The 72,089-nt window shown below is 35.3% G+C and overlaps 3 pseudogenes; 1 reads left to right on the top strand and 2 right to left on the bottom strand.

Annotated features, from left to right (window-relative positions):
* Positions 1–35,293: 35,293 nt before the first annotated feature.
* Positions 35,294–36,243, bottom strand: LOC144370181 (la-related protein 1B pseudogene; annotated as a pseudogene).
* Positions 36,244–55,177: 18,934 nt separating this feature from the next.
* Positions 55,178–55,842, top strand: LOC144370180 (ras-related protein Rab-6A pseudogene; annotated as a pseudogene).
* A 10,965-nt stretch (positions 55,843–66,807) lies between these two features.
* On the bottom strand, positions 66,808–70,313 carry LOC144369928 (heterogeneous nuclear ribonucleoprotein U pseudogene; annotated as a pseudogene).
* Positions 70,314–72,089: the final 1,776 nt, after the last annotated feature.

The following is a 72,089-nucleotide window of genomic DNA, read 5'->3' as shown; positions in this document are numbered from 1 at the left end:
AGACAAATACAAGAATATATGAGTAATGAAGGTGGAGAGATGAAAAAGATGCTACCAGAAATTTAAAATATACACACAGAGTAACAGCAAGGAAATATACCTCTGAGGAGCTCAGTAGTAGACTAAGCAAAGATGGATATCATTGTGCTCCAAAACAAGTCAACTGAAACTTCCTAAACTTAATTGTAAAGAAGGAAAATAAATAACAAAAAACTTAACAAAAATTGTAAAGAAGGAAAATAAATAACAAAAAACAACAAAATTCATAAAGTATAGAAAAATTTCAAAGAAATAGGAAACACATCATTGAAAGAAACTACCATAAAATTTTGAAGTGATAAATATCAAAAACCATTTTTTTAAATTAATGACATGACAAACCACAGATGAAGCGAACTCAGAGGAAAACAATTACCAAAATACCAAAAATACTATGTAGAGGCATATCACATTCAAACTGCATAAAAACAGAAAACACAAAAAACAGAAAACCAAACACACACACAAAGAGCAACAACAAAATTTATCTTTAGAGGACTAAGGATAGGAATTACATATTCTCAACAGAAACAACAAAATCAAAAAGAATTCAGCAAACAACTTGAAGTATTAAAAAAATTCTATATCCAGAAAAAAATCCTCTAAAAATGTAGAAATTTGAATTTTCTCAAACAATATCTGAGGAAATTCATGACCAACAGATCTGTCCTAGAAGAATATTAATTTAGCAAATGTTTTATAGGCAAATGAAAAAATGATAAATGTCAAAAATTAGACCTATGTAAGGAAAAGGAGAGCAAAGGAGAAGGGATGGGTTAAGGGTAAAACTGGCTTTTATTTCTCTTTTTTGATCTGAATGATAACTATTTAAGGCATCAGTAGTACAATGTATGGACCAAATATAGCATATGTCTAAGTAAAATGAATGAGATAAATATCAGAAGTGAGAAAAAGAGAAAGTGGAAATATTCTTATAAGTTACCTATGACAAATTTGGAGTGATAAAGTGCTATTTGCAGATAGGCTTATGCTAGTTAAAGTGATATATTTTAAAATCTGGGTCAACATCATAATAAATTTAAAGAGGAAACTATGCTAAAAGATAAATGGAACCATATAAAGTATTAGATTACAATACAGAAGGCAGTAAAAGACAATGAGTAAAAGAAAGAACAAAAGCAAATAATATAGAACAAATATTAATATGGTGAATATTCTTTCAAGTTATATTAATAATAACTTCAAAACGTCTAAACACATCAACTAAAACAAGTTTTCAGGGTGGGCACTTTATGTTGTTTGTAAGAAACTCATTCTAAATATGAAGACTCAGATAATTTAAAAGTAATTTTCTGGAGAAAGATCTACTAGGCTAACACTAAATCAAAACAAATCTGGAACATGTATGGTCAGGCAATGGTGGCAACCAAAAGGAGGCAGATTTAAAAAGGCCACTGAAAGCAGCATTATTAAGATTCAACTCCCAGGCAGAAGTCTATCAGATTAACAGCAGATAGGAAGAAGGTCTAAGGAGAAACTGCATGGGGGCTCTACTGGACTGGAATTTTTATGGGGCTTATGGCAGAAAGTGAGGGCTTGGGATAGGAAAAGGGGTTTTTCAGAGTTGCTTGTCCCACTGGAGTTGGTCCCAGGAACTGGCTGAGATCCAGGATTGGCCAGTAGACCCTGCTGATTGACAGGCGGTTCCATCAGTGCCTGATTGATGTTTCTTTTGCATGTGCAGGCTGCTTGTTGCTTTGCTCCTAAGTCACCACCATTGACCTGACAAAACAGTTATATTAATATCAGATAAAGCAGACTTTAGAGCAATAAAAAGAAATCAAACTTATAAAAAAAGTTTGTTTTATTTCATAATAAAATTTACAGGATTTTTTTGGAAAAAAATCTCCCGATATTATAAACTAAGTGATACAGTTCTAAACAACTTACTACTCAATGAATTTTCAAGAACAAGTTTAGAAATATTTTGAAGTAAATGAAAATACAGATTACAAAAATTTGTATGATACAAGTGAACAATGGTTATATAAAGGAATTTATAGCATAAAATTCTTATATTGGAAAAGTAGTTCTAAAATCAATAACCCAAGTTTTAGTAAAAGTAAAGCAAAGGGAGTCCTAAAGCATACAAGAAATGAGCAGGGGTAAAATTATCAAAATTAATGCAGAAATTTAAAAAAATGAAAAGCAGTAAGTAATAGAAAGAATCAACAAAACCACAGTTGGTATTTTGACAATATCTATAAATTAATATAAATTCTAGCCAGGCTAGCAAGATAATAAATGAAGAGAACACATAAGAAGCCAACATGATAAAGGAAATCATGTGGATCTTAAAGATGATACAAGAGCACTATGAACAACCAACCCTATGCCCTCAAAACTGGTAGCCTAAATGAAACACAAACTAACATAATTCACAAATAAAATAGGAAGTCTGAATAGCACTACATATTTACTAAGAAATTGAATCAATAATTAATAACCTTCCAAATAGTAAAGTATCAGTCTCCATTGGTTCACTGGTGAGTTCTACCCTAAATTTATAGTTTTCTAAGTCCTCCACAATCTCTCCCCAAGCATAGAAGCAGAGAAACTACTGCCTAACACATTCTATAAGGCTACCATCACCCTAAACGTAAAAAGACATTGCAAAAAAGGAAACATATAAATAACTTTTTCTTAGTAACACAAACACAAAAACCCTCAATAAAATATTAGCAAATAAAACGCAACAATGTCTGAAAATGCACATATTCTAGGTTTGCAAGGATGCTTCAACATTTTAAAATATACTCAATATGATCCACTACATTAACATGCTGACAGAAGAAAATATATGAGTTGGCATAAAAAAATTATTTGCAAAATCCAATATATTCATAATAAATATTAAAAATCATTGTCTTATAAAAAACATGTACAAAACACCTCATTAAAACATCATACTTAAAGTGAACAATTGGATGATATTTCCAAGAGAAAAGCAAGGGTGCCCCTTATCACTATTTCTATTCAACATCATATGGGAAGCCCTCACCAGTTCAAGAATAAAGAAAAAAAAAAAAATATATATATATATATATATATATATATTAAAAGGAAGAAACAAGATATCATTGTTTTCAGAAGACATTCTTATCTATGTAGAAAATCCAAAATAAAAAATCTTAGAAATAAGTGCTTCCACTCCTCCTATGCTCTCCTACCCTATCCCACTATGAGTCAATCTCCTTATATCAGAGAGAACATTTGGCATTTGTTTTTTTGGGATTGGCTGACTTTACTTAGCATTTTCTTTTCCAATGCAATTTATTTACCTCTAAATGCCACGGTTTTGTTCTTTTTGAATGCTGAGTAAAATTATATTGTTTATATATGCCACATTTTTTTATTCATTCATCTACTGAAGGACATCTAGTTTGGCTCCACAGTTTAGCTATTGTTAATTACATACTATAAACATTAATGTGGCTTTGTCCCTGTAGTATGCTGTTTTTAAGTCCTTGGGTATAGTCTGAAGAGAGGAATAGCTAGGTCAAATGGTGGTTCCATACCCAGTTTTCCAAGGAATCTCCATACTGCTTCCCAAATTAGCTACATCAATTTGCAGTCCCACCAGCAATGTATGAGTGTACCTTTTTCCCCACATCCTCACAAACACTTATTACTGTTTGTCTTCATAATAGCTGCCATTCTGACTGGAGTGAGATGATATCTTAGAGTGATTTTGATTTGCATTTCTTGATTGCTTGATATGATGAGCATTTTTTTCATATATTTATTGATTGATTGTATATCCTCTTCTGAGAAGTGTCTGTTCAGGTACTTAGCCCATGTGTTGATTGGGTTATTTATTTTTTCAGTGTTTAGCTTTTTGAGTTCTTTATATACCCTAGAAATTAGTGCTCTATCTGATGTGAGAGGGGTAAAAATTTGCTCCCAGGATGTAGGCTGTCTGTTCACCTCACAGATTGTTTCTTTTGCTGAGAAGAATTTTTTTTTTTTAGTTTGAATCCATCCCATTTATTGATTCTTAGTTTTAATTCTTACACTATAGGAGTCTTATTAAGGAAGTTGGGCCTAATTCCACATGATATAGATTAGGGCATAGGGCAGAGTGGTGGGAGGGAAAGGGAGGGGGCTGGGGATTAGCAAGGATGGTGGAATGTAATGGACGTCACTATACAAAGTACATGTATGAAGACTTGAATTGGGTGTAAACATACCTTATATAGAAACAGAGATTAAAAATGTGATATATATATATATATATATATATATATAATTATAATGCAAAAAACAAAGAATAGCATTACCTTAGATTAGGTAGAGGGAAATGAAGGAAGGGAAGGCAGGAGATGTGGGTATAAGAGAGTGGAATAAAACAGACATTATTACTTTATGTATGTATGTGGATGTATGAGCAATATGATTATACAATATGTGTACCCAGAAAAATGAGAAATTATATCCCATCTATATATGATATATCAAAGTATATAAGTGAATTCTGCTGTCATGTATAACTAATTAAAACAAATAAAAAATTTTAAAAAAGAAATAAGTGCATATAGCAAGGTCACAGTATACAAGGTCAATACTTTAAAGTCCATTTTGGCCTCATAAAATATGTTTAGAAGTATATCCTCTGCTTGTACTATTTGGAAGAGTAGTGACAGAAGGGGATATGGACAATGGGAAATATAGTCAAGAAGGTACCTAGTGGAAATGTACAGGATAAGCAAGTTTATAGATCTACTGTACAATGTAGGATGGGGGTGATGAAATTGTGCTATTTATGGTACTTATATTAAATGAGAATACTTCATTTTTTCTTGGTATGGAAACAAAAAGGCTTCTAGAACACGAGTTGTAGGATCCAAGCTCAAACTATTTAGAAAAAACTTGCTGTGGGCTCACCCTATTTCTTCCTGTACATGTTGAAACATCTCTTAGAGATGGTTCTTACTGATATGTTTGCATTCAAATTAATGAATTTTATACTGGGGGTTGTAAATTCTTAGAGAATAGGGTAATTGTGTGTGTGTGTGTGTGTTTGTGTGTGTGTGTGTGTGTGTGTGTGTGTGAGAGAGAGAGAGAGAGAGAGAGAGAGAGAGAGAGAGAGAGAGAGAAAGACTGAAGGATTCAGCAATCCCAAATCTTAATAGATTTATTCTCTAAATTTTATTATAAAACTTTTCAGACAACAAAGCTGAGAAAACATTGTAGTGAACCCTTGTTGACTTATCACCTAGATTCTGTCATTAATATCGTATTATAGTTATTTTATCATCTGTGAATCTTCTTTTTCTATTCTATCTATCCATCCCTCTTTCAATCTGAGAATATTTTTGATGCATTTCAAAGTAAATTGGAGCCATAGATACAGTTCTTCCTAAATCTTTCACAATGCTCATATTTAACTAAAATTCAATATTCACTTACAGGCCTTTTGTTTCAGTGATGATTTACATTCAGTGAAAGGTATGGGTCTTGAGTACACATTCACTGAAGTTTTGATATATATGCACCCATGTAACAGCCAAATCCTTCTCAAGGCAGAACATCTAACCATCATCTTGGCAGTTCCCCAAGCCCCTTCATAGTCAATTTCTACCTCTCCTGGCTACCATTGTTCTGATGTTTCCTCCAGATGAGCTGTGGAGGAGATTCTTCCCTTTAATATATGTTTTGAGATTCACCTGTATTGTTCTGTGTACTGAGAGTTTATTTATTTTTATTGCTCATTGATATATCATTTTATGGGTATTCTATAGTTTACCCATACCTTCAGATGAGATTTTCCTGGTTTTTGGATATACTGAATAAAGTTTTCATGAATATACTTATGCAACTTTTTTATAAATTTTTGAGTAAATACCAAGGAGTGGAATTGCTGGGTCATGAGACAGATTATGTTTAGTTTTTAAAATATACAGTTAGAAGTTATCAAAGTGGTTAGACAATCTTATGATCCTTCTAACAATGTAGAGTATTTCTCCATATCCTTGATATTGTTGAGTATTGTCTTTTTTTCCCTCCAAATGTAGTCATAGTCATTCTGATGAATTGTAGGTAAAAACTGATCTTGAGAGTAATAATGATGTCAGATGTGGTGGCACACACCTGTAATCCCAGTAACTCTGGAGGCAGAGACAGGAGGATCACAGGCTTGAGACCAGCCTGAGAAATTTAGCAATATCTTATGTCAAAATTTAAAAAGTAAAATAAAAAAGAGGATGCAGCTCAGTGTAGAGCTAGGGCACCTCTGGGTTTAATCCCTAGTAAAACAATACAAAGAGTAATAATAACACTTGTTATGATGGAGTGTTTAAGATCACTCTAGCAAAAATTGCAATTGATGTTTCTTGGATTTCACTTAGAAACTCATCACTCTGGCTATTGGGTGTGACCTTAGCTCTCTAAGAACTAACCCTAACATTTTCTAATTGACAGATGGATGTGCTCCCTGAAATGCTGATTTTCAGGGTGATTCTTCTAGTATAAACAGCTCAAAGGAGTTTCTTGGTGTAGTTCAGATGCTTAGCTTTCACCCTTTGACATTTCTTAGCATTTTTTTTCAGACAAATGTCTTAGAACATATTGGAATTTCTCTTCTTTTTCTGAGTTTTGCACCCAGCAACAAATTGATGATTTAAATGTCAAAAGAGGTATACTCCAAATAAAATGCAGAATAAACAATTTTGATGACTTAGATCTTTCTCTTCTACCATTGTTACATTTTAAGCCTCTTCTTATTCTCTCCCCACCATAAATAAATAAATAAATAAATAAACAAACAAACAAACAAAAACCCACATGAAAAAAGTGAGCAAGGAGTTTGTTGAAAAAAGGGGCTCAGCACTGAGTCCTTTCATCTTGAGTGACTACCTTGAACTTGGGGCCTCAGTTTTCTCTCTTGTAGAAAAACAAGGCTGGAACAAATGAAATATAAGATGTTTTGCTTTTTTGAAATATCAAAAATAATTGTTTTTTTATAATAAAATTTTAATGCTTGAAGGTAAATATTTTTCTTCTTTTAATTTTTTAAATTATGTGTTTCTTTAATATTTCTTGAATCCCCTCCAGCAGATTCATAATCCTCTAATATATTCAAGGAAACATGTCTCTTTTATATTTTGCATTGAAGGTTTCTGTAATTATGCCCTTTACTGAATCAGATGCTGTAGTACACTTGTGTAGGAGGGTCCTTTCTCATGCTGGGGAAATGTGATTCTCTTGCATTTTCTTGGAGATCTTTTTAGATACACTGAGAATTTTCAACACTTTTTTCCTTCACTTCCATTGTCATTATGAGTTGTTCAGTTGTGTTTTATAATGAAGTGGTGGTGGTATAGAGGGGACTGAGAAATAATGTTTAAGAGAGTCTACTTATAGGCAATTATTTAGGAACACAAAGGAAGGGGGTTGGAATAGCCAGAGAGGATTAGCTTCATGGAAAATAGCCCAAATCTTAGTTCAAACAAGATAAGGGCTGAAGAGATAGAATCAGCTTATAAAGGTATTTTGATTTGCACTGTTGCTAATGCCTTAAATGAGTGAAGATTTTTCTGGGCTTTCCTTCCCTGCAGTACCAGGAAGAGAAAATAGCCTGGTCACAGAGCAAATTTATCACTACAGATAACCTGCAGTCTCCAAATTCTGGCAAGATCTAAGGTTTCAAGAATTCTTGAGCAAACACACCATGTACCTCCCTGCATTGATAGTGATTTTTGGTGCTAATCTGAAAGCACTGCAGGTGATACTGAAGGTCAAATGAAGGTAGAGAAGCCACAAACAGCAAAGACACACCACCCAACTGCAAGCTAATTGGGAAGAAAATGGTTGCAAACTGACAAACTGTGGCCTGATAACTGAAAACTCAAAGGGACAAAAGATTCATGTTATTTAAAGGGGTAGCTTTGTCTATTTAAATTGTGCTAACAAAAGGAATGAAACTCCCCTCATGGGATGGGAAGTTCTATTGGAAGATATTGCTATCCTAGCTTTATGCCCTCCTGTGTCACAAACCCTGAATATGTGCTTTGTGTCCTCAGGTATTTATTGGTTAATTTATATATTCAAAGTAAGGCAGCAGCAGAAAAAAAAACAATTACACACTGTTGCACAGACAGCACTAAGATGAAGTGTACAATTCTGATATGTGGATTTAAAAAAAAATAATAATTTGATCTGAAATTGTACATGTGTTAAACTCCAGAGAAAGTGAGAAGCTTATAATGGCTCTTCTTGGAATTTTAAAAAAGAGTCTTTGAAGGTATCAATTTATTGAAAATCAAGAATCAAAGGTACAATTCCAGCTATAATTCCATTGCTGACAAGAACCATTTTGGGCTTGACTTTAATCAAAGTGGCCACTCGAGGAAGCTTCTTTTTTCTATCATATGGTTATACTAACTGTTAACTATGAATATATATAATATAATATAATATAACTATATATAATATATAATTCTTATTTTTTTCTGAAGTCTTTATAGAATGCCTACAAATCTTATGTATATTTCCTTATATTTTCAACCTGAATTATAATGAGTAAAATTATATTTTAAGCTAAAGAAAACTAAAGTATATAATAAGTAAATTAAGCTTAAAACTTGGCAAGGTTTTCAAAAAAGACTCTCTAACAATCTACAATGACAATGCTTGGCAATTAGCAACAAATTGTCTACATTTTGCTATATTTTTAATAGGAATATTAAAATCCAGAGAGGTTTAAAAATATATTTATTGTACAAAAGAAGTTGGGGTACAGAAGAGTTTTCATCAACCTTTTCCTCTTGTCTCCAAGAAGAATTCTTGGGTTTTCCCTGCCATGAATTCTGATAGTCCTGTGTATTTTGTGAATCATTAATGTATGAAGTTCAGTATTAAACATCACTACAACATTTTAATTTGGTTTGATGACAGGCAACTGTGCTTAAGAGAAAGTAATATAAGCTAGAGTAAGATAATTTAAAATCAGTCTTAAATTGGTAGAACACATGTGCAAAGGCCTGAGTTTAATCCCTAGCACTGGAAAAAAATTAAAAAAGAAAAAAAGAAAGAAAAAGAAAATTGTAAATTTAGCTACTTCTCATTTATGTTTCCAGAGAGAACTTTCTTCTAGAGCAATGCTACTCCTCCTCCTCCTCCTCCTACTACTACTACTAACACCCAAGTAAACTTGTAGTCCAAAGGAATTTGATAGCTGGTATGGTGGTACAACCTGTGATCCCAGCAGCGTGGGAGGCTGAGGCAGGGGGATTTCAAATTCAAAACCAGCCTGTCGTTATGTGGCAAAATTGTGATGTATGCAGTAGAGGGGAGAAATTGAATGCTTTGTTCACTCAAATTACTTAATACAGTTTCACTTTCTAGGTTCTTTTTAAAAAATATTTTTAGGTAGAAGTGGACACTACATCTTTATTTTATTTTTATGTGGTGCTGAGGATTGAACCTAGTGCCTCACACATTCTAGGTGATCACTCTACCTCTGAGCCACAATCAAGAAAACAATGATCCTTAATGCTAGGCACTGCAGTAGACATAATCAATTCACAGCAAACAATTCTAGATTAATTCTAAGCACTGCAAAGCACACTTAATCATGATAGTCTAATGATAGACTTTCCCTCTGCAGGCTAAATTCAAAAGTCTTAAGCCTTAGGCTTTTTGTCCAGCAGATGCACACTAACTCAGACTGCGGTGACCAGGTTTGGAACCAAGGCAGGCTTTTCCTGTCATGGAGTGAACTATCAGTTGAAAAGAGGGCCATAGAAAGAAGTTGTGGATCTCACCTAGGTCCAGACAAGGCTGTAGAATTTGAGAACAATGAGGATCATGCAGAAGATCAGGAAGTGATGATGAGTGATTGGATATCAGGTCCTCATCAGACTCTCCAGCTCAAGTGCACCCTTGTTTCAGCTTGCTGAATCCCTGTTCATCAGCTCAATATTTATACCAAACATTTATAAGTTTGTCTTGTATGTAAGCTCCAATGGACTAATTCTGTTACATTGTTCCAGTTGATCCTAATAGTCACTAGAAGGTTGTCAAGTGCTCTGAGATGTATTGAATCTAAATATTGACTAAAGCACAAGAATGAGGATGGTTCCTCTAGTTGTACATAAATAGGCATTGCAATTTCAACTTCCATCTGTCTATATTCATTAGAATATAAACTTCCATCTTGTAAAACAGAGCCTGGCTTTTCCTGAATCCATCTTGGTTCTACCCATTCCTTTAGATCAAAATTCTTATGGAGCTCTCTCAGATACGGGTCAATGTATTACCATAGGTTTGCACATGCATATATTGTAGAGTAAGGAAAAGAATCCTTAAAGAATTGTATTCTAATTTTATTTTTCCTGTTTTGTTCCAATCTTATGTCCTTTTTAAACTTGTCTGTAAGATGTGGAAATTGACGTGGATATGGTGATATGTGCTTTGGTCCTGCTATTAAGATCAGTGTTACAGCCTGTTAAGGTATTATGTCTTGTAGTATTTCTTCTGGATAATATGTACATATCTGAAGGAGTTGCAATTTGGGATCTTGTATCTAATGAGAAGGGATAAGTGTATGTTAGTTGGGTCAGGGAGAAGCAGAAGAGCTACATTGTGGGTAAAATTATAAAAGGAATAAGGCTCTTCTTAAGCTTTTGTGGAGCAATATCAGTAGTGGCAAATCTATTATGTTCTAATATTACTATATTGTCTATATTTCCTATATTCTGACAAGATTTTGTATTAAAGTGGGAGTCATGAAAATTAGGAATAAATAGATGGGATATTTGACTTTTAAAATCATCCCAAATGGGTGGTACTTTATATATATATATATCTACCCCCAGCATAAGCTTATTCTGAAATTCAAGGTTCTAGCAATGAGCATAGCTCTGAAGTACACACCAAAAAACTACAGGGTTATATATTAGATACAATGACAAATATTTCTTTACATTTTTTATTAAAACATCTGTCAAATCCTAATAAGTGGTCTCACTTTCCATTGTTTCCAGCTTCTCTTAAATCCTAAATATCTTGATTTTCTTGTGAATCTGTTATGAATTATCTGCCACAGCAACTCAACTAAGATGTGTCTATATAGTAAGAAATCTGGTAGCACACAGAAAAGTCTTAAACTTAAATTTAAGATTACTTACTGCAATTTTACAAGAATCATTTTGTTACAATCAATATAAGACAAAATGTTGGAATCAAGTGGAAGGCAGAAGCAATTTTCAGTCAATGTGATAAAATGATATTCTGGGTTTCACGGTCTGTTTCTCAAGAAGTCCAGGTAGGTGTTAACACAGATAAGTGAGTCCAGTGGTATCCAAGATAGCTGTAAAGTGCAGGTAATATTCATATTCATAATATCTACTTCTGCATAATCAGAAGTGATTGTAGAGTGGTCATTCAGCCATCTAATGTTACCTACATGTGTTTTAAGTTCTTCTTGTCTGATTTTAATTTCTTTATTCCATTTAGCATGCATCCTGAAAATTTTAAGGCTATCATGAGTATTAGCAGTGAATAGTGTTTTTTATGTCCTGTGACAAATTTAGAATGTGCCAGCATATGGTGTCAAACTTGAGAAGCCTATAGAATGAATCTGCCCAAGAGCATTGTCTATTAATTACATTATGTTTGTACACTAATTAATCTGTTTCCATTACATGTAATATCTGTGAGACAATTTGATTTGTTTTATTAAGGTTTGCTATATCCAATGTTATTTGGTCATCCTGTCTTTGTAATTGGTCTACATTATGCCCATATTTGAAGTTGCCTCATATGTTCCAATTGTATGTCTGGTATATCCTCATCTTCTTCAAATAACATATTAGTTTGTAATGTGTGTTTCATATGTATCTGCTGATTTGAGAATGCTGTTACATTTTTACATGAATTAATGTGTAAAGTCAACTTCCATGTGTTGGATACAATATGGCATCCTGCTTCATGAGTTGTTTTACATTCACCAAAACATATATTGGTGTCAGGATATCCAGAGTAATAATATTAATAATCCTCACTCTGGGAGATTCTGTCAGATGTGTCTTGTGTAGTTGTCATTGTTTGTATTGTAGGGCATATGTATTTACAAGGATAAGTTATGCTAAAGATATTAGGTGAACAGACTGCAAAAGATTATTTCCCAATGGTATTACTTATTCTTGTGGGTCAATTATAGTGACATTAAATATATGTAACTAATGATGGTTAATATGTCCTAAGTATATGTAAGTCGATGTGCCAACTGGTATCACTGACTCCTCTGGTAACATTGTTCCATTTAGGATAATGCCTGATCTTAGTGATTTATGAAACTTTTTTCTATTTTCCTGTATAGTGTGCATCCATGATATGCTGTGTATGCATCTGTGAACAGAATTTTTAGTAAAGATAATTTACAAAGTGCAACATGTGTCTCTAATGGGATCTAGTATGATTTTATATGAGTTTGATTGTTCACCTTGTCCTGTATTCAGCAAATGTTGTAATCTGCTTTGGTCTGTTCTTGTAACAGTTCCAATTGTGTACATTCATATTTGAATGATATTATCTTCATTTTCTTATTCATTTTCTGTATAAAAGCATCATAATATTGTTTTGGGCTGTTAGTGTCTGAACTATACTTTGCCTCTGTAGTTAAGCTTGATGTATAATTTCTGTGATTGTATATAAAGATTTAGAAATCATTTTTATTCCATGAATTTCTTTATCTCCAATGTGTTCCAGGGCTGTAATTCTAACATCTAAGTCCTCTATGTTTTGCATTAACAATTTTTCCTAATGCTAGTCCAGCTATATAAATCCATTCTAAGATCTCTTGTTCTCCTAATGTGTAGTCTCTGTATTGTTGGAATGTGCCATGTTGTATCCTGATAGTATCTCCTATATAGCTCCTTAGCATGTGCCATGTTGTATCCTGAGGGTAGCTCCTTAGCATATATTGCTGTTTCAATAGTCAATGTGATCCTCTGAATTATGGGATTTACAATTACTTGTAGAGAAATTTGTATATTTGGTATTATATAAGGTGCTCTGGTGATTGTGGTTAATCTTGGACTTTCTCTATATAGTTTCATTCCTGAAGGGTAATGTGCTGTAAATAGTGGCATTAATACCTCCTCTATCAATTATACATGGTTGGAGGGGTGTTTCTTGATGTAACATCTTTCAAAGAACATAGGTAATACATGTTCCTTTTCTTGCCATGATTTTTGGTAATTAAATATCTGTTAAATAGAGGTGCATAAACAACAAAATCATATTGAATTAATTCTCATGGCTTATTCCATTGTGGTAGTAGCATATAGAAATGGTATGGCATATTAATATGATCTACTCTATATTGTGCTACCCTATCAAAATTCATACCTGCTGTTTTCCACAATGATAAAAGTCTTTTATCTTCTCCTTTTATCTTATACCTGTGGTAGAAATAGGTATATTCATTTTTATATTCCATCAGTATGTCTGGTGTTACATAATAATTTATCCATACAGCTCTACTTATTTTAAGTTGATGGTCTGATCCTTTGTCTGGGTATGGTATTATGCATGGTTGGTTGTCTGTTTTTATGTCTAAGGGAGTTTTAAAGTCTAATGTGTTGTACATATGTATTGCAGGTATTTGGTCACACATAAAGAATACAGATAATCTGGATGTGCATTTATTGTCATCTATACTATAGGATATATTCATGAGTCTTTTTACTTTCATTAGTTCTTGAAGAGACATGACCAACATTTTGTTATTGGTCCAGGATTCTGTTTGGGGATCATATTGTGGGCTACATGGCATTATTAATGATGCATTAGGAAGTACGATATAGTCAAAGAATGCTTCTAGATTCTTTTCTAGAAGCATGGAATGTAGCTTAGGTAAGTCACAATGTGTACCATTGTGTGTCCAATTCCATGAAACATTATAAGTTAAGTGTTCTCCTGTTGTATAGTTTATTAATCTGAATTTTTACATGCTGATGCTAATGTATAGTTTTTCTTCTTATCCTTGCAAAGATATTACTTGTTAGCATAATGTGAGAAATTATTGAAATGTGTGAATGTGGTATCTTGTGCTATTTTTTTAAAAAAAATATTATATTTGGTGTCTATAGCTTGAAGTACGTCTCCAAAGTTGTTTGTTTTTATATTCCTATACATAGATAAATTCTTGATTATAGTTAAAGCAAGGGCATCCTAAGAATGCTTGTGAAGTTTTTCTTGTATAAGGCTGGGATCAGGGTATCTGAGGATAGAAACTGTTCAGTGTACCTGTCAATGTGCATTGTTTTAAAGCAAAGGTGATCACAATGTAAGCATCTCTGTTTTAGAGATGACCAGATTTGTTTTACCATTTTATAAGGCTGAGGTATGGGATCTGTAATAATTATAGGAAATGTGTATGTTTGTATACCTAATGCTAATATGTCTGACCATGTCTCAGCTGTTGGAAATGAGCCATTATCTATCTTAAAATCTGATGTCCCATGTACTAAGTCAAATTTACCATAGTATGGGAGATTAGGAAAATCTATTACACACCATACTGTGGTATTTTCATTACAATTCCCTGGAATGAAGTTCCATACATCCTCAGGACATGTAAAAATAAATGCTGAATGATTGTAATGATGGAATTATTTCTCAGAATAATATGGTTTGATTATGTAATTGGTTTGTGTAGGAGGTTCTTAGGGATTGTCCCCATTGGGGTATGTGTATATTAAAATGCATTGCTTGTTATTTATCTCTATACATGAGGTTTGTGGGAATATAGGTGAAAAGAAAAGTGCTAGAAATTTTAATTCTGTAACCTGTTTGCATAAAATATAGGTTCTTGTGTAATGTATTCATATATGTATGTTGCCTGTGTTCCATTAGGTTTGAATTCTGTGAGTAATTTTTTCTGTGGATTTAAGTGAAGTGAAGTAGAAGGGGTAAATGGCCTCCAGGGAAGTTAAGTTTATATAATATTCAATGTATGTACATCTTAAAGTATTTGTGTCAGTTAAATCTCTGTGTGCCAGTGGTGATAATGCTTTGGTGGTTTTATAGTATTCATCACAACTAAGATATTGGTATATGTCTGTTCTATAATGAGCATATTTTGAGAAAAAGGCTTTAGTTATGAATGTCTGAACAAATTATATCTCTCCCTATCTACTATTCTGTTAGTTTCAATGTATTTGTTCTTTATAGGCCATATGTTATTAATATCAACACTCTGTATTGACAGTGTAGGATTAGGGTTTGATGTCTGTGCTGTCAAAAATGGTATTGATAGAAGCAATATTTGATACATCAGTACATACATTGTCACTGTGTGAATGTCATGTCTGTCTGACTGTACAGAGAGGAAAGAGGTTATTAGTATATGTCTTTTATTTTGGTGAGTTTTAACTCTCCTCTTCCTGATGATGTCCACACAGTATTTTCTGTGACTTATAATATGATTTCTCCTCGTGTAGTGCTAGAATCTTTCCTATGTCTCCTGATTATTTTGTATGGTAATAATAAGGGGTTATCTTGCACATTAAAAGTGAGGAGAATACTTTGTCTAGGTATAACTTCCCCAACTGGGGAGAGCCTGTTTCTCCAAGTCTATTGTTGAAATTCATTGTAGCTTCTTGTAAGGCTTTCTGTAAGGGTTCACCTTTGTGTGAAAACAGTTCATTTTTAAGTAATCCATTCCATATTTCTAAATTCCCTGTTGCTGTTGGATTGTATGACAAATGATAATCCCATTGTATATCAAGAAATAGTTATTAAATGTTTGACTAATTTTTCTGTGAAATGGATGACCTGATCAGATTCTATGATAGTGGGTATGCCATGAGCTGCTATCCAACATAGGATAAGTTCTATGGTTATGTGTTGTGTTGGTTTCTTAGCTGCAAGTGTCATCCCAATACCTGTACATGTGTCTACCAATGTGGCAACATACTTATTATGGAAATCCTTAAGAGGTCCTATATAAAGTCAATTTGTATTCTATAATTAAAGATTTTATATTCTAAATATGGTTGGGGAATTTTAGGTAGATTAAATCTTAATTTCATTTTTGGGCATGTGGTGCACCTGTGTAAAGCAGTTTTGATGGCATTCCATGTTACATCTAAGTTCCGTCTTTGGAACCAGTCATATAATGCATGTACTCCTATATGACTTAATTGCTCAGTAACTTCATAATATCATGTTCAGTAATGTTTATTACTGTGTTATCATGTTTGATGTTTTTCCATGTTCCTTTAAATTTGTGTTTAAATGGATATTTGGTGAGTTTTAGTTCCCAATGCCTTTGTAGCTTGATTGTAGTTATTTTTGATAATTTATCTACTTTGTTGTTTAAGAGTACTGGTATCTGTGACCCTGTTTGTTGTGCATCTACATGTGTAACTTTTATGTTAATTTTGGTACTGGCTTCATATAGTTCGTTCCATATATCTCTTGACCATAAAGATTTTCCATTGATATGGAATCTGAAGAAGCCCATTTCCCTGACCATAGTGCTATGCCATTTGCAACACACCATGGATCTGCATATATATATATATATACATTTTGTTAAGAAGGCCTCTCTAATTACTAATGCAACTGCTATTAGTTCTGAATATTGTGCTGTTTTGTGTTCTCCTTGCTGTGTCAAGATCTTGCCTGTCTTAGGGTTATATACTGCTGCTTTCCACTCAGTAACTCCTTTCACTACTGTATTTGATCCACCTGTAAACCATGCATTTTGTATATTTTCATTGTGCCCAGGCCCCCATGTGCCTATATTATTCAATGTGGGTTGTGTTGGGATATCAGGCAATGGTACAAATGGTAGCTTTGCTACTTCTTCTGTAATTTTATATGTGCCTAGTTTCTGAACCTCCTCTTCTAGAAATTGTTGGTACCATTGCCACATCAGGACTTTCTTTTTCCATCCAATATTTTGTGTCTTTTTTGGATGCATTTACACCAGTCTTTAAGTGAAATTGGAGTTCTTAATATAATGTGATCATTGGTCATGGTTTTAGCTGGTTTTAGTGCCTCAAAGGCAAACCATGCCAATTTTTGAAATAATGAATCTCTATTGAATGCATACGGAAATCTTTTATAAAAGAATCCTATTGGTTGGGGCTTAGTTTTGTTATTATAAAGTACCCATAAACCATAGTTCCGTGTTAAAATGGTGTCCCCTATCATAGTTCCTTGGAGGTTATGAAAGTTTCTAAATTCTGTTATATATTGTTTTAATATATCTCAAGATTTTTGGTGATGTGATTCCCAGATAAATTTCTGTGATTTCCTTGTTATTGCATATTTTGATTGTAAAATAAGATTTAAATATGGTATAATATTCCTATCAATTATTGAGCTCCTTTATTATTGGTAGGAGGTTGTAGTCCCAATATTCTATCTATAATTTAATCTGGGATTGCCTTCCTTCTGCTGTAACCAAAACTCCTAAAAATTTTAGCATTTGATCTGGTCCCTGTACTTTCTCTCTGTTGATTGTCTATCATTTTTCTAATAGATGTTTCATTACTTACTCTGACATTTCATGCAGATGTTGTTTATCATATCCTGTTATTAGTATATCATCTACATATGTATATACTGAGACATCTTTAATTCTAAGATCCTTATGGGATTCTTATAGTTCAATATGCATTATTAGTGGACTATTTTATAGCCTAGTGGTAATCTTTTTGATCTGGTACTATACTTTTGAAGCAATACTGCACAGAATTCCACAAAAATGTGGTTATCTCTAGATTCTTCTGCTTTGGAGATAGCAAAGAACATACCTGACAAATTTATATTTACAAAAAAATTAAAATTGTTGGAATGTATTTGTTGTAACATTGTGGTAATGTTTGGCAAGCCTCCTGGCATCTGTGGTGTCAGTCCATTGACTGCTCTATAATCTACTGTAAATCTCCATTTACCATTAGGTTTTAAAATAAGCCAAATTGGGCTATTATAGTCAAATGAGATATGTCTTTCTATGATGTCTTCCCTTAACAATTTTTCAATTTTATTAGTTATTTCAGTGTGTCCTTCTTTTATTGGATATTACTTTGTGGAGCAATGTTTAATTTTAGGTAGGACTATAGGGTCCATTAGTAAAGAAGCTAGGTGTGTCTGAGACTTGGTCATATTATTTTTAAACTTTTTGTAAGTTATCCATGATGGAAAAATTTTAGGTATAATGTCCATCCCTAGGAACTTAAAAGATGTTTCAGCTAAAAGTGTCATGGTTTTAATGATTTCTCTGTCCCATAAAGATATAGTTACATTTTTCCATTTTGTATTAATTTCTGTTTCCTATTTCTATTATCTTATGATCATTTTGCATAATATTATATGTCACTCCCAAAATAGTTACTTGGCTTCCTATATCTATTAGGAATTTTTTTGTTTCTATTTTTTCTGTTTTTTAAAGGTAAATCTATATATATTCTATTATTCCCAGGTTGTTATAGTATTGAAAATGCTGTCTGACTACTGGGTTTTCTTGTCTGTTGAATGTCATGTACCTATTATAAATTGGTGTGTTTGTGTGCCTGAAGTTGCTGTTGTGTTTAGGTAAGTTGTTGTTTTGTCTTCTTTGCTTGTTGTTTGGTATGGGTCCTCTGTTTGAATGAAATCTGCATCCTGAGTGGAGTCTCTGGCCTTGTCTTCTTAATGGTGTACTGCTCCTGGGCCTCCTGGGTGTGGAATCCCTCCCTGACAGGGCCTTTCCTCTGGGTAGCTTTGTGTTTACACAAGGCTGCCTTTGCTGTCTGTTGTTATGATTAGGGAATCTAATCTGGTTTTGTGAGGACTAAACTGGAACAGTAAACTGGTGTGATGAAGATTGAGCTGAGAAAGAATAAGATCTAGCACCATTCAGCTCTTTAGCTTCTTTAAAATAAGTAACTACATCTTGTTGTGTATGCATGCCTTGTAATGCTGATGTTAAAGTTACTCAGAGATGAGGTGGACTACCTGTAATTATTAGACTTTTCATCTGAGATAACAGCCCTGCCTGTAATGTCATGTTACATGTGTGTGTGTGTGTGTGTGTGTGTGTGTGTGTATGTGTATTGTATATCATAAAATATATTCCTAATTTTCTAGTTAAAAATTTTAGTATTCTACTAAAATAAATTCTAGTAGAATACAGCTAAATTAATACTTTTAGCTGTATTCTACTAAAAGTTTTCACTTCAACTTCCTGTTCATTATCACTATCATCTGACCCCTTTTCCTTGGCATTTTGATCACCTTTAGTGTAGTTACCCGTAAAACTTCACAATTGTCTGGGTGACTTTTTTGCCTTTTCTACTAAGGTTTTTCCTTTAGTTCTAACTTCACATATGTCATTAATATTTTTATCTAGCAATCCTGGGATTTATTTTGGAGTGGCTCTAGCAATAATTGGCTTAACTCCCTCTGGGTGGGATAGGGAGGATATCGATTCCTTTAGTTCTCTTGTTAAATCCTGGCAGTTTCCCTTGCACTGTTCTCTCCAGGGACTAGTAGAGCTAAGTTCCTTGCTACTTTCTTTCTTTTTAAAGATGTTCTTTAATTTCCTCATTTTGTCAATATGCTGTAGACCAATTTAGTATACTTTTTACTATAATACCTCACAAAAGATGTATCTGTGTCTATTTGTTTTAGTGCTTTTGCAATTTGATTTTCTAGGTATCTTTCCTATCCAGTTCATGTACTTTTGTATGTATCTGTCTAGGAAGCACATTGTATAGTTTGGTATGTGATGGTGTATCTGTATGGTGTTATTACCAATTCGATATGTGTCTTTGCAGAAGGTGTAATATCCAGTTAGGTTATTGCTATAATTGCCAATATAAATGTTATAATAAGTTTAACTGTCTTATAAAAAATTTCTGAATTTTGTATGTTGTTGCCACACAGGCAGGACAAGACATTTCTCACAGACATTAAGTATCTGTTTCCTTGACTGCTGAGTATGCCAACTGTCATAAGGGGGGCCAAATTGTGACATACGCAGTCTAGGGGAGAAATAAAGAATGTCTACATGCTTCTGCCTCTTTCAATACTTTATTCACTCAAATTACTCAATACATTTTTACTCTATTGGTTCTTAATCAAGAAAATGACAATCCTTAATGCTAGGCACTGCAATAGACATAATCAATTCACAGCAAATAATTCTAGATTAATCAATTCACAGGAAACAACTCTAGATTAATTCTAAACACCGAAAAACACAATTAATCATGACAGGCTAAGGACAGACATTCCCTCTGCATGCTGAGTTCAAAAGTCTTAAGCCTTAGGCTTTATGTCCAGCAGATGCACTCAATTAGACCACGGTGATCAGGTCCAGAACCAAGGTAGGCTTTTCCTGGAGTGGAGTGGCCGACCAGTTGAGGAGAGGGTCATAGGGAGAAATTATGGCTCTCACCAAGGTACAGATGAAACAGAAAATTTTGAGAGTGATGAGAATCACTCAGAGGATCAGGAACAATGACAAGTGATTGGATGTCAAGTCCTCATCAGGCTCTCCAGCTCGAGTGCATCCTTGTTTTGACTGGCTGAATCCCTGTTCATCAGCTCTATTATTTATACTAAATTTGGGGTCTTTTGACTCCCCTTTCAATCTTCATCAGTTACCACAATATTTCTCCATGACATCATTTACCCTGGGGTCAGAAAGATGTGGTCTGGTGGTATCCACCCTGATCTGTTTGCCTTTCCTCTTATCAGGTAAGAACAGCCTGCCAGGGACTTCACTCTGTTTATCAGGATGAGGGGAAATAACTTGCTTGAGGCCATACTGGAGGGAAATGAAAATGGGCCAAGAGTTAATTCTGCCCTTCAACACAAATTAGATGACTAGTGCCTGCCAATGGTGGGTTTCTTGTGTATATTTCAGCCAGAAAGAACTTCAACACCTATTTTCTAGCTACTTCTGAACCAGGACTAACTCATTGAACGTAAAGGGTCCCTCTTCTCATTGCATGAAACTTGGAACCTAATATAATGCAAATGAGAGACTCCAGCCAGAGTTCTTTATTCTTTTTAAATAATATGAATTTTGGATTGATGCACAATATCTTTCTTTTGATTAAGTGTTGCTAAGAATCTTGTCCAGTGCCTCAAACAGGTGAGGCAAGTGCTTTAGCACTGAGAAAGGGATTGCAGCCCATTTATGCAAATTTCCAAACTGCTTCTCCTGAGGCTTCACAAAAGAGAGCCCTGAGGCAAAGCACTATCTCCCCTTCAGGGGAACAAAACAATAGGCAAAAATAAAGTTATGGAATAAGTTTTTGACAGAACTAAAGCTATGGCAATAATTTTTTTTCTGCTGCTCATCCTGCTTAAATATTAACCTATCCACTCAGGGTTATCCTCTGAAAGCCATACCTTTCACAGTGATTTATGAGTTTCACAGTGATGCTCAGCATTCTCTTCATTAAGCCTACAGATTGCCATTTTAGACGGCATGAAACTGGTAAACATGTTTACACCTACCAATCAGCACCTTTCTGGTAGTTGCCAAATTTCAGGAAGAATAGAGGAATAAATTAATGAAGAAGGTCTTCCCCATCCACAAGACAAGTAGCATTCTATTCATTAGCCAGGATAAGTGCTGTGAATGTTTCCATTAGACAGAACACATCCACTGATGCATTTTTTTTTGCATTTTTTTTGATTTCTCAGTAGAATGACAAAGAAAGAGGGACATATCAGCATAAAAGTGTAGCCTTCAGCAAAAGGACTCACTACATACAGTCAATTCAAAATGCAGCAAATGCTTATCCATCCACATACCAAGGGAATATTAGGAAAAAACATATCCAAACACTCAACCAACACACACACACACACACACACACACACACACACACACACACACACCCTTGGAGAGGGTCTGCATCCATCCAGTGTCACCTGTTTGGTTATACTCTTGGTCAGATAAAATTTCCTCTCTTGTTTCAGTTCTAGTGTCCATAGGCAAACTCACCAGAGTTCTCATGATCCAGCAGTGATCCTGTACCTTCATTCTCAGGAAAAGCCCCTCCTCAGTGCTTTCGTGTCATTTCAACACCCACCGATCAGTAGATTCCAAGAAAGTATGACTCTGTAGTTGGTGAGTCCGAACAAGTGAGGAGACTGGAATCATGTCTGGCTCTGGGTGCCTAGCTATCTGAATTTCAACTGCAGAAAGTTCCATTGCCAAGGAAACGAGGGGATGTCACTGAGTGGACAGAAGTGAGATGAGGTCACTTCCCTGGCAACCAGGTTCTCCTAGCAGTTGTTTCCAAGGGCCCCATGAGAAGAAGGTTGCACCCATCTTCCTGTGACATTTTAACAACTTGAAAAACTTATACCACACACCAGTTGCAAAGTCTCCAGACAGGCCTAGTTTTGTCCATCTTCCTTAAATTAAGAAGACACAGCTATATTCAGACATATCCCCTTATTCTCTGTTAAATTATGACACAAAGAAAAGACCACCAACTCCAATTATTAATCCAATTAAAGCAAGCTTATATTTCTGGCCAGGACTCTCTCTCCCCAAAACCTTGGGCTTGGGAACAATATCTCAGCTCTCTAAGAACATAGTTTTATAGGAGAAAATGTTGCAAAGAAGACATCTTGTGAACTTAACAGTTAACAGGATTTTGACACACACAATACCCCTCCTGAAAATAAAAAAAGTTTAAATGACTGAAACTTAAGAGTGCTCTTCTTTCCAAATTAAAGACCTAGTGTGTACTAATGGTAGGTTTGTTGTGTGTATTTGAGCCAAGGAAGAACTCAACTATCTATGTCTTATCTAATTCATTGCCAGGAAAATCTCATTTGACACAAAGGATTTCTATTCTCACTTCATGAATGTCACAAGTCTAACTAGATGCAGTTTACAGACTCCAGCAATTTTTAATTTTTATATATTTATTTTGGGATGGATACACAATATATTTATTTTTATGAGGTGCTGAGGATCTAAGTCAGTGCCTCACAGATGTGAGGCAAGCGCTTTACCAGTGAGGGACAGATGAAGTCCCTTTATCCAAATTTCAAAACTACTTTTGTTAGACCAGGACGCAAGAAAAGACCACTGACTCCAATAAAATCAAATTAAAGCAAGCTTATTATTTCGACCGGCCGGACTGCCTTTTCCTCCCAAAACGGCAGGAACAAGACAGCAGCCCCAGCTTTCCTACAGCCCAGCTTTATAGCCCAGAAAGTTACACAAAAGGGGGGTTACAGATAACAGAACTCTGACAAGCATCACACTAATGGTAGTTTACAATTTTTGCTGGCCCCAATATCAGAATTTATGAAGACCATTAGAGCCTCAGAGAGGGTCGTTGTCTGGCCAGGGAAGGCCAATATTTATGAGGTGTCACTAAAGTTTCAGAGAGGGCTGCTATCTGGTCAGAGAGCCAGGCATGGGTGAGTTCAAGGCACGGGCAGGCATTCCAAGCAGGTTCAGAATTTGCAGTAATTTATAGTAAAACCGAAATTAGCTTTTCATGGCTTTGTGGTGAGAGGGCTCCCAATTTAATAAAAGATCAGGTTGGGTTTATCACTTTTCCTGAGGCTTCACAAAAGAGAGGCCGGAGGCAAATCACGACCTCACATTTGTGAGAACAGAAAATTAGAGAAGAACAAAGCCATGGGCAGACATTTTCCACAGGACCAAGACTATGACAATTAATTACTTCTACTGCTCATTTTACTTGGATTTCTATCTATCCAGGCAGTGATTTCCTCTTAAAACCTCACCTTTCACAGTAATTTCTGAGTTTCACAGTGATGTTCAACATTCCCTTCACCAAGCCAATAGAAGGCCATTTCAGGGGGCTTGGAGGTGGTACACATCTTCACACAAAACTTCAAGCATATTCTTGGTAGTGGCCAAATTTCAGGAGCAATATTGAAACTTGTGAACATAGTAAGAGTTCCTCATCTGCAAGGAAACAGCAGTCTATTCATAAATCTGCCAGGATGAATGCTGGGAATATTTTCATCAGACAGAATATATCCAGTGATGCATTATTTTTTCTTCTATCTAGGATGACAGATGAAGAAGGATATATCAACAAAGAATCAGAAACTATTAGCAAAATGACTCACTACTGAACAATCAATTAAAACAAAAAATAGTTTTCCTTCCACATTCTTAGGTATTATGAGAAAAAAACAAACCCAAGTTCAAGCACACATCCACAAACATACATGAACACTCATACCCACACCCACACACCTGTAGAGGGTCTTTGTCTATCCACAGTGTCATCTGATGGTGCCTCTCCTGTCTTAACTGTGGTCTCCTTGGGCAAACTCACCACAGTTGTCATGTCCCAGTAATGATCCTGTACCTTCATTCTGAGGAAAGATCCCTCCTCAGTGCTTTCATGGCATTTGTCTATCCACATATCAGTAGATACCAAGAAAGTATGACTCTGTATGTGGTGATTCAAGACAAGTGAGAAGACTGGAACTGTGTCTTGCTTTGGATGCCTAGCTACCCGGATTCCAAGTTCAGTGAGTTCCATAGTGAAGGAAATGTGGTGAGGTCACTTCCTTGAAAAGAGTGAGATGATATCACTTCCTTTACAACCACTTTCTTCTACCAGGTGTTTTCAAGGGCCTCATGACATAGAGGCTTAACCCATCTTCCTGTGACATTTTCACAAGTTGACCAAGTTTTACCAACACACCCAGGATCAGGTATCCAGACAGGCCTGGTTTTGTCCATCTTTACTGGATGGGGAGATAATATACCTTCATTTTGACTCTCTCTCTCTCTCTCTCTCTCTCTCTCTCTCTCTCTATATATATATATATATATATATATATATATATATATATATATATATATATATATATATATATATACCCCTGCTGAGAACCTTAAAGGTAGATGCAAGAATGATCCCTGGGGAATATGAAGGAATGAAGGAAGTGATGTAGGGTATGAGAGGCCTAATATCATCTTCTAGAAAAAAAAAAAAAACATAGTCAGATGATAAAACCAGCCTAATTTCCTCTTAAGATCAGAAACCATCTTGTCAAAAGTTATAAAAGATTCATTTTTTTCTGTAAAATATTAGGAATTCTATTTAGTATAGCCATATTTTCATGTTTTAAACTTGCTTGGAATGCCTGCTCATGACTTGAACTCACCCATGCCTGGCTTTCCCTGACCAGATAACAATCCACACTAAAATCTTAGTGGCAACTCACAAATTTTGTGTTTCCCTGAACAGATAACAACTCTCTCTGAAACCTCAGTGGTGCCTCATAAATTCTGGTGTTGAGATGTGAATTTACTCCCTAACTTGAAATGTTGAACCATTTAGATCATTAATCTACTATCTCCCTTTGTATTTTCTCAAGTAATGATTTCCTGATTCCCACTATCATCACAGTCAAGTTCAGATTATATGCCAAAATTTAGTCTATCACAGTTGGATTTATGTACTGGCAATATACTGTGAGGTAAAATAAGGGCAAAGCTGTATATATCCATTTCATTCTTTACCATTTAACCATCACCACTATCATTTCAGAATATTTGTATCACTCCTAAAAGAAACTCCAGACCCATTATTCATCACTCTCAATGTCTTCTACTCTCAGCCCCTAGTAACTACTAATCTACCTTCATTTCTATGGATTTGTTTACTCTAAACAGTTCACATAAATTAAATCATATAACGTGACCCTTTGTGTCACAGTACAGGAACAAAATAGGGCATCAATAAACTTTGAAGACTCAATGGAGAAGCAATATAGGAAGAAAGAATTTATAGTCTAGGAAGAGATCTCAAAATTTTAAAGGTAGGAGAAACTTTAAGTGTTATCTAGTCCAAATATTTAATTTTCTAGGTGAGGAAATCTAGATCTAGAAAATTCCTTGACTAACCCAGGGACAGTCAGCTATTTAGTGGCAGAAGTGTGACTTAAAAATACAAAAAGTTTGATTCACAATTTAGGAGTTTTTCTAAACCGACTCTCCAAAGTAAAGTTTCTTTTTGCTTTCACCTCCTCTACTATGATGCAGTGACCAGTACCTCACCAGGTATTGGGCTTGTTTACTTGCTTGTGTATAAACATGGTTGGGTCTTTTTCTGGCATTTTAAAATAAGCATGCTTCAAGAAAATTCCCAAATCATTTTCTCAAAATAACCAGGCCACTTTTAATCTCTTATATTCTGTTGCTACTGTTGCTTCTCCTCCCTTTGAGCAAGTGATTTGTGGAGGTCTCTTACTAAAGAACAAGCCCTGCTTAATTTTCAAATCTCACAAGCTTATAGCCCAATGAAGTGAGTTCACACATTCTCAGAGAATATTTCTTATGTATACTATATAATTTTTTTTCTGATTCATTATCTTAAAATTGAAAAGATTTTCAAACTCTGGACTTGAAGATTACAACTCTTTTAAATGTATTTTGCTTATGCATTTGTTTGCATACTGGATCCACAAACATCTGAAACTTCACAGGGCATCCATATCATTTACTCTTGTTTGATATATTGTCTCTCTGACAAGCATTAATGATCTTATTGAGAGTCAAGATTTTTGTGTGGGGAAAAACATTCACTCCAGGCTTACCTCTTGACCTACATCTCAAATACTCTATTTTAAATGGTGGCACAATTACTATTTTACCCCTTCTGTGTGTTAATCCAAAACAAAGATTAACCAGTTGTTATTTTGTTTATTGAGACCTAAACTACTCTTTTCCCCCCATTCCAAGTGAAGCAAAACTCAGTTTTTTTACATTTGTCCAAAAAAGTCATGCTTGATACACTAAGGATTTATTTTTTATACTAAGAATTTCTACACATTTCCCCATAGTTTTCATGGGAAAATCCCATGAACTGAATTATATCCAACACAAGAATTCTGAATTTCAACTAGATGACCTTCTTTACATATATATTATATGAAAGGTAACTTTGCTCTAAGGGAGTGTATGTCAGGGGAAATGGGTTGAAAGATTAATAAAGCTCAAAGGAACAGAGATTTTCTCTAATAATTAATTTGACCATTTTATTTTAAATGGAAAAGTGAACTTAGTGAATAAAGGAAAGTCTTTTCATAAAATAGTGTTAGACAAGAGGACATCCCAGGCAGAAAGGGTGTGGGTGAAGAAATAAAGGGGAGGGGAAGAAACAAACCTCCCTCTTAAGCTCCAGCATGTACAAATATTAATTCAAAATGGATCTTGGTTCTGGCATGGTGGCACACACTTGTAATCCCTGCAGCTTGGGAGGCTGAGATAGGAGGATCATGAGTTCAAAGCCAGACTCAATAAAAAAGATATGCTAAGCAAGTGAGTGAGACCCTGTATATAAATAAAAAATACAAAAATAGGGCTGGAGATGTAGCTCAGTGGTTGAGTGCCCCTGAGTTCAATCTCCAGTACCAAAAAATGAAATAAACAAAGAAACAAAGAAAGAAAATCATGAATTTAAAAGTAAAACATAAAGCCATAAGGAAAAAGAAAGTGAGGGGAATTTTCTTTGTCAAAGTTCACCCTGTGACTTAGACTTGTCACAGAGCTTGTTTTAATAAATTATTATTCACTAATTTAACAAATTCCATTTGGCTCTAATAATTCTGGTACTCCATGCTAATTCAGAGAAAATGGTTTCCACTATAGTAGCTGGATATTTGTTCCTGTTCTTTTGATCTTGAAAGATCTTTTCCATGCTACTTCAATTACTCATTCAGCATTCACTAGACCACTGCCATGTGCTAGGCATCCTGCAGAATTAGAAGCTGAGGGACTCAGATTCAAAAGGTGAAAGAGTGGGTTCTTATTCTAGTGAGATTTAAAATTCCTTTAGGAACAACAACAAAGCTTTTCCTAAGTTTTCACCAGGTGAGCACAGCCAGTGAGTGCTCTGCATACCTGACACATTTTGGTGATTGGCCAATCTTGAGTTCTGCTACACTGGCTAACCTGGCCTGTTTGAAGACTGAAGTCTACAGAAGGCAAATCCTCCATAAGGTGAAAGAGGAACACAGGCCATTTCAGGGGGGGCTGGTGGCTCATTTCTTGGACTGCACAGGCAATGGTTATCTCAGCCTCCCAAGCTGCATCATGACAATGGCTGGAGAGAACCTGGCCAGGTCAAGAAAATGCCCCAAGCTCCACAGGTGCTTCCTCCCAGTGCACAGCTCCTGGTTACCTGCCTCAGAACTAAATATGCTGCTGTGTCCTCACCCAGGCCCCTTCCTGCAGCGTCTCAAAAATGAATCTTAAAGTTGCTACACAGTTTGATGTGGATGTTGCACTGCATTTTTGTTTCCTTCTCCATATCCTTGTAATGTGTGGAATTTTTCCTTGTGGAACATCCACCTATAGCCTCCCCTTTCTCTCTTTCTCTGCCTAGCATTTCCTCTTGTCCTTAGATAAGTTTGGACCCCAGAAAAAAAACTTTAAAATTAAACTTAAAGTCTCAAGTAAATGTGGAAAAACTGTTAAAATAATGAGCTTTGGACTAACAATGCCCAAGTGATCTTTCTCCACAGACCTGGGCTCTGGATAGTGCTCACCTAAGCTGGAAATGCCTCCCTCTCACCTGGGCTCCTGAGGCCTTTTCCAGCCCAAACTGCCTCAGGCTCATGAATAATCATCTAGGCCTTCCCAGGTGGGGCAACTGTTCCTCATGAATAATCATCTAGGCCTTCCAGGGCCTGAGAGGCTTTCTCGTGAATACTGTAGTTTCTTTCCACTGGTTTATGGAGTGGAGATGGAACTCAGCCTTGTGAATGTGCAAAGCAGGGGCAAGTGGCAGATAAAGCACCACCTCAGAGCTTGGCTCTAGCACAGGCTCTGGGACCCTCCAACTCCTACTGCACTTCAGGGCTTGAGAGAAATGCATAGGAGCTCCTGATGCCTCGGGAGCCATGAGCCACCAAGGACCTGCACCAGGTTCAGGGTGCCTGTAGAAGCTTGCACCCCAGGTGTGTCCCTCCTGGGCAACCTGTATGAAAGGATAGCCTCCTAGAGCTTTCTGAGGTAGTGCCTGCCTGCCATGGTGAGGCACCAGGCTGTGCATAGGCTGTGTGTTGCGGTCCCAGAGAGAGCCCAGGCCAGCACAGAGAAGCAGGGTTCAGGACAGGCTAGGGCAGCAGTTCCAGGGTCTCCTCACAGCACTTCTTGTGTCCAAGTAAATATTTTGCACCCTGTAGCACTTCCTTCCCTAAACTCCCTTGGGCTTCTGCAGTGAGATTATGGGACAGTTAAAGAAAGACTGGGCTTCTTGACACTTGGTTTTATCTTGTTCCTGAAGTAAAGGGAAAAAATGATTCAAGCTGCTGAGAACAAGAATTTGAACTAAATGAATGATGTGTAGTTAGCAATTTATCATGGCCTTCATGCAAGCCAAGTTGCATATCAATATCTAGCCCCTTTAAATTGGTCTTTCTTGATTGGCAGAAGGATCTCCATGTGAGTTATGTGCTTGTGGAAAAGCCTAAGGTTTAATAAACTGGAACAGGAAATGTCAGGGGCTGTAAGTGACTGGCTGCTGCTGCCTGCTTGAATGACCAGCTGAACCTCTACCTCTCTGAAGTTAAGAAAAAGTACTTACAATTTATTCTGAGATACTACCTTGGGTAAGAAAATTTTTATAACCAAGATTGTAAAGAAAAGATTAAAAATAAATTATTTATTATTTTTTAAGCAGGAACTGACATTTTTGGTGAAAGTACACAAATGACTCTATGCCAACTTAGAGTCCAAAGAACAGGGAGCAAAGTAGGTAAAACAGTCTGTATCATTATAGAATTTGAATTTCTATTGCTTATGAGGTCAAAATTAAAAAAAAGAAAGGGGTGGGGAAAACTGTAAGAGGTCCATGGAGGATTGTGTTAGTTGCAGAGCAGGCTGAACAAATGTTAGCTGCAGGGTGGGCTGAAAACCCGACCCTCATTCATCTGGTTTCTTATCGCTTGTTTGCCTCAAGTCTGAACACTCAACCCCATTGGAGGCTGAACACTCACCTGTCTGGTGCAATGGAAACCTACATATATCCCCTGCCCATTCTGCCTAAAAGCAGAAGAAAACACCCTTAGCAACTGCTGTATGATTCAATCAATGTATGCCAACAAGGCAGCTTGCAGGGCTCCAAGACTCCATTAGATTTTGGCTATAAAAACTCTCTCCTGCTGGGATCCTCTCTCTTGCTCTCTCTTTCTTCTCTTAATTTTGCTCTTACACTCTCCCTTTAATTCTCTTTCTCTTTCTTCCCTCTTTCCTCTCTCACCCTCTCTCTATCTCTCACTTTGCTTTCCTCTCTCCCTCTTGCTGCTGCTTCTTCTTCTTCTTCTTCTTCTTCTTCTTCTTCTTCTTCTTCTTCTTCTTCTTCTTCTTCTTCATCTTCTCTCTCTCTCTCTCTCTCTCTCTCTCTCTCTCTCTCTCTCTCCCTTTTCTGTCAGTCAGACACTGCCACAATAAAGACCTCTTGGCCACTCTGAGTGTCGTGGTCACTTTCCTTTCAGATTGCCATACACCACCTCCAATCACATCAGTAAATAACCACTTTAAGTTTCATATAGTTTGGTTTCTACTTACAACCCCATCTCATCTAATCTCATTAGAAATACTGCTAAAAGGAGAGATTGGTGTGAAGAAGTAATTCAAATTGTATATTTTACCTAGAGTGATTTTCATTGCTTGGCTTAGAACTCTTAATTGCAGATTCTGGAGAAAGACCTGAAATACAACCTTATCTCCTCTACTAGAGGTCCAGTGTTTGGAACTTCTTCTCTGTTAGGTATAGCAGCAATTGAATTTTTCAACGAATTAACTAGAATGCTGTTAGTGAGTAACTACCCTATGCTACCCTTGGTGAAGGGCTTCCCAACATAACTTATCTATCCCTTCTCTCTCAGCACATGGTTATGATAAGGTATTATCTTTCTTTATAAAATTTTACTAATAGAGGCAAGAGTAATTAATGTACAATATAATTTCATTTTTTAAAATATGGCATCAGCAGGTTTGATTTTATCTGTGGTCTTTCTTCTGGGCTTGTAGATGGCCATCTCCACTGTCTTCCCATGGTCATTCCTCTGTGCATGTAAATATCCTAACTTGCTCTTCTTATAAAGACACTGGCCATATTGCATTAGGGCTCATCATAATGATCACATTTTAACTTGGTTATCTGGTTTTTTTTAATGTTTTAGAACTTTTATTTTTTTAATGTGGTGCTAAGGATTGAACCCAGTGCCTCACATGTGCTAGACAAGTGCTAGACAAGTGCTCTGCCACTAAGCTACAGCCTAAGCCCTTAATTACATCTTTAAGCACATTATCTCTAAAAGCATCCATACTCTGAAGAACTGAGGTTTAAGATTTCACTTATGATTAATGAGAAACACTTCAATTCAAGGCTATGTATTATAACATCTTAGTTTACAGCTTCAATGATATCTCATCGGCCTTATGAGAGAAAACAGAAGAAAGTTTTGCCATATTTTGTGATTGTATTTAAGGTCACAATCTTCTAGTTTGTGAGTCCTTGCCATGTGCTGGTAGACAATTTCCATTAAGCTGGTAACACATATTCTGTTACTTGTAGCAACACATTTGATTTTTTTTAAAGTAAAATCTGTATCAATTGATATTAGTTTTAAATGTAAATGGCAATGATGTCCAGTGAAAAATGTTTGATGTGAAATACACATTTTTTTCCATTTAAAATTTATTAAATAGGGAGGTTACTGGGCTTATAAACTAGGTTGGCTCCACATGACCCAAGTACTACAGGTTTTTTTCATATTGTTGATTATCCACCAGAGGTCCAATTTCTAAGGTTGAAGTTATATCTGCACTTCAGCCATCTTCTTTCAGAGATAACTTTGGAATCATCATACACTTCTTCTTTTTATCACCTGCCTTATTTTAGTAATAGAGCCACAAATAGCAATAAGGGAAGCAGACATTGATTCCCTTACTTCTAGGTTTCCAAATTCCCAATGAAGAAGAGGAGGTGAATATTGACTATTGGAAGGTGGACTCAGATACACCAAAGTTATAAACATAAGGATAATAGAGAAAAACAATGAATATCCTAATGTTAGGATGACCCAGAGTAAATTTAAGGCATTAAAGAAAGAGAAAGGCTTTTAAGGCATTCAAAAAGACAGAAGTGAAGAAAATAGCTTCAAATGTAGGACAGACAAGAAAAGTAACTGAAGAAAATTTATCAACCATTATCATCCTCTGTCTCTTTAAATAATCAATTATTATTGTCCTATTATTATTCTCCAACTATGATTGTCCTCTACTTATTACCTCTCCAGTACATTTTTATGCTTTTTTCTCCCTTTTGGCAGTTAAAAACTGAACAGAAGAATAATTTATTGTGACATTATTTATTTGGTTCTTTTGGTTTCAATTTCATATGACACAGGCCTTTAATTAAGAAAAGTTTTAAAATACTTTTAAAAATTTTTAAAAATTAGATGAAAGAATTTATACCAAATATATGAAACAATCATCAACACTAAGTGAGGGTCTGTTATCACTAATTTAAATTCTATGGTGTTCAATCTAGAAATAGTGTAGGACAGAGATGAGAAAAGCTAAGACAAAAGTCAAGAATGAGGTCAAAGATGGGATACAGCTGGGACGCTTGGAAAGACAAGCCACACATTCTCACTTACTATTTCTTCTACTCCTCTTGTTGTCTTATGGCACTTGAAATGCTGAAATCCTCCAGGAAATGGCTTACCCATCTCTTTTTTTTTAAGTCATAACCTGTAAAACAGGATAAATTTGGTCTCATACTTCTTAGTGTCAATGTTACCACATTTACATCATCAGCATTGGCATTTTTACTTGTCGTTGGAATTATACACTGAAGTGCTTACATAATATTCCCATTTAAATATGTTAGAGACATATTTAACATATCTGAAAGAAATATCTATGATTCTTAGATCCAGCTGATAAAATCTTTCTCAGTTGTTTTAGTCCAGGACCTCAGAGAAATAGTCCTGTTATGCAATTAAATATGAAAGAAAATTATTAGGGCATATTAGTTTCCTGTGTTTGCTGTAATAAAATTCCAATTTACTTTTTAACAACCATGGAAGAAAGAAGTGAGCATCAGTATGTTGGAAAGGCCACATTGCCTCCACATTCTGTAGAGGAAATTTCCTCCCTTGAATATTCCAGTTTCTTTGATCATTGAAATTCCTCATCTTTCTTGGATTGTAGTCACACTACACCTATGTCTCCCTCTGTGTTCACATCACATCCTTCCCTTCTTTATATGGTCTCATTTTCTGTTATATGAAAGATTCTTCTGGCATACCCATATAATATCACTTTTTATTGGATTTAAGTCAGACAAAGATAATCCAGAATGGTTTCTTAATTGAAAAACCTCAATTTCATTACATATGCAAAAATTCTTTTCTCAAAGAAGTTAACATTTACCAATATCAAAGTTTCAGATGAAAAAATATCTTTATGGAAGTGACAATTCAACCTACTGTAGTCATCCTCTGGCCTGTCAGAATTCATGTGCATCTTATGTGCAAAATATATTTAATCAATCCTACCATCCCCAGAAATCTCAACCAGAATCTCATCTCTGTATCATCATCTTTATATCATCATCTATGTAGCTCAAAATTTACAACTCATCATTTAACTCATTTAAATAGGTGAGACTCTGGATATAATCCAAAATCAGATAAAATTACTCTCCATTTGTGGAACTATGAATCAAGAAAGCAAATTATTTGCCTTCAAAATTTATGGTAGGACTGATATAACCTATATATTTTATTTCAGAAGAAAGAAATTATATGTAAAGGAGATTCACCAGTCCTAATCAAGTTCAAATCTAGCAAGAAAAATTTTGTTAGGTTTTAAGGCCTGGATGGTAATTTTTGACTTGCAGCTCCCCTCACTAGACTCAAAGATGGCCACAGGCCTCAGATTCCATTTAGTTTATTCACTCTTCCCCTTGCTCTACAAGCATCTGCCTTAAAATTTATTCTGCCTTTTCCTTAAAGGGTCATACATATTTGCAGCTTAATGGCTCAACATCCTTAATTCTTGCCTTCAGAATTTTGGAAGTCTGAGGGTTTCTAACATATGCCTGAATTTTGTTTTTGTTAGCCCACATAAAAAAAATCTGGTTTTATCAGTGCTATTTCTGAACTAAACCATTCTCAAAAATCTGCTTGTCTATCTGTATGCATCACAAAGATACACATTATTAGAAAGAACAGTCCTCTACATAGCTTTCATGCACCATTTGTAGTTTTGGCTTCTGATGAAATCTTTAAATAGATACATGATTTAAAATTTTTCAGCATATAGCTGACCAGATTGACTTTTTTATGATTTTGTTCTTGTAATTTTATTAACAATACATAAATATTAATGGACAGGCACCACCAACTTGACTGACCTAAATTAACTATCCTGTGGAAAAAGTGTTTTTTATATTATCCATCTTACCAATTATTCTTCATAAGCTGGTTAAAAATGTCATGTTGAACCCAAGTTTACATAATAAATAAGTTTAACTTTTACAATCAGCCACTATATGTATAAAAAACAAGCAGCCAAGCAATGACACATTTCTTCAACTTTTTAAAACACTTGCCCAAGTTGCTTGCTGCAATTAGAAGTACATGGCTTACAAAGAAATATGAGATAAAAAAAATTCTGTGAAACTGTCCATCATTAATGCTTTTCTGATGGGCAGGAATTATACTGATGTATCAAAAATACATTTTAAAGAATATTGGAAAAATACCCTTGCTTATTTATTTAATTTCTTACCCCTTAAATGACCACATTAATAAATCTTACAGTCAATTGAAACATCTTAACATGTGAGTTATGCAATGTTCACCATGGCAAAGGGCAGATCAAGAGCCAAATGCCTGGAAAGCTGAGAAATGCTACACATTCCTTTCTGTCTCTGCTTTATTGACTTGGATACAAGTACATATGCCTGGAAACAAAAGACAGAACCTTTAAGTATTTCTACAGTGATAACAATTAGCTTCCCCCTCAAATAAAAGTAGACATGTTAAGTCCAGCCACACAGAAAAGAACAGGCAGCTCCTGGAATGTCAGCAGGGGTCCTCACCTGTGTCTCAGGTCGTGACACAGGTGGTCATCTCCACTGTCATGCAGCCCAGGGGTCAGAAGTGGATATTCTCACTCAGAAGACAGTCTGGTGGCTTCCATCTCTACAGCACGGTTTGTTCCAGTATTTACAATGCATTTCAGTGGGCCACCTGTATACTGAACATCCTCATCAGATGACATCCAGGGCATCAGTAGATCATCACCCTGACTGCATGTGAGCAAAAGGCTTGTCCTTGCACAAACTCTGGACAATCCATCAGCTGAGAGAAGTCTATCTGTGGCATACTTCTGGGAGAAGGGCCTTGGATTGGCCACTTTTCTGGTTCTATCTTCTCATTTTCTCATCCACAACTTCTACTTCTGTGCTATCCTTTAAAATGAGATTAAGGTTTAGGTGAGAACCTGAACACAGTGAAATCCAGAAATCAGTGAAAAAGGCAAGAAACCTTGTTCATCCATCTTTCTCTGAAGAAAGAAGTCATGTTCCAAGTTTTCTATACTGAAGCAATATTCAATTCAATGCTTAAATATTCTTTAAGCAATGCTTCTTCTGCATGATACACCTGTACACCCATACTGTCCTCATAGTAATACATCATACTGGCGTTAATTTCTGTTTGAAATGGCTGATCTGTCCTTTCACCATATTCTCGGTAACCATATGAATAATCAAAGTGCACTCTGGGGTTTCCTCTGCCTCATCCTTTTCCCCGTCCTGGTCCTCTTCCTCCACCCCTGAAGGAACGTCAGATATGACCCCCTCACTCTGCACACTGGACAGTTCATCTTGATCATCTCTTTTTTCTTTGTCTCACTCCAAACTTCATGTGTTATGTCTCCTGTTATCATAGGAGGATTTATTTGCTTCAGATTGACACGGAGAGCTGTTGCAGGATCCAGGTCTCTCCTGACTCTCTGGTCTGTTACTCCTCATTTCAACCTTCTCTCCTTTTTTCCTTTTCTAATTTGTTCCTTCTTATTTCCTTGGATGACGACACACTCTGAGACTGCAAAACGGATTTTCCAGTGCTCACTAACTCTCTGGGTTTTGGCCAGTTTGCCATATCGCGGAAATCACTGGCCTTATTGGATTTCCTTGTCTAGAGTTTTCCTGCGTTTATACTGAGCTCTGCCTGCAAGGTCTCCAGCCTGGGCTGCAGCGCCCAGTAATGGGAGGGATAAGTGCTCAGGAGGCTTTTTGGTCCAGGGGTTCTCCTTGGGCAGTGGCAGCCTCTCCTCAGGGCCCCAGCCCAGCAGCTCCTGGGTGTCCTTGGCTGGTGGCTCCCCGACAAAGGGGCCCCGGGTCTCCCACATCTTGTGAACCCGGTGGAGCACCCAGGCCTGCAGGAGTACCCATGCCTGCAGAGGCATAGCTGCCTGGGGCACACTGTGGCCCAGCAATGGCAGCTTAGTACTCTCCCCACACCCCTGTGCTCCTGGCCACCCTCTCCGCCTCCCTTCTCTCCTGCTCCAAAAAAGAAAAAAATAGGCTGTCCCCTTAACACTTTCCTTGGGAATCCCTTAAGCTAAAGTTCATCACAAATTCTGCTTTGCATTAAAAAAAAACCTCAAGACAAGTTTTTTTCACTATATTTCAGAATTACCTTTCCTCACATTCTCAATTATATATTCTTCACTTCTCCCTTAACACACAGCAGGAGGGGACCTAACACTCATATTTATGCCAATGTTCTGTTTATGGAATATATTTATCAACTAAGGCACTAGAGATTTCTAAGTTCTCACCAGACCAGTTTTGAAATTCCTGTCTACCAACAGTCCCTTTAGATTTTTTTTAGTCATGATTCTCCAAATTCTTCCAGTCTTCAACTTTTATCCAATTCTAAAGTCTCATTAATAATTTCTGGCCCTTCAGTATCCATGTATTTGTTTTATAGCTGATAACATTGGATGACATTGGTTCTTCTGTCTGTCCCAAATTTTCTTCTTCCTATTTCTTAGAGTAACAAGTCATTTGCTATGGCACTCAGATAATTCTGGGTCATCTCTTTATCTCAAGACCCTTTACTTTGTTAAAAATGCAAAGATAATATTTTCCTTAACAGTGTAATCTGTATGGGTTTCAGAATTTGCACATGGAGACTTCACATTGAAAACCACCATTTCATCCACTCCATGTGAAACATGCCTGTGTGAGAGGACATGGATGCTGCCTATAGGTTGTTGATAAAGTAAACTGACCACAATGAAAACCTGTACCTAATGGTAAGTTTATGAAAGGCTTATGTGGAAGTGTTGTAAACAATAGGAAAGATTTCCCAAAGCAATCTTTCTGCCATATTCATTGTATCTTTGTAGATTGCTCATTTAGCTCCTATCTGCATCTCATCTCTTCCAGCCTGCAGCAACAGCTGTCTAACTCCTCCTCCTATTTCCCTATAATACAGACCTCACACTATACTCACTGTTATGCTTTGAGCACATTCCAAATTTCTGTCTTTATATAACAAAGACATAATGAGATAAACCATGGATATGCTGGAGTTGTAAAAGAATAAATTATATTTATTTATTTAATAACACTTAAATAGTACTTGCTATATACTGAATTAGGCTAAGAACTTCTAAATATTAATAATACTAACTAGACCTTCAAAAATTATCTTCATTTCACATATGAGTCGTTCTGTGCATTGAGATAGGGTGGGTTTAGTGTCCTGTGCAAAGTTGCAAACTCAGTAATGGTATGAAACTAATGGACAGGCAAGTTCAAAGATCAAAAACATGGAGGTCAAATATCAACTATTAGTTGTAAAATATCAGAGGATGGATATAGATGTATTTGTGGTTTCCTAACAATCACATTAGAGTAACATTAACCAGTGAGATTATGGGCTTCTTAATAGTCCAGAAGGGACCCTCTGTTCAGGAAAGCTGTTTAGAAAATAAGCCATAGACTAAGTCATTTTTGTCTCGGGTCTCCTCAAATCCCTCATCAGTGAGCCTCTCTTACTCTTCTGGACCCAACTGAATAAAGGTAGACAGGAGGCTGAAATATAACCTTATCTCTCCATATGGGAGCATGTGAAGTAAAGAACACATTTTCCCATCTCACTCTTTCCCTGAGCTTACACTCCTCTTTTGCTTTTGTTGCAACTTTTCATCACTGCCCTAAAATGCATTCCCATATACTCATATTAGATTCCTGAAAGTTTTAGTGGCATGATATTATTTTTATTTTTAAAGGAAAAGCTTATTGATAAAAGGTGGTTGTTTTCAATTTTAAAATTTATATAACATGAAAAGACCTGCTTTCTCATATTTTCTTATATTGTTATCTTACTGATTGTTTTTATTGAACATAATAGTTAAAAGATAAATGAATCTTAATGATTCCTTATTCACAGCTCTGAACTTCATAAGGAAACTTCATGAATTCATTATTTTTGTTTTAGATTATTTATCTTACAATGTTATTATGAATAAACATGTTTTTAGATGGAAAAAACACCAAATTCATTTGTAATGTATTTTATATAATATATTTAACAATTTTACATATAATTATAAAATATATTAATATAGGGCCTAAAAAAAGACAAAAAAAAGGAAAATTCTCACTATGAGGCAAAGAGAAAAGAATTGTAAAGATGCGAGAACTTTGTTGCACTTAGTTTCAGAACAACTCAAACAATGAACTGTTGAACCCATATTTTGAAGAGTTTTTTAAGACATATCTATGCTAAAATGGCTGTTATTCAATACATACTTGTTGAATGAATGGCTAACAAATAATAATAAATTACTTTTGAAACAGTCATGACTTCCTACTGAAATGGCTTTTTCTGACCTTCCATACTTATCCCTTAGGTCTCACCTTGAATGTCACCTTATCTGAAAAACATTCTTGGCATTATACTCCTATATAAAAATGGGACAGAGGCAAAGGAAGTACTGTGTTCCTAGATGTACCATAAAGGGATGGCCTCTGTTCCTAGCTCTCTATTATATATGTAATTAGTTCTACACAAAATTTTGCATAATTTCACCTAAATAAGGTCTAATGCAGTTTTAAATCTTCAGTAGATACTTTTAAATGCACATTAACATTTGATTTATATTGTTAAAATCAACACACTAATGTTGCTATTTATAATTTCCCACAGTTTAGAAAATACTTTTATTTAAGATTGTGTGTTTAAAGGTTCTGTGGTTAAATGAATTATTTATTTTCAGCTTTATGAGATGCTTTTTATGAAAGTAAGTTGCCCTTGTGTTCTTGGCCACAGTTCTCTTTCTCCCTGTTAATATAGCAATTGCCATCAGCTGCTTCCCCAAAGCTAGAAGATGTCATAAAAGGTTTTTGAAATTTAAAATGTATGGAAATTGAAAGTTAATGTTATATAGGGAAAAGTAAATTTATTATGTGGGCAAAATATTTCTTTAGATGTGAGGCTTATATAAAAACCTGTGTTAATAATTGTGCAGATACACAAATAATCTCATTTTTTAATTTCTATAAAAGAAGCTGGGCTGGAATGAGATTGACAATGACAATTTTATGTCATTATTTGCAATGACTTTTGAAAGTATTTTTGTGTTATCACCTGGTTCACCTGCACATTCTATGAATATTCAAATTTTATGGTCGGTGTATTCTCTAACATTAACTCTGTTAAATATTGGCTACTAATCCTAATATTATGTTAAAACTAAGTCTAATATAATGAGAATACAGTTAGATCATATGAAGTTTTACATATCATTTGTTTTTCCCTTTCCATTATCAATGGTATAGTTATATAACTAGTCACATATTCATTATAATATGTATCCATGTATCCTCAAATTTAAGAAATGCATAATATCATGACTCTCATTACAATCTACCCAGGGTCAGAATGTGATATTTATATATATATATATATATATATATTCATATATTCATATATATTATCACATGAACATTCTTATGAGTACTCTAATGTTGGAAGATACAAATTCCCTTATCAGAACACAAACCATAAAAGTTGGCTGAACTGAAAATTAACCTAATGTGGTAACCATATTTAAACAATTTTTTACATAAGAGCATGTAGTATAAAATCAATATTTATGTGGACTTTGAATGATGTATACTCAATTATCAAAGGCATATTTCATATCTATTATTATATACTCATGTATATGATATATGTACAGTCTACAAATCTGAGTAACATTGTACACTAACCTGAGTTATTACATGTACATTTAAATGGATTTTCATGCAAATTTTCAATAGTTCAATTTCAGGAATATTTATGTTTCCTGATATTCTTATTCATTCCTTCATGCTTGCAGTAACCTTTATAATATTAAATACTAACTTTAATATTACCACTGTAACTATACCTAATTTAGCACAAATCCATATATATTCATATGAGATGTGATGTGTATTTTGACTTATAATTTTAATTATGAATGGTTAAATTAGTATATATTCATCATATGATATATCCATTCATTCCAAGTCCAAAACTTTGTATTCGTATGATTCACTTTAAATCATTTCTAGTTTTAATACACATCTAGTCATCCATATTTTCCTACTCTGTTTGACATGAATATTCTTATAATTATACATGGTTTTCAAAATATATATTTATTTTCTTTTTCAAAAATATTTTATTTGTTTATTTTTAGGTGGTGCTGAGGATCAAACCAGAGCCTCACACAATCTAGGCAAACACTCTACCACCAAACCACAACCACAACCCTACATATTCATTTTCTACAAAAAAATTCAAACTCAATATGTAATAGTAACCCTGATATTACCACTATACCTATACATAGTTTGAATTAATTAATTTTCATGAATATCAGATTCCATATATATTTTAAAATGTAATTTAATTCATCCATGTTGAATTTCCATCAAATATTTTATATATTCATTATATTATATATTTACGCATCATCTAGTTAAAAATTGGTATTCATAGAACTCACAGTACACTTTTTTCTATCTAAAAACACTAATTTATAGGATTTCCAAACATTTTCACATGTATAGTAGAATAAATACTCATGTTACCTAATGCACACATTTATTTAATAATAGTAAATTACTGACACAATATTCAAAACTAACCCTGAACTGATGTTTATACCAAAACCTAATCTTAAATAAAAGCATGTATGGCTATAAACATACATGGTTATGTTCATAAATATATTGAAATTTCAATGATATTTTTGCATATATATTTTGTGTCTTTGTAATATTATATATATTTCGCTATTCCCAATTTAAAAACATTCATGATCATATAACTCACATGATACTTTTCCCTATCTCAGAACTTAAAGATGTATATCTGTTCTCAAACATATTTTCTCCTGTACATCCTTTTGAGTCCTGTATGCTGACATTCACATTCAGAATCTAACACAAACCCCACTGAAAACGAAAATCAATACTAATCTTAAACTTATTCTTCTTCCTAAATCTACATTTGAAACCTACACACTGAATGTTTCAGTGGATTTTGACATGCACATTGAGTACACTTTCATATATTATCATATATTGACTTCTATGGGACATCCATGCAGCCCCTAACTTAAAAAATAAGTGTCTAAATTACATACCTAATGCCCTTCTATGTTTCAGATCTTACATATTTTTATGTTTTCATACATATTTTCACCTATACATTCTTATGAATATCATGTTTCCCCATACCAATATTCTTCCACTAGAGTGACTCCTAACCCAAACAAAAATGGCATGTTAATCCTAACCTTACTCTCTTACCTAAATCTAATTTCATGAATAGAGTTGTTTTTCCAGTACTGGTATGTAGGGGACTATACACCTGCTGAGAACCTCAAAGGTAGATGCCAGAACGATCCCTGGGGAATATTAAGGTTGCTCTGTAGGCTCTGAGATGCCCAATGTCATCTTCCAGGACAAAAAAAAAAACATGGTCAGAATGAAGGGATGTGTCTGAAGCAATCCAGAAAAGATGGACAAAACCAGGCCTGTCAGAATACTTGATGCCAGGTGCATTGGTATAACTTTCAACTTGTGAAAATGCCAAAGGAAGATGGGTGCAGCCTCCATCCCATGAGGCTCTTGGAAACACCTGGTAGGAGACAGTGGTTGCCAAGGAAGTGACCTCACTTCACTTCTTTGAAGGTAGTGACCCCACCTAACTTCATTGTTGATGGAAATCTCTGAGCTTGGAATCCAGGTAGCTAGGCACCCAGAGCCACACACAGTCACAGTCTGCTTACATGTTTAGACTCAACAAGTGCAGAGTTATATATACTTTCTTGATATCTACTGATCTGTGGATTGGCAAATTCCAGAAAAGCACCAGGAAGGGCCCTTTCCTGAGAATGAAAGTACTTGATCATCACTGGGTCATGGCAACTTCAGTGAGTTTGCCCAAGGAGACCAGAGGTGAGACAGGACAGGCCATTGAAGGTGATCATAGTTTAACCCATCATCAGATGACATTTTGGATAGATGCAGAAGTTCAGGGGTATGTCTTGGTATGTTTTTGTAAATATGTTTTAATTTGTGGTTTTTGTCTCATATTCCCTGAGAATATGGAGGGAAAATTCATTTATTTGGTATTTAATTGACTGTAGAGTGGTGAGTCATTTTGCTGAAGGCTATTGTTTCTATGTTGTTATGCCCTATGAATCTGTCATCCTAGGGAGAAGGAAAAAGTACATCAGTATATATGTTTTGTGTAGTGAAAACATTTCCAGCACTACTGTTGAATGAACTGCTGTTTGCCTTGCAGATGGGAAACAGCTAATATAGCCTTTAGATCCTGTATTCCTCCTGAAATCTGGCTGCTACCCAGAAAGTGTTCATAAAAGATGTGTACCACCTCCAAACCTTCTGAAATGACTTGGTGAAAGGAGTGCTAAGCATCACTGTGAAATTTAGAAATCACTGACAGGTAAGGTTTTCAGGGGAGAATTCTGCCTGGATAGATGGCAATCCAAGTTGGCAAGTAGTAGAAGTAATTACCAGAGTCTTAGTCCTGTTTAAAACTCTTTTCAGGGTTTTTTCTTTCATATTGTTCTGTTCCCATAAATGTAAGTAAATTCTTTCCCTCAGGACTTTCATTTGTAAAGCCTCAGGAAAAGCAATTTCAAAATCTGGATGGAGGGCTTGCATCTGTCTCTCAGTGTGAAAGCATTCTATCTAGATATGTCCAGTGACACCCAGTGGATAACTGAAACTGCTGATAGTTCTGAACCCTGTATAAATAATAGTCCATCAGTATCTATGAGGTATTGATATTTATATATATCTATAATATATATTTATATAAAGTATCCCTTATATAAATGTAAATCCCTTATATAAAATATATTTATATTTTTATATATTTATATAAGGCATCCCTTATATAAATAATACCTAGTATTTATATATAATGCACATACTCCTGTACATTTCAAATCATCTCTAATTATGTATAATACCTCATACAATATACACATTATGTAAATTGTTATGCTATATTGTTTATGGGATAATGACAAGAAAAACTGTACTGTATATGAGAAAGGAATTTTTAAATATTATTGATTCATAGTTGATTGAATCCATGGATGTGGAATGCACAGATAATAAGAGGTTGAACCATATAGAAGTTGTACCATATAGGAGTTGTAATATATTTCTTCTTTTTAAAAAATCAGCTGTAGATGGACACAATAATTTTATTTGTTTGTTTTATATGGTCCTCAGGATTGAACCAAGTGCCTCACACATGCTAGGCCAGTGTTTTACCACTGTGCTACAACTTCAGCCCTGTAGTATAGTTTTTCATATCCACACAAACCCATGAAAAAGTTTAATTTATAAATTAGGTGTGGCAGGAGACTAATATTAACTCATAATAAAATTGAACAATTATGCTAAATGAAATAAGCCAGTCCAAAATTATCAAAGTGAAATAGTTTCTCTGATTTGCAGAGGCTATTCTAAAATGCATCAGGAAGTAAAAGGGAGAAAGAAAGAAAAAATGAGAAAGAGAATTTCATTAAAATAGCAGAAATATCAGTAGAGAAGTTGAAGGAGATTGAGGTGAAGAAAGAAAGAAAAGGAAAACAGTGTATAAATCTGACTGTACATTTTTGGTACATACAAGAATATATGACAGTGAATCCCAACATCAAGTATATCTGCAAGACACTAATTTAAAACAACAATGACAACAAAACTATAAATAAACTGCAGGAACACCAGTGGAGTAATTGGAGGGGTGCAGGGGGAGGGAGGAGGGGGGAATGGAGAAATGCTGGGGACTGAATTAGAACAATTTATATTCCATGCTTTTGTGATTATGTAAAAATGTATCTTAATGTTATATATGGCTAAAAATCAATAAAAATAAAAAGAACAATCTCTTAAAAATAAAACAGAACAATTATAACAGTATACTGTGACAAAATTGATCACATTACTATGTTTGTTCTTTAGGGAGATTATTAAGTGAAATAAGGATTACTTGAATACAAGCACTATAATTCCTCAATAGCTTATCTGATAACTAAGATGGTTATTGGGCAGGTAACATATACAGTGTGGAAACTCTAGACAAATTGATGATTCACATTCCAAGTGGAATGGGATAGGATGGTGCAAGATTTCATCATGATTCAGAATAGCTTAATTTAAAGTTTATAAACATTTATTTCTAGAATTTTCTGTTTTATAATTTTGGATCTCCATTGACTATGGTAACTGAAACTGCTGAAAATGGAACTGTGGAAAAAGAATGGTTACTGTAAATATGAACAGGAATATGGTTTCACAAAGTAATGGAGGCCCTTAATTAATATGCATGCTTTTTAAAGGTATATGACCAGACAACAAAGTTTTCCTCTGTCTTCTTGTCCATGTTGTCTGATATTTCAACAATTTTACTTTCCATAGCACTTCATTTTACTTCTACTATTCCCTTCAGATTGAAATGAATGGAAAAAGTGATCCCCTTCTCTTTTTCCTATAAGCTCTACACCTGAATTGGACTTTAGTTTCTGTGCCTGTCATTGGTGATTAGGTATGACAATTTAAATGCAGGACTTCAGTCCATCCTGAAAGGTTTGCCAACTTTAGACAGTGGCTAATCTCAGATAAAATTTAATAACACCATTAGAATTTAACTAATTTAAAAATATAAGCATATTTCATTCAGTCATTGTTTTCTTCCTAATTTTTAATAATGTAAAATTTGACTCAGATATTTTTGTATGATGCTGTTTTCTTAAGAATAGTATAATCTTACAGGGCTGGGGTTGTAGCTCAGTGGTAGAGTGCTCACCTAGCATATGTGAGGCCCTGGGTTGGATCCTTAGCATCACATAAAAATACATATAAATAAAGTTATTTGTCCAGCTACAAGTAAAAAATAAGTGTTTTTAAAAAAAGAATAGTGTAATCTTAACATTTCCCCTTCTAGCAAAAATTTAAACAGTAAATTTAAAAAGTAAATTCTAAGTACATGGCTATTACTTTTATTTTTTATTAATGCATTATAATTATACATGATATAAGGGTTGATTTTTACATAATTTTACAAGCATAGATTATAATTTGTTTCAATTCAGTCCCTAGGACTTCCCCCTTCTCCTCTTCCCTTCCCATTTCCTTTCCTCTACTCTACAGTAGGTCTTTCTTCCTATTTATTTATAGATTTTTTTCAATTTAGAAAATACATATAAAAAATACAATACAAATTATACAAAATCTAAACAGTGAAGAATATCTTAATATTACAATTAACATTTTTATCTATATTTATATAAAATGCTTCTGTATAAAGTTGTTTTTACAAAAAAAACCACAAAAACTTATATTACACATATTATTTTATATTTGGATTTTTTGTGTAATATCTTTCTGAGTCCTCATTTCATTTAGGTACCATTCTATGTGATAATATAGGAAGTGTGTTTATAAAATATTACAAACACTGTCTGGAACATAATAAGCAATCAAATGTCATTTGTTTTTGTAATTGCCTTATCATAAATGTGAAATTTGTGTTGCTGTTTTCCTATTTGTAAAACTTTACTTTGAAACAATCTCAAATATACAAAAAATGTAAGATTAGTACACAGAATATTTCTTTTGCTTAAGTCATTTGAATAAGTTGATAGTACAGTGCCTTTCAGCCTAAAATTCTTTAGTGCCTATAAATGAGAATATTCTCCTTAGATTACCTGAATTCACCCATCAAATTCAGAAAACTAACATTAATACATCACTAAATCTGATCAAAGCTCATTTCATATTTTTCCCAATTATCCCCAAAGTATTCTTGACAACAAAAAGTTCCAGTTTAGAATCCTATATTACATTTAATTGCAGTGTCTCTTTATTATCTTCCATTTGGGACACTTCCCAATATTTCCTTAACTTTCATGACCTTGACACTTTTGAAAGCTGCGGGCCATTATTTTGTAGAATGTCTCTTCACTTTCTGTTAGTCTTTTGTTGTTGTTGTTGTCTTATTGGGGATTGAACCCAGGGCCTTGTTCATGTGAGGCAAGCACTCTATCAACTGAGCTATATGCCCAGCGCTTCTGTTAGTCTTAATGGTCCATCATGATCATATTTGGATTTTGTTTCTTCAGGAATTGCACAGGTTATCTGGTCTTTTCAATGCATCCTATCAGTTGGCACCTGATTTTTATTTGTCTCATACTGACAAAAACTTGATTATGGTGGTATTGGTCAGATTTCTCTAATGTTATTTTTTTCTTCTCTTTCTAGTTAGCATTATTTATGGGTCAATGAGGAGTATTTTTGGAACATTCCTCATCAAACTTTCAATATTTCATGTAATTATTTATATGAGTATGGAGTCAGCCTCATTCAAAGATTTACAATGTTATTTATTTTGGTGCCAATTGCTCTCAGATTTGGCCAGTCGGAGGCCCTTTCAATTTGTTTCTGTGTGGTTTAAACATATATCTATCATTGTTCTTTACCTCTAAGTTCATTTTGTACTTTTTCTGTACAAAATGAACTTTTTTCTGTACTTTTTTGTACTTTTTTCCTTAGCAGAGAATGGTTTCTGGAACCAAAATCTGTGTGCCAAAAGTACTCATTGATATTGGGATATTGCTGCTCCTAAGCCCAATTGGTAGAAGAGTTAGGGAACATACCCATATACATATTAATATCTGTATTTCTATATGTTTATACATGGAAGACCATGAGTTCTGTCTAATACCTCAAGTTCTAATTCAAGACCATTCTAATTTTTCTTTTTTCATATTTTTACTTCTCAATAACTAACATTAAAAAAAATGTGACTCCCAATATTTGACTGGTTCTGATGTAGGCCAACACTAAATCTGTTAATGTACTTTTGCCCTCCCCCTCTTTAATACCCTCCTTACTCTTGGCCTCCAACAGTCTATGCCTGGCTGCAGCTGCCAGCTCCCAGAATGAATATCCTCCTCATTTTTTTCAGGCTTCAACTTACTGTGCCAGGTCTCCCCTAGTCCCCCTATCAGGGCATGTCTGCTTTGATGGGCCCCAATAACAGGAATTTGACTGAACTGTTCAGGAAAGGAAATGAAAAGAACAGATTCTATTCTTTGATTTTTAAGTTGATGTTACCTATTTTCTCACTACCAGGATTTTTAAAGATTACTACCCTTCTATTGAATGTTAAGGTATCTCACATGTTCTTGTTGTGGTTGTTCTTATAAATAGTGATTTACTGCAGGCAACCTCCACATTTTTTATTACAATTTATGGGAATTTTGCTTGCCAAATTGAGTGTTGTTCAAACTAATACTAACTAGCTTGCTGGGCATGATGGTGCACACCTGTAGTTCCAGCTACTCAAAATGCTAAGGAGGCTGAATTTCTTGAATCCAGAATTTTGAGGTCAGCCTGGTAGCATAATGATATCTCATCTCAAAAAAATATACAAACAATGACAACAACAGCAAACAAAAACCCCAACACTAGTTTACTCATTTATTATTATTGCTGGTTTAGTTTCTACCTAATTATATTATAGAAATAATGGCTTAATAAATGAGGCTGCTGGGACTAAAATGAGTTTTCAGATAATTTTGGCATTATTTGAAAAACTCCTACTGTTTTCTCATAATAACCATTTTTAGTGAAGCTAATTTCAAAATCTATTGCATGTAATCTATTCCTAGTTATTTAAAAATAAGAATATGAGTTTTTAAAAAGTCTGATGTCCTTTGCATGTCATAGAAAGAACTTCACTGGACTCCCAAACTACCTCTTTTGCCACTTTTCATTTTGATTAGTTTATCACATCATTTATCCTTCCTCAAGTTGCCACCTTGTTTTTATTTCTGCAATAATGCTGTGTTCCTCAAGGGATAGGTACCAAACAATGAGGTGAAAAAAAGTGTATTTGATATTTCATGAGCATTATATTTCTAATCACCAAAAAAAAAAATAAATCTTTATTTGACTTCCTTACAACTAATTCATAGTTTAGAACTATTTATATTTTGACATACACATGAGGGAGACACTATAACCTTTTTCTGTAATTAGGCCTCTGAAGTTTCCATAAGGCCCTCCTCTGTGCCTTTGCTCTTACTGAACATTAGTACTGTGCAGCTTGCCTCCAATAGAAATCACATGATTTTCTGTCCCATAGTATTTGGCTGCACATCTACTAAAACACTTAGTACTTACTTGTGTAATATTTTTTAATAGTCTCTCCTGACTATACCATGAAGTCTATGAGAAAACTTAAGTGTTCTTATCTAGCCATTCATTTCCTGCAGGTAGCCTAGTGATTTATCTCATGTAGAAACTCATTAAATGTTGTCAAACTGAATAACTTATTTTCTTGTTTATAGATGCAGCTGGTGGCCCTTATAACAGAGACTTAATTATTTCTCTTAAAATGTTTGACACTTAATTCATTAGTATCTGCTAGGATAAAATTTGACATGTCCAAGTATCCAGTTTGCCAATACCTCAAACTATTCAGAAAATAGGCAGTATAGGAATAAACAATATAAAAATGCCATAAGATTCTTATGCAAAAAGATGGTTTGCTAGTGATTTTTTCCTCCATCTTGCCCAGTATTCTGACAAGCAGGTTACATCTTTTGATTTTCTAGATTTATCTCTATACATATTCATGTTCATTAATTTGATCTATTTTTTTTTAAATCAGAGAACTTTCTTAGATAAGGTCCAGCATTCTAAGCATTTTCAATTTGTACACACTAAAGGTAATTTAAGGGAAAAAAATAAAATTCTGTTATTAGATAGATTCCACATCACTGGTTCTTTTGCTGTATAATTATAATTTATCTGTGTCCTACAGGAGCCACAGCATGGCATAATTCATTCCTATTCTATCTGTCCTGCTTCATACTATAAATAAAGCTCCAAAGGTCATGTTTTAAATGTGGAGCCATCTGAGTAGGACATTTTCCAATGGCAGTGAATCTCATATGCTGGTTAATATCATCTTCAGTGACATATAAAAAGCAACAACTTGATTTTTCCTCAGAAAGCTAGATTTTTATTAAATATAAAGGATTATCTTTTATTCCAAGATTGTCCCTCATACTTATTGATGATTTAAATTGAATTTTGCTCTTTTTTTTAATGAAACATTCATGACCAGGTACTGTGAATCTGTACCCTTATAATGTGAAATACTTGAGACAACATATGTTTCAGAATTTAGGTTCATTTTGGATTCTGGAAAGGTAATAAAGTCCATGTATCCTATATTACATAACAGCCACAGCAGGGTCTGAGAGGACACTCCCTAATCAATTACAGTAATGTTTCTGCAGTGAAACATAAGAATATTTATTCTACATGATAGAATAAGCGGGTGAATAGCCTCATGTCAGTTTAGGTCAGGCTTTAATGCCAGATGAGGATGGTTAGTTGAGATGTTGATGACAAATGAGTTACAGACAAGAATAAAAAGGCATGTTTGATTTTCAAATGTTTGGATTTTGCAATTGTGGATGAGAGGTTGCCTTTTAAAATGTTCTTAGTTTGAAAAATTAAGTTGGCTACCCTGTACAGGACAACAAGATGTTTTTTGAAATTTCACTGGTCCACAAAATCTGAAAGCATAGGAAACACTCCTTGAAAGCTATTGAAGTGAGTGTAGCTATACTTTTATATTCATCCCTAGCCAATAATAATTTCCCTTTCCATTTTGTTTGCAAGGAAATACATCATCAGTTATAATCTTTGAATGTTGGAAGATTCCCAAACATGCTTTTTTAATTGAAATAATCAAATTTATCTTGTGGCAATTTTCAGAGATTAGGGCAGGATAGGTTGCAGTCTAAACCCATCTACAATGTCAAATGATGGGTTAGGATTTTCCTAAAGGAATGGGTTCTAACCAGAAAGGTCTTCTTGGTTGTATTTGTTTGGATTAAATAGAATTGTGAACATAAGACTTGAGGTTGGTCTGTGTTGGGTAAGGGCACAAATATCTATGTGAATTTAGGTTAACTTTGTCATTTGTAGTTTATGTGCCTATTCATCAAATGGAGCTAATAGTTCTCACCCAACAAGTACAAAATGAGTTAGCAGTCACAAAAGTACTTGGATGAGGAGGACACTTTAACATGTCAAATGGCTGTTTTGAGAAATAATTTATATAGTATGAAGCAACAAAATAAAAATAACACAGATATACAATTCTTATCTTAGCAAATTTGTCCAGAAAGTAGACTTCGTACTTTATCCTAGCTAGGCTATAATTAACTATTGCTTAAAAACTCTATTTTTCTTAGCCATTGTGTCAGTTATTTATAGAGTTCTAAATTTAAAATCTACTAAAATCTAAATTTAAAATCTACTACACAGGTACTTTATCCTAGCTAGGCTATAATTAACTCTTGCTTAAAAACTATATTTTTCTTAGCCATTATTTCAGTTATTTATAGTATTCTAAATTTAAAATCACCTTTTTGCCTGCTTTGTGAAATGTACCTGCCTGATCTCAATTTCCTTCTTGGGAAAGTAGAGATAAAAAAGATAATAAATTAATTAAATCAAGTACATTAAAGTGCACCATGTAAAATAAGGTGACATTACTTGTGTTTGTTAAATGTTTTTTCCCTTCTATATGTTTAATTTTTTAAAATATTTATTTTTTAGTTGTAGTTACACACAATACCTTTATTTTATTTATTTACTTATATGTGGTGCTGAGGATTGGACCCAGGGCCTTGCAATGCTACGCGCATGCTGTACCACTGAGCCACAATCCCAGCCCTAAATTTTAAATTATATATAAAACCATTTGAGAAATCTGTCCTGTAGACTAAAATAAAACTTAGGTATTTTAACAACAAAACTACACTAGAACACTATACATGACAGCCTTTCTATGAATGGCATTGAACTGGCAGAAGGCAGTTGGACATACTGTTACATACTGAGTGTTCAATAAATATAACCTGGATAGATGAAAAGTAGGGAGGAAAGAAAAGAGAGAGAGATGCTAGCCTTTGGGCTTAGGTTCCTTATATCTTGCCAAGGGCCAATGTCTCGGCTTGGCACCAGAATCACGAGCCACCACACAGCTTTGTAGGTTCAAACAGCAATTCTTTATTCCCGCTCTCACACCGCCTCCACACAGGTCCAGGGACAATCGCGTTCTCCCATCTCTTGCACAATTCACCTACTCCACGAGGCTATCTCCAAATCCCATTTTAATCTCACGAGAACTCAACGGGAACAAGCAGCAGGAACACCCTAATCCCAGCAATAATCTTCAACTTCCAACTTCCCTAAAACCCATTATCTTAAACTAGCAACGCCTTAAACTCAAGGAGCCGGTTACTTCCTCAAACCTGATCAGCTCTAAACCCGGATCCGCAAGGTCACCTTATTAAAGCATGCATGCAATGTCCCATCGAATGTCCTCTAAGCAGCATGGGGTACGCTTGGCAAGGAAATTTCGATGCGTCATTCCTACTTGATAATGGCCCTCAGCAATATCTCTTCTCCATATCATGGCTACCATTCTTAAATGAAATGCAAAAACTAATTCCTTACAAAATCTACAGCATGGGAACTGAGAATTAATGGATTTGAAAGCTCTCTGGGGAAACATAAAAATTTTCTAAAATTATCATGGTGGATATTGGCACAATTCAGTAAATTTACTAAAAAACATTGAATTGTATACTTTTCCAGGTGAATTTTATGATATATATTATAATCCAATAAATCTATTTTTTAAAATTCAAATTACATTTTATTTTAAAAGCTTTGAGGTTCCTTCAGAGGTACATATAACTTAATAAAACATATTTACATATAAATATATGTAATTATCAGATGAGGCTGAATGTGCTGGTGCTATAGTAGGGGAATAAAACAGGATACAGCAGACCCAACAACTGGAGCTTAATCCAGAAGATTCATGAATTCCAAGGCAAGCCAGGTGATTTTGCAGGATCTAAGCTGCCATTTCTTAAATGGCTGTGACTTAAATGGATCTGATACTAGGCAGTTTACATATATTATCAAATTTAACTTTACATTTCTTTTTTTTTTTTTTTGGTACCAGGTTATTAAACCTAGGAGTGCTTAAACACTGAGCCACATCCCCAGCTCTTTTTAAAATACTTTATTTACGAAGATAATCTCATTAAGTTGCTAAGGGCCTCATTAATTTGCTGAGACTGTCTTTGAACTCAAGATCTTCATGCCTAGGCCTCTTGAGCCCTGAGGATTACAGGTGTGTACCACCGCACCTCACTATGTATATTATTAAATTATTTTAATATGTCGTGGATTGATTTTCAAAATACTTTGAGAACAGGTTTATATTCAGATATTTTGATCTTTAATTGAAACTCACTCCTGTTAGTTGTGTGTGCCAGTGACGGTAAAGTCTTCAGATAGAAAATTGTTTTTTATACAGTTTCTTAGGCATATCCTATTTTTGTATACAATAATGGACACTTGCACTTGGAAACACCATTAAATATGTTTTACCTCAGAATTAGGATAAATAGAAGGATGATATGATAATCTCCATATTAAAAAAGGAAGATGATTTGTTCACCAATTAATTGGGTTTAAAATATTCTAGGGATTGACATACTTGTTCGCATATAGGAATAAATATATCATACTGTTTAAATCGGAGATTATTACTCTTCAAATCCAAAGTATCCTATGAAATCACAGGATGAGTGCATCACCCAGTGGAAGATGTTGTTAAGTGCAAGTGATTGTGAGCCCTCCCAATGGTACTTGTCTTTCCAGCTGGGATTCTATAAGATGCTCCCCAAAGACACTTAACTTTTCTCTTGGGAAGTTAAGAGGAATAGACCTCCATATTTATTTCCAATTTTTATGAGGAGTCCATACTTTTTCCATTTGAAGAAGAGGTGGAAACTTCCTCTTTCTTTGGCAATAAAATGGGTGAGGATAGCTTATGCAGCTTTAAAAAATAGCCCCTCTTATATCAGCATTTTCTGAAGTGTGGTATACATATTACTAGAAGTAGACAAACACACATAATTTAAATTTGCTTCTTATTTTGATGCTTATTAAAAAAGACAATGCCTTGGTTGTACCATACTTATCATTATATAAATGTTATTGGTGAAGTTAAGACTAGAGCAGGTGTCAACACCCTATCCAGACCAAGTGATGAATTACTGATGCAGTGCTCAGGTATGCCTGAAAAAGTGTTGCTACATTTAAAATATATATATATATATATATATATATATATTTATATATATATATATATATATATATATATATATCTGTTGTTGTATATAACTTTATTTTATTTATTTTTCTATGTGGTGCCTCACACATGCCAGGAAATCACTAAGCCACTGAGACACAACCCAAGCCCTGTTACTGCATTTTTATAGGGTACAGAAAATCTTATTTTCATAAAATGGTAATAATTAAATATACAACATTTACACACAATTGTGAACTGGAATCAAACCTGTGCTCTGTTTTTTCTTCCTATTTTATTGTTCAAGTCAACATGAATCAATAGGTAAAAATGGAATTTTTTAAATATAAAGGGATAATCTGTGAGCAAAATGTTAATACAAGGGAATGATTGTGATGAAATCAATTATGTATTTTTAGATATTGAGACCAAATTTAGTAATTGCTTGGATCATCTACTACTTTATAGAGTGACCAGCTGTAAAGAACACTATTATCCCACAAATATGATAAAAACATATTTGAATTTCGTTTTTTTCATAAGCATATTGAGAATGAACCTATTACCTTGTATGCCATAAGTTTAGGGACATGCATTTGGTGTGATTCTTTTTTAACCACAAGTGTTATTTTGAAACAAACACACACAAAAAATGCTGCACACAAAAAATATATTAAAAAGATTCCTCAAAAATTTCAACATAGAATTAATCATATAATCTGGATATTCCACTCCTAGATACATACCAAAAGAATTGAAAATTGATAACTAAACAAATCTACAACTATGTAGAACTGTGTACCAGGGTAGCACTATTCACAATAGCCAAAGGGTATACAGGGGAGAATGGGGATCAGTTTTCTCTTGGGGTGGTGAAAATTTTTTGTAACAAGATACAAGGCATGGACAGGTTGGGCTGCTGCAGCTGCAGCTGTGGGAGTCGGGCGCTTCGTGTAAAAGGTCCCAGATGCATCTGCGGTTCCAGCCCCGCCACCCTCAGCCTCTCCCACCCTAGTCTCCGGGCTGGGTTCTGAGGGAAAGAGAAGGCGCTAGCCTCTGGAGCCCCTTGGACACCCCTGGCAGCCTCCGACACCGCCCTCCTTCCCTTCACTGAGGCTGGCCTCCTCAGGGCTAGGCTACTCTTCAGGAAGGCGGCTGTGTGCTATGGAGAGTCCTGCTGCCCTCCAGCCTTGCTCCTTTGCCTGCCCCTGCAGGGGCCCGCCCTTCTGCTCGCCTTCTTCATCAGCTGGTTGGAGCAGCGTGGTCCAGGAGGTCTCTGGGATGAGAAAGTGGTAGCTCCTCTGGCTCCATGATGTCCATGGGTGGACACTTTGAAAATCTGCTGAGGAAATTCAAGCTGGTGTTCCTAGGAGAGCAGAGCGTTGGAAAAACGTCCCTGATCACCAGATTCATGAATGACAGTTTTGACAACACTTATCAGGCAACAATTGGCATTGACTTTTTATCAAAAATCATGTACTTGGAGGATCCAACAGTATGATTGCAGTTATGGGACACAGCAGGTCAAGAGCGGTTCAGGACCTTGATTCCTAGCTACATTCGTGACTCCACTCTGGCAGTTGTTGTTTATGATATGACAAAAGTTAACTCATTCCAGCAAATACAAAATGGATTGATGATGTCAGAACAGAAAGAGGAAGTGATGTTATCACCATGCTAGTAGGAAATAAAACATCTTGCTGACAAGAGGCAAGTTTCAATTGAGGAAGGAGAGAGGGAAGCCAAAGAGCTGAATGTTATGTTCATTGAAACCAGAGCAGAAGCAGGATACAATGTAAAGCAGCTCTTCCGACGTGTCCAGCGGCTTTGCCTGGGATGGAAAGCACACAGGACAGAAGCAGAGAAGATATGATTGATATTAAACTGGAAAAGCCTCAGGAGCATCCAGTCAGTGAAGGAAGCTGTTCCTGCTAATCCCTCATGGCATCTTCAACCCTTCTCCAGAAGCTCACTGCTTTGGCCTTCTTTACTCTCATTGATTGCAGTGTGAATATTGGCTTGAACCTTTTCCCTTTAGTAATAACGTATTGCAATTCATCATTGCTGCCTATATCGTGGACATGATTCATTAGCTTCACATGCACAAAAAAGTCAGTGTCTTTATTATTTATATTTTACAAAGAACCAAAAGATTCCAGCATATTCCAGTGATAACCTTAAATATCAGATACATTTTCTTAACATTTTTCTTTTTTAATGTTATGATAATGTACTTTAAAATGATGGAAATCTCAACAATATGAGCATGGCTTGGTTAAGGAGCAATATGTTCTCAGCAGCATTTACACTACCTACTTGATCTTTCCCTGATTTTCTTAACTTTCTCTTATCTGCATTCCCTATTCTCATCCTCTCACAAAACCAACAGGAGGTGGTAATGCAGCAAACCCATTGGAATTATCCTTCAATTTTACAGATAGCCACTTGCTTTAGGCCAAGATGTCCAAAATTATTCTTGAGCACAGATATAAATTACTTAGACCTTCTTTGAGGTCAAAACATGGTGGACAATGCTTAAATGAGGAAAGGGTTCTGGTATATGCTCAAAATTAATCCTAATGAACATACTGAGTACTTATAAGTAGATGAGCATAAAATTTATTTCTGACCAAGACAAATGACTTTTTCACATGTACTTTATTAGACTCTGGGAGAAAAAAAAATAACCTAGTGCTTCAGAACAGGTTTTTATTTTTTTTTTTATTGGTTGTTCAAAACATTACAAAGCTTTTGACAACAGGTTTTTAATGTTTAATTATTCATCATAAAATCAGTTCTAATTAACTCTTTCTCTCAAGTTTTTAAAATTGTTGATATAGCTATTGTTTGTTTTAAAACAAAAAACTATACCACCACCCTTTTAAGCAACAGATTTTGCTTGTATTTTCTTTCTTTTAAAAAATGCTATGCAGGCAAGGCATTGTGAAAATCAAATTCCTTTAAGAAACAGTGGAAGTATTAAATTTGATGACTTGATCAAAATTATGAAAAATAGAGATAATAATACCTAAAGCTTACCCACAAAACCCTCACAGAATAGCAAATACCCTACTCTGAACATTTTAAGTAAAAATTAAAATGAAAATAATTTTTTGTAAGCTCCTAGAGGTAGATAAGAACATTGAAAAGGGAAAGGAGAGAATGGAAATAAAAGTCAATATTATGCAGATTTATCCTTTATTTTTTAGCGTTTTTTAAAAATGTTGGGTCTTTCAAGCTGGTTTTGCTTTTTATTAGATCTGTATTGTTTGGTTAATTAACTAGTGATTTAGTTTTATATTTAAGCTACCATTAATCTTTTTTTCTTTGGTGATATTTATTTCTTTGACTTTTTTTAGATTTGAATTTTTAGATAATTTGGTGAGTCATTTAGAGCTTCATCACCATGGCAATATGCATTTTTCTTAAAACACTGCAAACAAATATACTAGGAGTGCACCCTTTTAATCTTTACTAGTTACTGTGAGATTGCTGTGTAAGTTAATAAACACATATGTAAATACATTGTTTGCAGGAAAAAAATTTCTGAGCTAAAGCTCATGAAAAGCCTGCTGAATTTATGTTGTAAGCATTACTTAACACAGTATAAAGAAAAAAAGACAACAAAATAACTTCATACTTCCTTGTCTCCTCATTGCTACAAAACCCTTAACTCAGAAAACCTTGCTCCCCTCTATTCCTCTTCCTCATTCACTTCTCATTTATTGTCACCTTGTAATATTCAGAGAGAACTTGGATTATGGATCTGAATAGAGAAATGTTTTCAGGTGATCATTAGCCCACATACCTGTAACTTATACTCAAAGATGAGATGCAGTTGTAAAGTGCTTTTATAATAGAATGTTATTGCTAAAAGAAAAAAAAAAGATAGAAGGCATGATTCCATAACATTCTGAATGCACTAGATGCCCTGAATTTGAATTATTCATTTTAAAACCATAAATTTTATGTCATGAGAATTTTACCTCAATTAAAAAAATGCAAAGATCTATCTATCCTGTAGTGTGGTATGTTTAATAAATAGAATGATGTTAGGGTATGTATAAGCATTACTTGATTTAGGAATTACATATCTATTTCATGTATTTTTTATGGTAAATCATATTAACTTTCTACTTTTAGGAATATAAATTTTTTTAAGATGAATTTTAAGTTTAAAAGGATTAATATAAAATAAAGAAATAATAAAGTACTACAGATGACAAATGAAGACAATTAAGAGATGAGTGAAAACAGTAGAAACTTCAAGAAATACTGTATTTTATGTTCAAGCCAATTAATTTTTAATGAGAAAATATTGAGTACTAATTGTTGTTCATCAAAGTTGAACAAAATTTGTTTCTTTCCATCAGGAATTTCATCTAATAAAGATGATAAACTATATTCATAGATAATTTTAGGCAGAGGCTAAATGTGCTAAGTGCTCAGACAGACTGAGATCAAGATCAGGAACCTGTTTGGTTACCAGTACCATTCAAGAAAATGAATGGAGAGAGAGGGGGATAGAGAGAGAGAGAGAGAGAGAGAGAGAGAGAGAGAGAGAGAGAGAGAGAGAGAGAGAGAGAGAAATGAACTAAAGCCAAAGATAGCAACTTAGTTTAGGCATTGTTGGTTGGTAGAAGGGATATTGATGGGACACTATTTTAGAGAACAATTTTCCTTCAAAGTTAGAGATGAGGAGCTGCAGTAATTAGCAAATGCACAAGCAGTGTATTTAAGTTCTATGCACTGTATTACTTTCTGTCTGTACTTTTTCTCTCTCAGTAACCTGACAGTTATCTGGGTTCCCTGTCCTTGATGATAGTATGTTAAAGCACTTAAGAATGTGGGCTCTGAAGCTCAATTGCCTTGGTTCAAATTTCAGTTCCTTTAGTTATATGTCATGTAAAGTTAGTAACATCACTTGCTTTTACTATCTTAGTTTTCCAACTTGTAAAATGAGAATACTATTATTATCTACATTACAAATTTGCAGTAAGGATTAAATCAAATGATTAAGTGGATAAAGCATTTTTTTTTATTATGGTGCTGGGAATCAGATCCAAGACCTGGTGTATAACAGGTAAATTCTTCATTACTGAGCTTCATTATCCCAGCCTTGACAAAGTGCTTTTAACATTGATTTGAACTTAGTAAGTGATGAATAAATGATAGCCATTATCATTATTTTTGGTCTATTAGTCCTGTACTGTCTACCTCCTAAAAATATTTTTGAATGTCCCTCAATACCACTGCCTTAGTTTAAGACCTAATGTAGTCACAGTTGCAATTTTACCCTAACTACTTGCTTCATCTCATCGAAATTCAGAGGGCTAACAACTTCTTGATACACTTTTGCTTAGTCTCATATATTCAACTCAGGTGACATCTTTTGAAACTTTCCCCAATCCTGTACTACCCTAGTCCAGTTAGAGCCATCCACCTGCATTTATGTCACCTTGAGAATACCCCAGTTATAGCACATCTCATGGTCCTGTGACTACTTGATGATCCTTAGGCTATGAAACCTTGAAAGCTGCTGGTACAAAGTATATACTTATTGAATGCTTAAGTAGATGAATGGATGATTTCTGCCTGTGGACTGCTGGCTCACAGTCTATACTCAGAAAGTTAAGGTGAACACACTGAAGAATAAATAACTATGAACATTGTGTGGTAAGTGCTGTAAGAGTTCAGGGAAAAAGGAGTATTTGGTGAGTGTTGGAGTAATATAATTAGGCCTCAAAAAGGTAGGGCTTGATTTGGAATTGAAGAAAAATTAAAACTTGTGTGAAAAGAAGGGCAACCACAATCTGTGCAAGGGAGATATTTTATGAGTTCAATGGATGGTGACATAAAAAACATGTAACATTTGCAAAACAGAAGACACCAGTCTAACTAGGGTGTTTGGGTAGGAGTTATATGTTGAAAATGACAAGTAGGTCCCATACACAATGTGTGTTCTAAGGATATGTTTTCAAATTATTAGGACTTTAGAGATTATATACATGATAATGAGATTTCTGAGCCAGCCTAAGATACTGTAATTAACCTACTTAAGTAGTCAAAGTGGCCTAGGACAGCACTGGCCTGCGCTCTGGGGCCTGTAGAAGCAGAGGGTCAGAAAAGTTGTGGTGGATTTGGGACAAGAAGATAAAGTGATAGAGGAAGTCAAGCTTTGTATTTAGCCTATGGCCCTCTCTACACCACTTTTTACATGTCAGTTTCTTGGTTCTACAGCTCAGTTTCTCTATCATATCCCAAGACTTCTGTGCTGCTAACTACCTTGAAAAAAGCAGTAGAGTTGAGGGTGCTGGGTCTCATCTCCAGCCTTTCCCACTCCCTCAGGGTAACAGCTCTTTGCTATTTAAAGAGACTTGATTGAATTCATTCAGGACAATGTGACAATGACTGATAGCTACCTCATTCTGGCAGCTGTATTTCCTATAATTTTAACAGCCTACTCCTTAGCTCAGCTCAAATGAACTTGTAATTGCTGGAATTTTTGACTGTAGTACAGACCAATAATGGGGTGGGATAAGGGTTGAAGAAAGAGAGTTCCACTGTGTAAGATATTTTCATAAGGGAAACCTTGGCTAAAAGATTTTCATAGTTCCCTTTCTTCTTCACCTCCCTCCCCCAACTTGTTCTTGTGTATTTTTCTCCACAGAGTTGCAAGTTGTGTAGTTTTTTTCATAGGTTCACAGCAGTTCTTGGTAAGTATTGTTATTCATTTGTGCACAAATCTGGGACAGCCTGTAATGGAAAATAGGGTTCATTACAAAGGCAGAAGCTACAGTTAAGGGGTCCTTGAAAGTGGAGCCTACAAAATACATCTACACAAATAAGTAGAGAAGGTTTTTGAGTAGAATATTGAGATAATGAAAGCAATAAAGAAAGCACAATTAATTCTAAATTTTGGATTATAAATGATGGGGTGTCTACTTGAATCTTGGCTTGTAATGATTAATACAAAATCTTATTTGTACCTGCTGTTTTTTATTTTACTTTTTATTAAAACTGTTAATGTCCAGTTCCCTAGTCATCTGACTTTTCTCTGAACAGACATCCTTTAAGATTAACGCTCTTTGAGGCTTTTGTGTTCTTGTATTCCCAAGTAGCCCAAAGATCTTATACATTGTTTCTATATTTCAAAATTCAAATCCAATGTTAGCAAAACACCAAGACTACTTTATAAAACAACATTTTTCTTTTTAGTAAAAGTCTCCAGCCTTTTTAACTGTCCCCCAGAACACAACAGAGATAGAAGTTAATTATCTGCATCTGTTAGCCCACACAGCTGCAGGAGATTCTGCCCTCCTCCCCAAGCTATGCATGGTAAACCATATTGCAAATAGACTTTTTCCCTGTTGCTTTCTTCTTTATAATGTTCATTATGTTAATACCTTTGATGTTTCTACCCTCCATGTCTGCAGAAAGGAAGAGGCAAGGTAGTGGGGGAGATAGACATATCAGACACTTTCTTAAGCCTAAATTATAATGCTGTAATTGGAACAGGATTCATAGGCTTTAATCAAATGTATATATTTTCCTACATATTGAAAGTTAAAGAGTCATTAATATTAGACGCTGGGGCATCTCATTTGCATACTTTACTCTTGACAGCTTGCCATACCATTTGTGTTACTGGGTATTGGTGATGGGCAGTGAGTTTCTTGGTGGAATTTGCTATTTTATTTTCTTGTTCACATCTAATGGAGCAGTTATTGTCAAAATTGGATTTTGTGGTTTAGTCTTTAATCACCACAGGTTGCAGCCATAATTCAATGAGACCTAATAATCCAAACAGTACACTTTCATCTTTTTCAATTTCCAGTCTGTATAAATGACTAGTTTTAGGGGATAATATTTTATTGTGTATTATTCACTGGTCTAGCTGCTGAAAAACCAATTAAATGCATTTTTTACTTTCTAGCATTAACAATACTATTTCGACTTAGAAAACTAATTACTGACATTTCCTTTTTTTGTCTGAGCTAAGTGTTTACCTTGCTCAGTTCAGTTCAGCAGTCACTTATTGAACAAGCCACACACACCCTACATTCATTGATCATAAAGTTGTTGTATATCTGTTATGCTGGGCACCCTGCCAGGAACACACAGGCTCTATCAAGCAAAGAGCAAGTGGAACTATTTAAGAATATTGTTTGCAATTTTAATATTTTATTTATTTTTATGTTTCATATCTTAGTTTTATAAAGTAAGAATTTCTTTTAAATTTTCATTAGAAAAGTAAGCATAGGCATGGAGGAAGAAAGAACCTCTCTCTGCTGCCTTGATTTCACCAAAATTTCCTCCTATTGGGTTATTATGTGATAGGCACTGAGTTAGGTATCATATCAATGTGGGATTTAATTCATGAACTTATCTTGTGAAAAAATGGGGAAACCCCTAAATAGCAATGTCCCCAAACCTACAAGATTAGAAATTCCTCATGCTTCTAACATTAAAGAAATTGGCATGCCCACATTTTACCTTTGTATTGTTTTTTGTTAGAGTTTATTTTATGTTCACTTAAAGTGATTAAAGCTTAAGTAATTACTGATGTGAAAGCATAAAGGTATAGCTAAGACATTGCATCAGAAAACTTTAATGTTTAACATGAGATTTTTAAAAAATTCTACTTATCTGAAACCTGATTTCTTTTGTGTAATAGCTTAAAATCTGATGATTGATGGTGGTGATGGGTTGTATATGGAATTGTTCTTCTACAGTATTTTTGATGAATTTGAAACATTTGGAATTAACATATTGGTCAGAAAATGAATCTTTCAATCAAGACTTTTATACTGTAGTTGTATGTCAATACTAATAAGTTTGATGTTGTATCTTTTCATTTCTGTCATTTGAGTTCTGAAGTATAAGTTCAAATTCTTTTTTTTTTTGTTTTTTTTCATCTTTTAATAAGTTTTATTTAAGATTGATCCCAGAATCCTAACATAACAACTGTTAAATATACAAGCATCAATTAATTTGGAATACCTATTAGAATCACTGGAACACATTTAGTTGGGCCCTTTTACTCTTCCACACAGCACATTCACATGGACAGACTAAGGAAAAGGAGATGAAATTTAAATCAGCATTTTTTTCTTTATTATACTTTTCCAAAATAAAAAATAAAGTACGTTGGAACCTTTTATTATTGTACTTGTCCATGACTGTCTCTTAACTAGGTACCTTTAGAAACTGCCAAATAACTTCTGATCATTAAGTATTAATTTCGTCTTCTCTGTAGGCTTTAACACTATTTACATCACACTTTTGTATATTCTAGCCATCTTTGTTAGTGGTCATTTCATTTAAATTTTTTGGCTAATATCCATTTGTAGCAATGTTTCAAGTGCTTGCCACATACATTTTATTAGGCAAAACTGATTCTATTTCCCATAGTACAATGAAATGGGACTGTCAAGAAAAAAAAAGTAACTCAGTACATATTAGATGCTTTTAGCTTTTTAGCCTGCAATCCCTGAGTAACTTTCAGTACTGCATATTATCAAGCAGAACATGCTCGTGATTATGCCATCACCAAGCATGGTGATTTTAACAGTGCAACACAGGAACCAAGCCTTTTTAAGACATTTTTCCAGAGGCTAGCCTCATCTGTCATTACCTCATCTCTTTCAACTACAGTATATTTTCTTGTACCCACAGATTAAGATGTTAAAAAGTCAAAACCCCATACCTCAAATGTATGCTGAATCCTGGAATGAAAAAGAAACCTTAGGTTTATATTCTAAGGAAATTAGGCTATTATAAAGTAATGCCTTAAGTTCCTTGCTCTAACAACTAAGTTATGCTAAAAGCTCACCTAACCAAGCAAGGATTACTGATGCCCTAACCTATCACTTATCTTCAGTGCTATTTTATCAACAATGGGAACTTCATAAGATACAAAGGGGTTTTATAATTAATTCAAGGTTAGCTTTATTAATATAATCCTTTCAATCTCCAACCTATATAGATCTAAATAAATAAGTTCCTAGAGAAATGAGTCAAACTTAAATCACCTTATATTTTTAGCTAAAGAGCAAAGATGTGAAAATGTTCTTAATGTTAAGTGCCAAACTTCTGTTATTTCCCACCTAAGTTCTTATTTCCCATGGTCCTGTTTTGCACAATCTCAGACTGATGTGTTAACACCAAATAAACTAGTATATACTTAGCAAAAAGATAGCTGGTGACCTCTAGCTTTAATGTTTGTCTACCCAATATTAAGGGATGAATATTACTTCAGAAAGTACTACAGTTCACTTCTAAGTTCTCAAAGGGCTTATTTTTAATACCAAGGTTAAAACAAAGGTGACTCCAGCACTAGTTTGATGCATAGTGTTTTTATGCTTCTCTTACAAAGGTACCTGTTAATAGTGTTAGTATTAAGCAAAAAAACCTGAGTATTAAAAAGTTAAAAAAAAAAAAGCGGTAGCCTGGCTAAATCTATTTTTTTTAAATATAAAAACTTGGGAGGAATGACAACTATGCCTCTCCCCAATCCAAGCTAAAAGTCATCCACATATGAAGAGTACTGTAGTTCTACTGAACATTTTAGGTAAATTTAGGCAATTCATAATTTAATTAGTTTTTATTGCCAATAGAAAATACTAACAGTTCCTTTATAATTTATGCTTAGGTGAGTTCCAGTGCATAGGTATTATAATGTATTGCCAACCCTTAACATATATACCCTTGCTTTTATTACTAAAAACATTAAAACTTGGTTTAAGTTTTTCAAGATCTGCCTCAATCAATCTCAGTTGCAGAATTATGGACTTTTTAGACTCAAACCGTCTCAAAAACTTTAGAGGAAAGAAAAAACTCCAGAAACAATATAGCATTATCTTCCCAGAGAAAACATCTGATAGGAGACTAGGGAGTGACTAATTGAATTATTCTTGGGTACAAGTTTCATTCTCTCTCTTTTTAGAAAACAATATTTTAGTTATATATGGGAAGGAAATTATGGAAAAGTTGTTTAAAGCTCATTTTAGTTTTGACCAAAAAAAATTTCTCAGTTCTACAATTTACAGACAATGTTATCCAATTCACCTAACTGAACACATTTTTAAAGTTTATCCATGAATATAAAATACCCAGATGAAAAAAATTCTCAAAATACTTCTAGCTACGTTTCTTTAAAAAAAAAATGCTTTCAAATTTTTTAAGACTGCTCCCTTGTATTTGCTGTTGAAATCTTCCATTATAGGATTTTATTTTGCTGTCTGGACACAAGGCCACTAAGGGTGTAAGTTGGTCACTGCCCTTGTAAAGGTCAGAGCCAGAGCCCTTCAAAGGCTAGACAAAATTATATACCAAGGAAATCTATGCTGACAGTTATTTTCTATCTTGCATTATTGGTTTTTCTTTTTCCCTATAAATGTCTATATTTATGTTAACATTTTTTTTAAGGGTTCTGGGATGGAACCTAGGACCCTGCACATGTAAGACAAGTGCTCTATTTAACTGAGCTGTTTCCCCACCCCCCGCATTTTTGGCTCAACACATTACATTCTAAGAGCTGCAAAACTTGCTACATAAAAGCACTCCTTGAACCAAAAGTAAGGTCAAGCTTTCCCCCAAGTCAGGATTTGTTCAGAACTAAGTGTTGTTTGAGGTTTTTTATTTTTTGTATTGCCATGGATTGGGGGCAGGAACTAGGAGGGGTGAAGGACAAAGTCTTATATCTGCCAAAACTTGACATTTTTTGAAATTAACTTACCTATTTTCCTCCCCTTTGCTTGTTTAGTTGGTACATCCCCTTTTCTAAATTTAACTACTAAGATTATTTTTCACACAAGTATAAACAACCCTAATCATGAAACTGCTTCTTAGAAGTTTAACACATATCCAGACAGCATTTTTTTCTCCCATCTGTCCCCACTCCTTGCTAATCTGGGAGCTATGGTGGCCTGCCTAGTATTATCTGACCATTTTTTCCTGCTGCGGTTATTAATTTAGGCAATTTAACTACAAGGTATACTTAAGACTTTTTGAAAGGCATAAATAAACTGTAGGACACCTAAACTGATGAGCATTAAAGTTGGAACCTTCCTCATTGATTAAGTATATGAAATCTTCCTTCACAATGTATATTGAAAAGTTAACTCATGCCAGTGATTGCTAGCAGTAATTGCTAAACATACAAAAACCTACTTCATATTGTTAAAATATCTCTATTGTGATCAAATCTTCATCCCAAAAGTTTCAAGTGAACCTACATCACCATCAAAAAACTAACTTGTACCAAAAAAATTCCTAGGAGTATGAAATGAAGTTTAAAAATCTGATTTTACAGTAGCTAAAATAAAATCATAAACACTCAAATATAGCAAACATGAACTTACCAGAAACAGCCTAAAACACAAAAATAAAACTACACTGAAGTCAAATTTTAGTTCTACAGTTTGACTCCTGATTCCTCGCTTCACAGTGAGGGTCCTTTAGAAGATTAAGTGTTCTGTGCAAACCCAATAAAATTACAATTAGGGGATCTAATGTTATCACATAGCTACAGTTAAGTTAGCAGTGTTGTGTAGTAGTGAAATCAACAACTGGCTTACATGATGGCTTCTAAAAGCATCTGTTCCTGGAGTTTCAGGTATCATAAATATGTATATAAAATTATCAGTTGAGGACAGCCATTAGCATTTCATAAAGATGATACAGTGAGCGTTAACTTCTCCCAGACAGTACCTTTTCCCCTCATTAAATGTTAAAAGCAGCCTGGGGGGGAGGAGAAAGGAAGAAATCAAACTTTACTTCATATTATCAATCAGTACACATTTAAATTTTTAAAACCTAAATGTTCCAAGTACAGAGTGAAGAATAAAGCTGTCCAGAAAGCACACACTTAAAATTTCTCCTCTTGGGAGTTGTATAAAGGGATTTTGAACCTTGATGGCGAGAATCCCAAAACACGAGTAAAATGAATTCTTTTTATTGCAAACAAACGTCTAAATTAATTTCTCCACCCACTTTCTTTAGAAAGAAAAAGAAATCAGCAGGCTAAGGAGATACCCATTCAAGAACTGACATGATTAAAAATTAAGATATAAATGGGTGACTCACAATTTCATTAGCTTACAAAGATGGTGGAGTTAACTACTACAAGCACACTACTTATACAGTATTTTGTGGGAGAAGGGTATACAGACATAGCTAACTTCATATAGATCCCATTAGACAACTGGATTTACAACAAGTTTTTTTTTAATAAGAAATGGGCAGAGCCAGCTTTCTTTTCAGAATCAAAATGCAGAACAAATGGAAAAATTATGGTATTTAACTTTCACAAGTTTGAGCCTCCACAAATAATGCAACCAAGTTTTATATTTTTAACAGCCCTTCTACATACACTCCATCTTCTCCATGTTGGTTCCAAGTTTTAGCTTCATTCCCAATTATGCCAATTCCATTGTCATTTAAATTGAAAAAGCCTTCCCAGTCTTTATTGGAAATTACTATTTAGCTTATCCCCTCCACTACTACCCAGCAAACTAGAGAGAGGATGGAGTGTAATATTGAGCAGTACAGAGTCTTAATGCAATTCATGAGGACCACTTAGTCCTTACATGAATCTGGTTGCTAACGTTTCTATTATATTGTGACAATGACTCCCGACTGTTATTCTCTGTTAGAAATAGGGGAGTAAATTCTTAATAAAAGACACCAGGTACAAAGCAACATTTTACTTTTGTTGTGATAAAAAAAAGTCACATTTTACAGATAAAATGTAGAACCCTGAAATACTGACACATTCTCTTATCGTGCACAATGCTGAGGTTCTCTTACGATTCACTTTAAAACTGCAATTAAAAATGTACAAAAAAGAAAAGAAAAATAATCAACCCACAAAGCTTCTAAAAAAGGAACCCACAGGCACTTCCTATTGTGGTATGTTTAAAAAGTTAGCCTACTAAAGAAAACAGTCGACTTCTTGTGAAGGTTTTGGAGAAATATGTATCAGTTCGTTTTATTTGGGTATTCAATAATATCCTTGGTGATAATGCTGACTCCATGGCTTCTGACCCCAGAATTGACCCTGCTGCCACTGGTTGAAGCCCTGAGATTGATTTTTATAGCCACAATTGTTTCCTCGTCCTCTGAAGTTCTGGTTATAGTTCCCTCTGTTGGGCATTCCACCTCTGTTGTAGTTCCCTCTGTTTGAGTAGCCACCTCGGCCAGGAAAAACAGGGCCACAAGGGTATGGATAGCCAATTCCACCACTTCCACCGCCACCACCACCTCTCTGTGGCATATTGCCCCGCCTATTATATCTACCACGATTCCCAGGAGCTCCCCCTCTGAAGTTTCCACCACACATATTGAATCCTCCATGTCCTCTATGGCCACCACCTCTGTTAAACTGGTTCTTGCCACTCTTGTTTTTATTGCTCTTCTTTGAGCCAGTGTTTTGTTTCTTTTCTGGAGGAAGTGCCTTTTTTCTTTCTTCCTTATACTGTTCCAGAAGTTTTAGAGCTTCTTCCTTCTGAAGTTCAAAATAGGTTATTTCATCAAAGCACTCGGCCACCTCTGGTAGAGTAAAGTTACCTTTCATTTTAAGGACTGCATGTTCTGGTAGATCTTTTCCCTCTACTTCTGCTTTCTTCTGTGTTCTCTGCTTGTAGTCTTCATCTTTTGGACAAACTACAACAGCTTTTCGTTGGAAACCTGCAAACAGGCACATTTTTCTCCACTGGGCAGCAGCAGATACATTTGTCTGATCCAGAATGAAATTTCGTTTCTTGCGGGCAGCAATCTCAATAAGCTTTCCAAGACACTGTGGGGCTCTCTGCAACAGTGTGTTCAGTTTTCCAGTATCTGCCATTTGTTTTTTAAAACCTGCCACTATCATTTTATCCATAATGGTATTTGTTCCAAGAATGTTGTATTTACCAGGATTTTCAGCTGCATGTTTAGTAACCCAGGTAGTTTTTCCAGCTCCTGGCAAGCCAATCATCATAACAACTTCACAATCTTTCTTCTCTTCAGGCCCCTTTGGTCCTCTAACTCGATCCTCTAGGGGGACATTCTGGATAAAAGTATAGTCTTCAGGTATTGGAAAATATGGCTTTTCCTTCTGACCAAAATTAAATTCAACTGCACAGTTATGGCAGAGAACATGCGGAAAGAGTGGTCGTCCAGCAAGAACTTCCTTACTAATTTTGAAGGCAGCGCCAAGATCTTGTCCATTCTTGGCATAGGAGAGCTCTACTTCATCGTTTTTAAAGTTAGCAAAACATGTAATAACATCATTTTCATCAAACTTCTCTCCATAATCTTCTGTCTCACAGTTGCATGTTTTAATTCCTTTCAGAGAATACCCATACGAAAATTCTTCTTCACCAAGCAACATTCCACTTGTAGTCAGTGACCAGCCAATTCGAACTTCATGAATGTCAATATCTTTTGTATATAAATGCCTTACAGGAATCTTCTCTGTAACCTTCATCTCAAAGCAGACTTTGCCTTTTGACACACCATAAGATGCCCTTCCTCCAGCCCAAAGAAAAGCAAAACTCTCCATAGTAAGAGAAGAAGCACTGAGGCGATCTCTTGATATTTTAAAATGTAGATCACAATTATAAGTATCAAGACAAACCACTGTGTCATCGAAGTGCTCATCTTCTTCTTCAACAGGTGGCTGAGGAGACTTGGCTCTGCTGTACTTGTTTTCTTCAATGTACTCAAAATATCCTCGGCCATGATCTTCTCAAGGTCTTTTAACACCTCTCTTTTTATCTCAGCCTTTCTGTTCTGTTTTGCCTTGTCCTCCCGCCTGCTGCTGGCCCTGCCTCGCCCCAGGCGGCGCCACCGTCACCGCGAACAGTGAGGTGGGGCCGCAGGTCTTCCCCGTGGCCTCCTTGGCGGCCCCGCGCTGCTGTGGGGGCTGTTGCTGCGGCGTCGCCGGCGGTTGAGGCTGCTGCTCCCCGTGCCCGTTCTCGTCGCCCGCGCCCTCCTCCTCGTCTCCCTCCTCCTCGTCTCCGAGCTCGTCCTCCCCTTCCTGGAAACCTTGATCGTCGCCGTTCTCCTCTTCCGAGGCCGCCTCCTCCTCCTCCATCGGGCCTGAGTCAGCCGCCCCCGCGGCCCCGTTCTCCTCCCCTAGCTCCATCTGGTCGCTGTCCAGCGCAGCAATCCCTTCTTCCTCCTCTTCCTCGTCCTCGTCGCCGCCGGCCGCGGCCTCCTGCTCGAGGCCTGCTCCCGAGCGCCCGGCGGAATCCCCCACCCAGGTCTAGGCTGCCGTTTTCGGGCTCCATGGCGGGGCGGCCGCCGGCCTCCTCGTCGTCCAGCGCGGCCTGGAGTCGATCCATGAGCTCGGCCTTGAGGCCCTTATCGGAAAGGCACCGCTTCTTGAGCTCCTCTTTCAGCTCTGACACCTTCAGCTTTTTAATATTAACAGGCGAGGAACTCATGGTGAGGGCCCTGATTCACCGACAGGTGCTGGTTCAACCTCGGCTCCGCTCCCTCGGCCACTGGTGGCGGCAGCTGCGGCTGGAGATGGGTTCCTGCTGCAGAGCGGACCCGCCTGGTTGTCGAACGGTGCCTAAATTCAAATTCCTGCAGATTATACTTTGAGCAGTTATTTATCTGAGAGGATGGAAAAATATTCTATTTTTATTATTTTAGAAATGTATATTAAGTAAAATATACTGAAATGCATTGAGAAGTCTATCCAAGATTTTTTAGAATTTTCCAATATCTTGTTAATTTCATAAAATGTAGTTTTAAAAACAAATTTTAGGAGATAAAACAAAACATTCTTTTAAAGTAGTATTCACAAACCTTTTCTTTTGGTGGAGGAAGGAGTCAAGGAAAGCTGGACATTTTTTTAAAAAAAAATTAGTGCAAGAAAAACTTTTGAGTAAAAAAAAATGAATATATATATATATATATATATATATATATATATATATATATATATTAACTGTGAGTGTTCACTTTAAAATATTTTCCAGTAAGAAAGATGCAGGATTTTTTCCTGCTTTAGGTTAACTGTGTTGTAAAAGTCTCGTGAGTTGCCATTATTAACTTAGTTTTTCTTTTATGTTAGATTCAGAAACACAGTGACATCTGTCAGGTTCTTTGAAAGGATTTTAGCTGCTGAGGAAGTGTGTTTATGCTTTCAGTCCAAAAGAAATGATTCCCTGGAAAGCACTGGAAAAAATGAGGATATTTCAGAATCATTTTCAGATTATTTTTCATAGTCCTTTTTGATGCTATAAGTTATTTTATCTGTTATAGGTGTTAAGCACTTTTTTATGAAGTAAAAAATTTAGACTATATTTGGAAAAAAATACCCAGCTATATCTGATTTTTAAAAGCTGTTTTATCAAAAGCATAAATTAAAAGTGGTGACAAGTTAGTTGAGCTGTCTCACATTATGTGAGAAAATAGCATATGCTGCAGGACTTTATGAATCATGCTGGTGAGAAATCACCAAGATTTACCAGAAGCAACTTTATCATAAACAAACTTCATTAAAATCAACAGATTCCAATTCATAAAGGTTATAAATGTTTCTAGTATTCATACTGTTCAAAAGATTCCAATCACAGCTCCAATTGCAGCTGATTTGTCACTTTTTAGGGATGGTCGAATATATGCCCATATTTTATTAATTCATACCGAGAGACTGCAGGGCCCCAGACCCAACGTTAAGAATTCTAACCCCCGCGCCCTCTAGAAAGTCCCCATGCATAAGCACTCCCCAGCCGCACAAAGCACTCCCCACAAGCACTCCCCAGCCGCACGTAGCACTCCCCGACTGCATGTAACACTCCAAACGCTATACAATGCCACCGCCAGATGTTCCATATAGATAATCCTGGGAAAGACAAGCCTGAGGAAATAGGGTAAAAACGGGAACAATAAGGACGGGATGTAATTTATGGGTTTCTTTTCTGAGAACATAAAGTGGAAAAAAAACAAGTTTACCCCCCAGGTGACCCCAGGACTGAATTCCGAGGAACCTATAGAATGGCTGTTGCTATGCTAAGCTGAAAACTGACCCCCGCTCCCTATAAAAACTCTGTACCCTGGAGCCTGGGTGTGCCAGTCACCGAAGCTCCCACCGAGGTTTTGCTGTGCACCCACGGGCACCTGTGTGAGAATAAATCCTCCTGCGGTTTGCATCCAGTGTCTTGCGTGGTCCATTCCAGGTTGGGGAATCTGGGGGTCTTTCAATACAAGCCACAAGTCCATAT

This window comes from Ictidomys tridecemlineatus, chromosome 13 (assembly GCF_052094955.1).
Source record: "Ictidomys tridecemlineatus isolate mIctTri1 chromosome 13, mIctTri1.hap1, whole genome shotgun sequence".
NCBI lineage: Eukaryota > Metazoa > Chordata > Mammalia > Rodentia > Sciuridae > Ictidomys > Ictidomys tridecemlineatus.
Note: the sequence above shows the minus strand (reverse complement) of the source record. Positions and strands in the feature narration are given on the sequence as shown.